Raw genomic sequence first — 72,089 nt, forward strand, 5'->3', positions numbered from 1 at the left:
CTATTTGTTCCAGTTCACAGCTGAGGTTTTGTTACTGTGTCTGGAAAGCTCTCGTTGATCAGGGATTGCTACTCTGGCGTTATGAGTTAATGCCAGAGTTTAAGGTAATCTCTGGATGGTGTTTTGTTAGTGTTTTTCTGCTGACCATGAAAGTATACTATCTGTCTTCTGCTATCTAGTAAGCGGACCTCAAATTTGCTAAGACTATTTTCCTGCTGCGTTTGTTGTTTCATCTGAACTCACCGTCATTATATGTGGGGGGCTACTGTCTTCTTTGGAATATTTCTCTAGAGGTGAGCCAGGTCTTATATTTCCCTCTGCTAGCTATTTAGGTCTTAGGCCAGAGCTGGGCATCTAGCGATAAATAGGAAATGCTACCTGGCTATTTCTAGTTGCGCGGCAGGCTTAGTTCATGGTCAGTATAGTTCCATCTTCCGAGAGCTTGTCCCTCTATAGGCTTGCTATGATCTCTGCCTGCAGAGATCATGACACCAATCGTCCTGATCAGCAGAGACAAAACACCTCAAATAAGCCTCCAAAGTCTGATTGGTTCGCTCCGTCTGTCCATTAGTCTGAGGATGGAAAGCAGACGAAAACGACAAATCAATGCCCATCCTACTACAAAAGGATCGCCAGAACCTGGAAACGAACTGGGATCCTCTGTCTGACACAATATTCTCAGGGATGCCGTGCAAACGAACCACGTTCTGGAAAAACACAGGAACCAGATCGGAAGAGGAAGGCAGCTTAGGCAAAGGAACCAAATGGACCATCTTGGAGAAGCGATCACATATCACCCAGATAACGGACATGCCCTGAGATAGCGGAAGATCAGAAATGAAATCCATGGAGATATGTGTCCAAGGTCTCTTCGGGACAGGCAAGGGCAAGAGCAAACCGCTGGCACGAGAACAGCAAGGCTTGGCTCGAGCACAAGTCCCACAGGACTGCACAAATGACCGCACATCCCTTGACAAGGAAGGCCACCAAAAGGACCTGGCCACCAGATCTCTGGTGCCAAAAATTCCCGGGTGACCTGCCAACACCGAGGAATGAACCTCGGAAATGACTCTGCTAGTCCACTTATCCGGGACAAACAGTCTGTCAGGTGGACAAGACTCAGGCCTATCAGCCTGAAATCTCTGCAACACACGTCGCAGATCCGGAGAAATAGCTGACAAGATAACTCCATCTTTAAGAATACCAACAGGATCAGCGACTTCAGGAGCATCAGGCACAAAGCTCCTAGAAAGAGCATCGGCCTTCACATTCTTTGAACCTGGTAAATACGAGACAACAAAATCAAAGCGGGAGAAAAACAACGACCAGCGGGCCTGTCTCGGATTAAGGCGTTTAGCAGACTCGAGATACATCAGATTTTTGTGATCAGTCAAGACCACCACACGATGCTTAGCACCCTCGAGCCAATGACGCCACTCCTCAAATGCCCATTTCATGGCCAACAACTCCCGATTGCCCACATCATAATTTCGCTCGGCAGGCGAAAACTTCCTAGAGAAAAAGGCACAAGGTTTCATAACAGAGCAACCAGGGCCTCTCTGCGACAAAACGGCCCCTGCTCCAATCTCTGAAGCATCCACCTCAACCTGAAAGGGAAGTGAGACATCGGGCTGGCACAAAACAGGCGCCGAAGTAAACCGGCGTTTCAACTCCTGGAAAGCCTCCACGGCAGCAGGAGCCCAGTTAGCTACATCGGAGCCCTTCTTGGTCATATCCGTCAAAGGTTTCACAATGCTAGAAAAATTAGCGATAAAACGACGGTAGAAGTTAGCGAAACCCAAGAACTTCTGAAGACTCTTAACTGACGAGGGCTGAGTCCAATCAAGAATAGCTCGGACCTTGACTGGGTCCATCTCCACAGCAGAAGGGGAAAAAATGAACCCCAAAAAGGGAACCTTCTGTACACCAAAGAGACATTTTGAGCCCTTGACAAATAACGAATTTTCACGCAAAATTTTAAAGACCAACCTGACCTGCTCCACATGCGAATCCCAATTCTCAGAAAAAACCAAAATATCATCCAGATAAACAATCAAAAATTTATCCAGATACTTCCGGAAAATGTCATGCATAAAGGACTGAAAAACTGAAGGCGTATTGGAGAGCCCAAAAGGCATCACCAAGTACTCAAAATGACCTTCGGGCGTATTGAATGCAGTTTTCCATTCATCACCTTGCTTAATGCGCACAAGGTTGTACGCACCACGAAGGTCTATCTTGGTGAACCACTTGGCACCTTTAATCCGGGCAAACAAGTCAGACAACAGCGGTAAAGGATACTGAAATTTGACAGTGATCTTATTTAAAAGCCGATAATCAATACAAGGCCTCAAAGATCCGTCCTTTTTTGCCACAAAAAAGAATCCCGCACCAAGAGGGGAAGAAGACGGACGAATATGTCCTTTCTCCAGAGACTCCTTGATATATGAACGCATAGCGGTATGTTCAGGTACCGACAGATTAAACAGTCTTCCCTTAGGAAATTTACTGCCTGGGATCAAATCTATAGCACAGTCACAGTCCCTATGAGGAGGCAGTGCACTGGACTCAGACTCACTGAAGACATCCTGATAATCAGACAAATACTCAGGAACTTCCGAAGGCGTAGAAGAAGCAATAGACACAGGCAGGGAATCCCCATGAATACCACGACAGCCCCAACTTGAGACTGACATAGCCTTCCAGTCCAGGACTGGATTATGGGTCTGTAACCATGGCAGCCCTAAAACAACCAAATCATGCATTTTATGTAAAACCAGGAAACGTATCACCTCGCGGTGTTCAGGAGTCATGCACATTGTAACCTGTGTCCAATACTGCGGTTTATTTGCTGCCAATGGCGTAGCATCAATACCCCTAAGAGGAATAGGATTTACTAATGGTTCAAGAGAAAAACCACAGCGCTTAGCAAATGACAGATCCATAAGACTCAGGGCAGCACCTGAATCTACAAACGCCATAACAGGATAAGACGACAGTGAGCAAATCAAAGTTACAGACAGAATAAATTTAGGTTGCAAATTACCAACGGTGACAGGACTAACAACCTTAGCTATACGTTTAGAGCATGCTGAGATAACATGTGTAGAATCACCACAGTAGTAGCACAAGCCATTCCGGCGTCTATGAATTTTCCGCTCATTTCTAGTCAGGATTCTATCACATTGCATTAAATCAGGTGTCTGTTCAGACAACACCATGAGGGAATTTGCGGTTTTTCTATCACATTGCACCGAATTAGGTGTCTGTTCAGACAACACCATGAGGGCATTTGCGGTTTTGCGCTCCCGCAACCGCCGGTCAATTTGAATAGCCAGTGCCATAGTATCATTCAGACCTGTGGGAATGGGAAAACCCACCATAACATTCTTAATGGCTTCAGAAAGGCCATTTCTAAAATTAGCGGCCAGTGCACACTCGTTCCAATGTGTCAGCACGGACCATTTCCGAAATTTTTGGCAATACACTTCAGCCTCGTCCTGCCCCTGAGACATAGCCAGCAAGGCCTTTTCTGCCTGAATCTCAAGATTGGGTTCCTCATAAAGTAAACCGAGCGCCAGAAAAAACGCATCAATATCAGCCAATGCCGGATCTCCTGGCGCCAGCGAAAAAGCCCAATCCTGAGGGTCGCCCCGTAAGAACGAAATAACAATTTTTACTTGCTGAGCAGAGTCTCCAGATGAACAGGGTCTCAGGGACAAAAACAATTTACAATTATTCATGAAATTCCTAAACTTAAACCTGTCTCCGGAAAACAGTTCAGGAATCGGTATTTTAGGTTCTGACCTAGGATTTCTGATAACATAGTCTTGTATGCCCTGCACACGAGTAGCCAGCTGGTCCACACTTGTAATCAAGGTCTGGACATTCATGTCTGCAGCAAGCATAGCCACTCTGAGGTAAAGGGGAAGAAGAAAAAAAAAAAAAAACTCAGAATCTTCTTTCTTATAATCCCTCTTCTGCAATGCATTAAACATTTAATACTGGCCTGGCAAACTGTTATGACCCCAATGGCGAGGGTCTCAGAGGAACGTGGAAGTCTGCAGAATACAAAAATCCAGCTCATAGGGCAGTGGTAACTGGGTTGACCATATATCTACTCCTAACGCCAACACTAGCAGTAGCCGGGGATCATTCCTACGTTGATTCTAGATGACACGCGCCAGCCGGAGAATCTAGCTACCCCTAGTAGAGGAAAAACAAAGACCTTTCTTGCCTCCAGAGAAGGGGACCCCAAAGCTGGATAGAAGCCCCCCACAAATAATAACGGTGAGGTAAGAGGAAATGACAAACACAGAAATGAACCAGGTTTAGCACAGAGAGGCCCGCTTACTGATAGCAGAATAAAGAAAGGTAACTTATATGGTCAACAAAAACCCTATCAAAATCCACACTGGAAATTCAAGAACCCCCGAACCGTCTAACGGTCCGGGGGGAGAACACCAGCCCCCTAGAGCTTCCAGCAAAGGTCAGGATATAGATTAGGAACAAGCTGGACAAAAATGCAAAATCAAAACAAATAGCAAAAAGCAAAAGGCAGACTTAGCTGATATAACTGGAACCAGGATCAGTAGACAAGAGCACAGCAGACTAGCTCTGATAACTACGTTGCCAGGCATAGAACTGAAGGTCCAGGGAGCTTATATAGCTACACCCCTACCTAACGACCCAGGTGCGGATAAAAGGAATGACAGAAAAACCAGAGTCAAAAAACTAGTAACCACTAGAGGGAGCAAAAAGCAAATTCACAACACCAGTAACAGCATTGTGTAGGGCACATGTAATGTTGTGGGATTCTAGCCTGTGTAATGCCGGGACGGCACACCGGGACAAATAGTCCCACATGTTCGGGGCCTCGGGATGATCCTTGACTCTGCCCTCTCTTTCAAGCTACATATCCAAGCCCTTGCCTCCTGCTGCCCATTATAACTCTAAAACATTTCCCGGATCCATACAGCCCAAGTAACTGCAAAAACAATTGTGCACGCCCTCATCATCTCCCACTTTGACTATTGCGACCATCCACTCTCTGGTCTCCCCTCTAGCTCTCTTGCACCACCCCAATCCATCCTAAACTCTGCTACCCGAGTAATCCAACTGTCCCTCTGATATTCCCCAGTCTCTCCTCTATGTCAGTCCCTTCACTGCCTTCCTGTTACCCAAAGGCTACAGTTCAAAACCCTAACTATGACATACAAAGCCTTCCACAAACTGTCTCCTCCATATATCTGTGACATGGTCTCCCAATGTCGGACTGGGTCATGGCTTTCTCTATGCTAACCCAGTGAGCCATCAGCGAGATGTACCATCCCTTCCCACAATCACTTGTTGATGTGTCCGTGGTTAGGTGCACTTTCCCAGTAACAGCATTGTTGAGGGCCCGGGTACTCTTGTGGGACACATGCTTACTTGTGTAATGCCGTGCTGGCAAACTGGGAGAAATTGTGGCAGCTGGGGACCGAGTACCTTGTAACAGTTGCTGCCTTCAGGTTGCAGAAAGCTTCCATCTCCCACGAGCCTAAAATGCAACATTTCGAGTACAAGCAGATGAGAAATGTGTGAATTTAGTACTGTGGTCTGTGTGGCGTTGGCTGCGTATTTCCGCAAGCGTTCTAAGGACTGGGGTATGGACAACTGAATGCTGCACTGGGCCAAGGACCTGGACATGTTTCTTGATGGTGCTAGTTGAGTTTGTGTGCAACTACAGATGCAGGGCAGGAGGAATCTTTGCATGCACCATGGACAGGAGATTGGCTTGCACGTACAACAGCGGAAGAAGCAGTGGTATCACCCGCAGACACTGTTCATGCAGCCTGGTGTTCGGCCAATAAAGTCGGGTGCTTTCCTGCCATGTGCCTGATCATACTGGTGGTGGTTAGGCTGGTAGTTTTGCTACCCCTACTGATGCGGACATGGCCGGGGTGCAAATGGCCTTCTTGGTGTTATTGGCAGAGTTTTTAAAAAACAACCAGACTGTTATGGGGACAGTCAGTGTCTTCATCTCCCACACCCCCTGCTCACCTCGACCCCTGTCTTTTGGTGTTCCCCAAGGTTAAGTTCTAGGACCCCTACTCTTCTCCATCTACACCTTTGGTCTGGGACAGCTCATGTAATGGCACGGTTTGCAATATCATCAGTGTGCCACAAAGTATGACACAAAGATCTACCTAGCTGTACCTGACATCACCTCCTTACTGAACAAATTCACACGTGTTCCCGCTATTTCATCCTTCTTTGCTGCTCACTTTCAAGAAATGGACATGGACAAAACGGAATACCTCATCTTTCAACCTTATCACACTGAGCAGACTTGAGAGCTGTGTATGCATCATTTGGTACAACTTTAGTAAGAGGGAAAGTTTGCCCAAGAGAAAATTAATTTCCAGACCTTCACAGCCTCTTTTGAACATTGTTTGCAGTTGTGATCTTCATCTTCTTGGTGGGGATGTGGTAAAGTTCAAAATCGTCATCAATACCATCATCGTCGACATCTTGTAAAGAGGAAATCTGGTGTTTCCCAGGGTCGTGGTTATCTACGTTAAGTTGCATTCCTTTAACAGTGCTTGTTACACTAGAACAAATAATTTTTGGCTCTGACATTTGGATATTATTGGTAATATTTATGGGTGAAGATGAAGAACCTTGTGCCACAGGTGTGTTGATAGTTACGGATGGTGCACTCCTCTTTAAACTTGGTCTTTGACGAGCATCCATCAGTTTTTAAGTTTTCCTCCAACACTAATCTGTTTCTCTAATTCAGTATCTCACGAACATGTCGCACTTTGCCCTTTATATTGACACGTGCGTCTTTGGCAACACTTTTTTTTTACGGATGATTTTTATGCCGAGTTTCGCACGTGCATCTGTTACACTGATTTTCTGATGGGCATGAAACACATACTGGTAATTGGTGGTGGGCAGGGTAAACAACTAATCATTGTAGGTTGTATCCTGGATCCCATACCTCCCATAGCCACCACTGTTATTAATCCTGTACGTTACCATTCCTGTCATCACCATGCCCCTTTTCTTGATCACTTCATCCAACGATTCATCCACCATATTTTTACTAAAAACCTGCACCTTCACCGTAGCAACTGTGTAGGAAACAATGCTACTGTTTTCCAAGGTGTTTATGATGCTCCTAAAAAAATATATATACACTCTGTTGTTATGTACCCCCCAGGGGGAAATGTTTGTCAGCCCATACACTTAGTGTATGGGCATTCCAAGTATAGGTGAACAGCTGCTTTGTAATGTGAAAAGATTTTTATGAAACACTCCTCGTTTCTTCCAATGGGGGTTGTGGTGCTTGCAAATTAGGGCCAGGCCTTGCATTCACTTCATGGACAAACTTTATGGCAATAAAAAAAAAGAATAATGGAAAATTTTGTTTCCAAGGGTTATTGGGGTGCATGTAAAATTGGTGCAGGGCAGGCCTTGCATTCAGTGCATAAGCAAACAGTATGGGAGACACACTTTCTTCTAATGCGAACAATTTTGTCCTGAGGCCCTCAAGTACAGTACGTCTGCTGAAACGGTTATTGGGGTGTATGTAACTTTAGGGCAGGCCATGCCTTCTATTCAATGCAACATTTTTTCACGATGCCCTCCTGTATGTCTCATGAAAGGGGTATTGGGGTGCATCCTAATTTTTGGTAGCCCAGCTACTCACTGCATAGGCAATAGGCCAGCTACAGTGGGTGAACAGTAATAAGCAAGGGGTACCCACGAGTTTGGTGGTCCTTATAAGGGGTACATTTTACTCATCACCAGCTCTTTCGGTACTCTTTATTATTGTGATATTCTTGCAAAAATGCATATATGAGGTGTTATCTGACTTTCTCCTGGCTTCTTTATTGTTCCTGTTTTTTTCCCTGCTGTATCAGCCTGTGTCCGCATTTATCCCCCTCTATATTTGCATATATAGAACTTCAGGCCTATATACATGACACTTCTATAAAGTCAACAAATCCAAAAAAGAAAGAAACCGGAAGTAAACGTCATATTAATCTCACAAATAAGTATACTTTATTGAATATTTTAAAACAATGAAAAAAATGAAATTTAAAAATGGAGACAACATATACAAATGACCGCACAGAACCTTCACATGCAACACATGTTATATATATGCTTAAATGTATGCAGATATGTGGGGAACCTGTTCAAAAAGTATTGGTGCCCCTCTGCAAAATGGCTAAACCTCTCATTGTGACAGTGCCTTATTTATATATTTGGAGCTACCCCAATATCAGGTGGAGGTGATTATCCCTGCGGAGGTGTTGTGGTAATATATATAATAAAGTGCTCAGTGCATTGTGCTAAACTTTTATCCACATTTCACCTCCACAGCAATACCACAGCCACCAATGGGGAATCCTTGCTACTATAGCCTACTTGTCCCCATACATCTGCATACAAAAATGTAAAATAGCCAAATAAATAATACAAATTCTGTTACATGACCTGTTTTGTGCGATCCTGAGCCCCAACGCGCGTTTCGCGTTAGCTTCGACCGGGGGTATGTATCCCCACATATCTGCATACATTTAAGCATATATATAACATGTGTTGCATGTGAAGGTTCTGTGCGGTCATTTGTATATGTTGTCTCCATTTTTAAATTTCATTTTTTTCATTGTTTTAAAATATTCAATAAAGTATACTTATTTGTGAGATTAATATGACGTTTACTTCCGGTTTCTTTCTTTTTTGGATTTATTTATCCCCCTCTGTTGATGCTAAGTTATTTGGCTTGTATTATGTGTATGTAATTTTGCTTTAATAATTAATTTTTTGGATTTTATTATCCTTTTGGTGGTATTTGCACTCCACTTTTCTTGTGTTGTTATATATTTTCAGGAGTATTTCACCAGCTGATGTATATTTCTGTATTTATGCACCTATTTCCGGAGCGAGGCTTCAGCCTCTCTCAGCCTTATCGTATTCTGCTTATTTTGACTCTTGTTCTATAGGCAATAACAGTATAGGAGACCGACTGTTTAATGGCCCTTTAAGAAGATTAATGCTCCTGATGCCCCTCTAAAAATAGGCTTTGTGACTTTAAGAGTCCCTCCTTTATAAATGAAGCAATATGTGTCTGCTTATGTGTCACACAGCACATGGTCAGCTTGGGTTGTTAAATATTACAATGACATTACCCAGTGAATGCATTTGTATTGGTTGAAAGTAATGCTAAAGTTGAAAAGCGCATAAAAAGTGCTGCGTGTGAACATAGCCCAAGTGGGGGAGAAACATTTTTGTTTGGGGTTAGTTAGTTTGCCTTATATACAAGTCATTACCCTGGAAAGGATGTTCCGTAAGATATTTTCCACCAAAATCCATTTTGGTTTTGTATGTTTTTGGTGCACCTGTAAAAATGGCATGAAACTCTGACAACATTGTTTACAGCTGTGACCTAGGAGTCAGAAATGCTTCCAGGGACATTTGCCACGATGTTTCCGGGTCATTTGAGCAGTGTTTCCATCATTTTCAGATGCTTTTAAACCTTAAAAGGACCCCGGGAGGGATCGCGGTAAAAATGCTCTGGTCTCCCATAGACTTACATTTGGGCTCGTTGTTCTGTCCGAGTACCCGAGTATTACAAATTTTTTGATCCGAGCAATGAGCACCTGAGTGTTTTAGTGCTCGGTCATCACTATTTGGGCTCCTACTCACTTGCGAGCAACTCGGATGAGTCTTGCATGTTAAAACCCGGCTCTGTTGCCGGCACTCAGATTGGAGCGTGCGGCCGCTTAGCAATACGTGCAGCCGCATGCTCCGCTCCTCTGTGTCGGGTGCAGTGCCATGCGGGACTCATCCGAGTCTCGCGCAAGTGAGTAGGAGCCCTTAAGAAGTCTTTCACCATCTTGGTCAACTTTTCCCTCCTTGTCATAGTTACACCCACAGATGTGATGTGACGGTTTCATGAAAATGTGTCAGTTGGTGGACATTTCCCCCTCCCTGAGTTGCATCTGGTGTACGTGGCCTTCCCCTGAAATTTTTGTGGGTGAAAAGAGCCGGTGCCTCTGCCAGGAGCTCTGTCTGAGGGCAATCTTTTTAGCAAGTTTTCCACAATGGCCCTCTGGCATACATGCACTGAAAATGGCAGGTCTGCTTTTGACATGAGAGAAGCAAATTTCTCCTTGTACCGTAGGTCAAGAAAGATGCACAGCCAGTATTTCATGTTGGACAAAATGTGTTTTACGCAAGGGTCTTGGGAAAGGCATCTCAACATGAACTCTGCCATGTGTGGCAGTCTACAAAGAGTCAAACATTTAGTGTCCTCACCAGGAAGAAAACTAAACATCCTCTCCTTCTCATGATGGATAGCCTCCTCATCCTTCTCTTCAAGCAATCCATGCTGGAAAGGCATGAATCTGGGATTGGGAGCCCCTTTTGAAGCGCAGACCAAAAACTCCTGTTCCGCCTCCTCCTCCTCCTCCTGTTCCTCATCATCACGCAATGTGGCTTGAGACTATTGTGTGAGGCTGGGTTGTGTGGTATCACCCACTGTAAAATCTTCCTTAATTGCCACCTGATGGACAGTCAAAGTTTCCTCTTTGAATATTCTGCAGCAAATGTTTTAATAGACAGAGCAGCGGGATGGTTACGCTGACAATAGCGTCATCAGCGTTCACCATCTCGATGCAATGCTCAAAGTTTTGAAGAACCTCAGAAATGTCATGGATCCACACCCACTCAGCAGTTGTTACGTGTGAGGGCTGAGTGTTACTCTGACGGGCATTGAGAAGCTGGAATTCAGACACTGCTCTTTGCTGCTCACTAAGCCTTACCTACATATGAATCGCCTAAAAACCTCAACACATTTATTTAACTATCCCTGTATTGACCATTTACAATTTTCTTCATAAACAGGATCCTTGTATTTTGTTCTCACACGCTTTATGCATTTAATAGCCCTCTGTGCCTGTACATACTGGTTGGAAACCAGTTCATGCAGCATTACATGAACACACGATTACTTACATTATGGCTGGTCAGAACAGCGAAAGCATTTGTTACCTTCAACCTTTCATGTTTCCCCTATTTACTCATAGATTATAAGCTTACAAGAAGCGCCTTCATTACTCCTGGTATCTGTTGTTTATGTGATTATTGTTATTCTATAATGTTTTTTATGGTCTGCACAAGTCCTCTCTAAAATGTAGTGCTGTGGAATATGTTGGAGCTATATAAATAAAATTATTATTATTTATTATTATTTTTATTATTATTATTAAAGGTTGAATTATAGCGTGTGGGCAGGTCACAAATCAGTCAATGACAAGGCAAATTATGGTGCTGCTGCTGAAAAGCTAGTCCGGAAAAAAGCCTAAGATGACTTTTGGAAATGTGCGCTGACACGCCTTATAGGTCCGGCAAGTTAGGGTATGGTTTTAAAAAATGCTGTACAACCAAGTTCAGCATGTGGGCCATACATAGAACATCTTATCTGCTTGCCAAGCTTTAAAGCCGCCACCAAGTTACACCCATTATTGCACACAACCAGACCTGGTTGAAGGTTCAGCAGGGAGAGCCACTGATCGGTCTGTTATTTTATCATCTTCAGCAGCTCGGCTGCATTGTGAGCTTTATCACCTAAACAGATGAGCTTCAGCATAGTGTGCTGCCACATTGCCAAGGTAGTTCTGCAGACCCCCCAGCTGGGAAGTGATGGGGAGGCTACATTCAGTGAGGAGGAAGAGGAGCAGGAGTGACAGGAACTGTAATACAAGGAGACTGAAACCCTAATGGAAGTTGGGACCGCTATCCTTTGTGTGAGTAAGATATGTGATGTCCTAGCATCTGACTCTGTCACAGACTCTACTAGGTTCAGTCAGTGTGCCATTAGGGAAAAGCAGTGTCCCTTTCCATAAGAACTTGTCCACATGTCTGTGCTAAAGTTGACCTTCCCTGTGACTGCATTGCCCAAAGCACACCTGATAGCAACAGGAACGCATATGTAACGCGCTGACGGATGAATAGTGTTGGATTGTAATCAAGTTCCGTGGGTCTGCCACCTCCAAGAGGTCACAGAAAGACTCCGTTCCCACAAGTCGAAATGGCAACATTTCCAGGGCTACCAATCTGGTTATGTGGATGTTTAGCATTTTGGACTGTAAGTTGGTAGGTTGATATTTCTTCTTTCTGTTAAATGTCTGGGGCAGGGACAAGTAAATGCTGCACTGGGACAATAAACTAGATGTGGTTGCTGACTGTTGTGTCTGTGCAACTGCAGGGTGTAGGCAGAAGGCATCAGCACCTGCTTCATGGACTGCAGATTAGGAAGGCCATAACATAGGGGAAGGGGCAGTGGTTTCCCCATCAAACAAAGATTTTGCAGCCAGGCGTTCCGCCCACCTACTGTGATGCTTGGCTGCCATGTGCTTTTGCATGCTGGTGGTGAACAGGTTGGCGGTGTTCTTGCCTGTTCTTAGCTTGGTTTGGCAGACGATGCAAATTACAGTTGTTTTGTCTGAAGGAATTTCAGAAAAAACTGCAATGCAGAGGAGCAACGCATCCTTGGCCTGTTATGTAGCCTAGTGCGAGGGGCTCTGTGGCACAGTTGACCGAGTTCTCCCTCAGGTCAAACCACTACCTTTTCTTGCCTGTTTTTCTGCTATGGACCAATCCCTGTCTGCATTCCTGTGCCTGCTAGGTGTGCCACCGTGCCTGTTTGGATCAGTGTCCTCATCATCGACTGCGTCATCTTCCAATTCCTCAATTTGATCCTTCTTCTGAGTTGCGAATTTAGGCTGACCTGATGGCAACTGTGCATTATAATTATCCTCGACCTCTTCAGGCATGAATTCACCTTCCTTTCTCCTAACCGTGGGTGCTCAAATCTTTGTGCATCACTGCACTCCACCTCCTCATGACCCTCTTTAATGCTGTACATTGAGAGCCCTGACAAATTACAAGGGAATGTAATTAGTTCCTCAGAGTTGCCAGCGTTGGGATCAAATGTCTCCTGGGACTCTTGATGGTGGGAGGAAGGAGGATCAGGTTGAGAATTTTGAGGCCCAGCCTCTTCGCTATTGAGACTGAACTGTGTTGAAGACTTCATGGTGCTGCTTGTCAGCACACTGGAGCCTTTGTCTGCCATTCAACCCACAACATCCTGGCAATTATCGGGGGTCATCAATGCTGTACTGCGCTTACCACATTTTGACAGGAAGCTAGAAATAGATCCAGTCACCTTCCGATCTGTAAAATGGCCTTAGCGCTCACCACCACATCCACGTCCCTTAATGTCATAATTTTTCATATTGAATACTTGATGATTATATAAAAAATATGTCCTGGCTTTATTTTTAACAAGTACCCTCACAGAGGTGTTATGTACAAATTCAATTTACCTAGCAATGTGTGGCAATTTTTTTAAGAAGCAATGTGTGGAAATTTTTTTAAGATATAAGCTTTATTACACATGCAATATCAGACTAATGGAATGAGAGATTAATAGTCACGTTTGCTTATCTCTGCAGGCTTTGCGCCAGTCGCACAACTGCTAGATAAAGATGCACTATTTATTAAACCAATAGAAATGTGCAGGCTTGTGCAGATTGGTCAATGGCTCTCCTGTCCCTTTCCCTTGAGGAGGCTGCTTCCAAGTAAAATCAGGCCTGATAGACTGAGCATAATACAGGCCTTCAATTGCATACACTGTATTCAGAATTTAATTCTAATGCTTTTGGTGTCTGGTAGAATCCAATTTACTGGCAATGATCATACAGCTTTCCTACCTCCTGTATTATATTCAACTTACAGCAGCTTTACCTGCTATGAAAGTGGTTCAATTGGGATCAGGTGGAAAAAATGAACTGCAGGCCTTACAAAACCCAGGTTTCACAGCACCAGGTAGCCCTCTGAAAATTAAATGCGAGGGCCACACAATGATATGGTTGTGGACATGGTGGTGGCAGGCAAATCCCAAAATTCAAATGGGCATGTTTTAAGCTAGTTTCACACTTCCATTGGGCCGAGCTGCAGAGGGATGCGTAGTTCCTCCGTTAAGCCCCGCCCACTGCCTTACCTCTTCCATTCAGTTCTATGTCAGCATGCATCCTGCGTACCTATCTTTAACAATGGGTACGCAGGCCATGCAAATGTATGTGGATGCCTCCGCATGAGTCTTTTTGACTCTGTGCCGACCGCAACAAAATGCAACATGCTGCATTTGACGCAGTTCTGCGCAGCGTCAAAACGACACATGCAGAGGCATCTGCATACATTTGCATGGCCTGCATATCCAATGTTAAAGATAGGAATGCAGGACACATGCTGACGTAGGCGGAATTGAATGGAAGAGGTGCGACAGTGGTGGCGGCTTAATGGAGGATACGCTGCCCTCTGCAGCTCGACCCAACGCAATTGTGAAACCAGCCTTAGCTGGCATTGTAAAGAGATGGGGAATATGTATTCCACTACCTGGCTATTTGGCATGAGGGATGGACCTCCCTAAAGTAGGAGTGAGTGCTCTCGCAAAAGTATGATACAGGCCACCTTACCAAACTCAGGCTTCCTGGAACCTGCTGGCTCTCTGCTGATAGTCAGCAAGGCATGCATAATGACATGGCAGTGGGCATGGTAGTGGTGGTGGGCGATGACCAAAATTAAAATGGGCACGTTTGAAATGACATTGTAAATTGATGGGGAATATATATTCCACTATCTGGCTAACTATTTGGTATGAGGAAGGGTCCTCCCGAAAGTAGGAGTAAGAGATCTCCCAAATTTATGATACAGGGTCACCTGAGGGCCCTTATCAAACTCAGATTTCTCGGCACCTGTTGGCACTCTGCTATATGTCAGTGAGGGACGCATAATGACATGGTGGTGGGCATGGTGGTGGTTGTGGGCAAAGCCCAAAATTCAATTGGGCATGTTTTAGCTTGCATTGTAAAGTGATGGGGAATATGTAGTCTAAGGGGTAAGGTTTTTCCTTGTGCAGAGTAACATACCAGCTCTGGCTTGTGAAGGTAAGGAGGTTTATTAACCGTGCAATGCTCCTCTGGGAAATTTAATATGCAAATTGCCTCTTCAGAGAAAAAGAGGACTTGAACTATATAGCGCCACCTGTTGGAAGTAGCTGTTAGGGCTAGTGTAACGCACCGAGTATAGGAAGGAAACAAGGTGCGTTCGCAGCTCGGGGTCCACCGTGCAGAAATATCTGCTGCAAAGTAATTGGCGGCACTTTATGGTGGCATAAGCGAACTCTGTTAACTTCACAGAATCGCAAAGATATGAAAATGCTCTGCCCTGTTAACCTCACAGAGGATCACAGCTACCTAAATGAGCAAAGCAAAGAGTAGTCATGCAGTCAGCACAGCACACAAACAACTCCTCACCAGAGGTGCCGGTATTCTAGGGGTTTATTTCAGCCGGGCCCTGAATCCAAGCATACAAAACTCCTCACCGGAGGTGCCGATATTCTAGGGGCTCATTTCAGCCAACCTTGACCACATGCAGACATGACCACCAAGTAGCAAAGCTCATAACATAGGTTGATACTAGCATATGGCCGTGTGGACATGCGAACCTTATATAGCTGCAGCAGACAAGGACCTACCTAGTGGCCAAATTGGAGCTGCTACAGGACCTAAGCGTGTGACCCCCGACCTCCAATGAAAGGTCCTCTCGTGGGCATGCTCTGTGTGTGCAAAGCAGGACTTAGTCCCAGAAAAGCCTGCTCGTCGCTGACCAGTGCTAGCTACAAAAGCAGAGCCTGGAAAGGCAGCAGTAACCCTTTGCACAGTATCAGGCTGAGTGAGACGCTGGGACCGACGTCTCCACTGAGCAGGCTCCACTGCGGCTGATGCAGAATGGGAGACTGCAGCAGACATGGCTCGAGATTCCCCCTGTGCAGTGGCGGGAACTCAACCCCTAACAGTAGCAACCCTACAAGTCACAATCAAACCTTTAGGCTATGTGCACACGTAGCAGAATTGCCACGGAAAATTCTGCGCCTCCTGCCGCGGGTATATTGCATGCATATACCCGCAGAAAACTAGCATTTTGCAAGCATAATTAGCTTGCAGAATGCTAGCGTTTCCCAAGCGATCTGTAGCATCGCTTGGAAAACTGTTTGACAGGTTGGTCACACTTGTCAAACATAGTGTTTGACAAGTGTGACCAACTTTTTACTATAGATGCAGCCTATGCAGCATCTATAGTAAAAGGTAGAATGTTAAAAATAATAAAAAAAATTAAAAAAAAGGTTATACTCACCTCAGTGGCTTCCGTGCCTAATGCTGTGTATTCAGGACCTTCCATTGACGTAGCGGTCATGTGACCCGCGGTCATGTGACCATGACGTCATCGCAGGTCCTTCAAACACACCACAGAAGCCGTTGAAGAGGTTGGGCCGCCCGAAGGTTAGTATATCGCTATTTTTTATTTTAATTCTTTTTTTTTTACCACTTATATGGTGCCCAGTCCGTGGAGGAGAGTCTCCTCTCCTCCACCCTGGGTACCAACCGCACATAATCTGCTTACTTCCCGCATGGTGTGCACAGCCCCGTGCGGGAAGTAAGCAGATCAATGCACTCCTATGTGTGCAGAATCGCCGCGATTCCGCAATTTTAATGAACATGCTGCGTTTTTTTTCTGGATTGCGATTCCGCTCAGGAAAAAAATGCAGCATGTGCACAAAAAATGCGGATTGCATTCTGTTACATAGGATGCTTAACCCCTTAAGCCCCGAGGGTGGTTTGCACGTTAATGACCGGGCCAATTTTTACAATTCTGACCACTGTCCCTTTATGAGGTTATAACTCTGGAACGCTTCAACGGATCTTGGCGATTCTGACACTGTTTTCTCGTGAGATATTGTACTTCATGTTAGTGGTAAAATTTATCTTGTGTTTATTTGTGAACAAAAAATGGAAATTTGGCAAAAATTTTGAAAATTTCACAATTTTCCAACTTTGAATTTTTATGCCCTTAAATCACAGAGATATGTCACACAAAATACTTAATAAGTAACATTTCCCACATGTCTACTTTACATCAGCACAATTTTGGAACCAAAATTTTTTTTTGTTAGGGAGTTATAAGGGTGAAAAGTTGACCAGCAATTTCTCATTTTTACAACACCATTTTTTTTCGGGACCACATCTCATTTGAAGTCATTTTGAGGGGTCTATATGATAGAAAATAACCAAGTGTGACACCATTCTAAAAACTGCACCCCTCAAAGTGCTCAAAACCACATTCAAGAAGTTTATTAACCCTTCAGGTGTTTCACAGGAATTTTTGGAATGTTTAAATAAAAATGAACATTTAACTTTTTTTCACACAAAATTTACTTCAGCTCCAATTTGTTTTATTTTACCAAGGGTAACAGGAGAAAATGGAAAGTAGACCCCTTAAGGAACTTATCTAGATGTGTGGTGAGCACTTTGACCCAACAAGTGCTTCACAGAAGTTTATAATGCAGAGCCGTAAAAATAAAAAATCATATTTTTTCACAAAAATTATCTTTTCGCCCCCAATTTTTTATTTTCCCAAGGGTAGGAGAAGAAATTAGACCACAAAAGTTGTTGCTCAATTTTTCCTGAGTACAATGATACCCCATATGTGGGGGTAAACCACTGTTTGGGCGCATAGCAGAGCTCGGAAGGGAAGGAGCGCCATTTGACTTTTCAATGCAAAATTGACTGGAATTGAGATGGGACACCATGTCGCGTTTGGAGAGCCCCTGATGTGCCTAAACATTAAAACCCCCCACAATTGACACCATTTTGGAAAGTAGACCCCCTAAGGAACTTATCTTGATGTGTTTTGAGAGCTTTGAACCCCCAAGTGTTTCACTACAGTTTATAACGCAGAGCCATGAAAATAATTTTTTTTTTTCAGAAAAATGATTTTTTAGCCCCCAGTTTTGTATTTTCACAAGGGTAACAGGATAAATTGGACTCCAAAAGTTGTTGTCCAATTTTTCCTGAGTAAGCTGATACCCCATATGTGGGGGGGAACCTGTTGTGAATCCGCTTTTTGGGCTCCCCTGGTGGTTGCTGGTGGTACTGGTGACTTGTGTGTGCTTTGCTGTCTCAGTTCACCTGCTCCCATCAGTGTTTGGGAGTTTCCTATTTAGATTTGCTCTCCAGTCATTTCCTTGCCGGTCATCATTGTAACCAGAGCCTTCGGTTGCATGTTCCTGCTACTAGTCTGCTGATCAGCTAAGTGGACTTTGTCCTTTTGTTTTGTATCTTTTGTCCAGTTTGCAGTTTTTGTTATTCTCTGTAGCTGGAAGCTCTTGCGGGCTGAAATTGCCACTCCTGTGTCATGAGTTGACACAGGAGTCTTAAAGTAATTTCAGGATGGTTTTTTGAAAGGGTTTTCAGTTGACCGTGAAGTCCTCTTTTGTATCCTTCTGCTATCTAGTAAGTGGACCTCTCTTTGCTAAATCTACTTTCATACTGTGTATGTCTTTTCCTCTTAACTCACCGTTATTACATGTGGGGGGCTGCTATCATCTTTTGGGGTATTTCCCTAGAGGTAAGCCAGGTCTGTTCCTTCCTCTACCAGGCGTAGTTAGTCCTCCGGCTGGCGCGTGGCATTTAGGAAGTCGTAGGTATGCTCCCTGGCTACTATTAGTTGTGTGGTAGATTTAGCTCACGGTCAGCTCGAGATTCCATCTCCCAGAGCTCGTCCGTTATTTTTGTGTTCTGATGTTTCCCTGCCATTGGGAATCATGACAGTTTGACCGGCCAATGTTAAAGTTATTGGCAGAAGAAAGGAGAGAAAAAAAGAAGTCTGTAGATTTTTTTTTTTTTTTTTTTTCCCCTATGCTTGCTCCATAGTTGGATCAGTTGTATTTCAGCTCTAATTATAGCCTTTGCCTTTCTCTCCTTCTAATCCTTGAATGGCTCTGATCTCACCTGTTTAAAGATGGACCCTCAGAGTTTGGCTGTAGGTTTAAATAATCTTGCTACCAAGGTTCAAAATTTACAAGATTTTGTTACACATACTCCGATGTCTGAACCTAAAATTCCTACACCAGAGGTGTTTTCCGGAGATAGATCTCGGTTCCTGAATTTCAAATATAATTGTAAATTGTTCCCTTCTCTCAGACCTCACTCCTCTGGAGATCCTGTCCAGCAGGTTAAGATTGTAATCTCTTTGCTGCGAGGTGACCCTCAAAATTGGGCATTTTCATTGACACCAGGGGATCCTGCGTTGCTCAATGTGGATGCGTTTTTTCTGGCTTTAGGGTTGCTTTATGAGGAACCTAATTTGGAGATTCAAGCTGAAAAAGCTTTGATAGCCCTATCTCAAGGGCAAGATGAAGCGGAGATATACTGCCAAAAATTTCGTAGATGGTCTGTGCTTACTCAGTGGAATGAGTGTGCCCTAGCGGCAAATTTCAGAGAGGGCCTTTCTGATGCCGTTAAAGATGTTATGGTCGGGTTCCCTGCGCCCACAGGTCTGAATGAGTCCATGACAATGGCTATTCAGATTGATCGGCGTTTGCGGGAGCGCAAACCCGTGCACCATTTGGCGGTATCTTCTGAAGAGACGCCAGAGAAAATGCAATGTGACAGAATTCTGTCCAGAAGAGAGCGGCAGAATTATAGGCATAAAAATGGGTTATGCTTCTATTGTGGTGATTCTGCTCATGTTATATCAGCATGCTCTAAACGTACAAGGAAGGTTGACAAGTCTATTTCAATTGGCACTTTACAGTCTAAATTTATTCTGTCTGTAACCTTGATTTGTTCATTATCAGTTATTACCGTGGATGCCTATGTGGACTCTGGCGCCGCTCTGAGTCTTATGGATTGGTCCTTTGCCAGGCGCTGTGGGTTTGATTTAGAGCCTCTGGAAGTCCCTATACCTCTGAAGGGTATTGATTCTACGCCTTTGGCTTGTAATAAACCACAATTCTGGACGCAAGTGACTATGCGTATGACTCCAGACCATCAGGAGGTGATTCGCTTCCTTGTGTTGTACAATTTGCATGATGTTTTGGTGCTCGGGGGGCTCATGGGGACGTACCTTTGGTTTCCATTTCGTCATCTTTTCCCTCTGAGATTCCGGCATTTTTGTCTGATTATCGTGATATTTTTGAGGAGCCAAAAATTGGTTCACTCCCTCCCCACAGAGATTGTGATTGCGCCATAGATCTGATTCCTGGCAGTAAATTTCCAAAGGGTCGTTTTTTTAACTTATCTGTACCTGAACATGCTGCTATGCGAGAGTATATTAAGGAGTCCCTGGAAAAGGGACACATTCGTCCTTCTTCATCTCCTTTAGGAGCTGGTTTTTTCTTTGTATCTAAAAAGGATGGCTCTCTGAGGCCTTGTATTGATTATCGACTCCTGAATAAAATTACAGTCAAATATCAGTATCCGTTGCCTTTGCTGACTGATTTGTTTGCTCGCATAAGGGGGGCTAAGTGGTTCTCTAAGATTGATCTTCGTGGGGCGTATAATTTGGTGCGAATTAAGCAGGGGGATGAGTGGAAAACCGCATTTAATACGCCTGAGGGCCATTTTGAGTATTTAGTAATGCCTTTCGGCCTTTCTAATGCACCTTCAGTCTTTCAGTCCTTAATGCATGATATTTTCCGTGAATATTTGGATAAATTTATGATTGTGTATTTGGATGATATTTTGATTTTTTCTGATGACTGGGAGTCTCATGTTCAACAGGTCAGGAGGGTTTTTCAGGTTTTGCGGGAGAATTCTTTGTGTGTAAAGGGTTCAAAGTGTGTTTTTGGAGTTCAAAAGATTTCCTTTTTGGGGTACATTTTTTCCCCTTCTTCTATTGAGATGGACCCTGTCAAGGTTCGGGCTATTTGTGACTGGACGCAGCCTACTTCTCTTAAGAGTCTTCAGAAATTCTTGGGCTTTGCTAATTTTTATCGTCGATTTATAACTGGTTTTTCTGGCGTTGCTAAACCTCTGACGGATTTAACCAAAAAGGGTGCTGATGTTGCCAATTGGTCCCCTGCTGCTGTGGAGGCCTTTCGGGACCTTAAGCGCCACTTTTTGTCTGCCCCTGTGTGGCGCCAGCCTGATGTTTCTCTTCCCTTTCAGGTTGAGGTCGATGCTTCCGAGATCGGAGCGGGGGCGGTTTTGTCGCAGAAAAGTTCCGACTGCTCAGTGATGAGACCTTGTGCGTTCTTTTCTCGAAAATTTTCGGCCGCCGAGCGAAACTATGATGTTGGTAATCGGGAGCTTTTGGCCATGAAGTGGGCATTTGAGGAGTGGCGTCATTGGCTTGAGGGTGCCAGACATCAGGTGGTAGTTTTGACGGATCACAAGAATCTGATTTATCTAGAGTCTGCCAGGCGCCTGAATCCTAGACAGGCACGATGGTCGTTGTTTTTTTTCTCGGTTTAATTTTGTGGTTTCATACTTACCGGGTTCTAAAAATGTTAAGGCAGATGCTCTTTCTAGGAGTTTTGAGCCTGACTCTCCTGGGGATTCTGAACCTGCTGGTGTCCTTAAGGATGGGGTGGTTTTGTCTGCTGTCTCCCCAGATCTGCGACGTGCTTTGCAAGAATTTCAGGCGGATAGACCTGATCGTTGTCCGCCTGGTAGACTGTTTGTTCCTGATGATTGGACCAGTAGAGTCATCTCGGAAGTTCATTCTTCTTCGCTGGCAGGTCATCCTGGAATTTTTGGTACCAGAGATTTGGTGGCTAGATCCTTCTGGTGGCCTTCCCTGTCTCGGGATGTGCGTGTTTTTGTGCAGTCTTGTGATGTGTGTGCTCGGGCCAAGCCTTGTTGTTCTAGGGCTAGTGGGTTATTGTTGCCCTTGCCTGTTCCGAAGAGGCCTTGGACGCACATCTCTATGGACTTTATTTCTGATCTCCCTGTTTCTCAGAAGATGTCTGTCATCTGGGTGGTGTGTGACCGTTTTTCTAAAATGGTTCATTTGGTACCATTGCCTAAGTTGCCTTCCTCATCTGAGTTGGTCCCTCTATTTTTTCAAAATGTGGTTCGCTTGCATGGTATTCCGGAAAACATCGTTTCTGACAGGGGAACCCAGTTCGTGTCTAGATTTTGGCGGGCATTCTGTGCCAGGTTGGGCATTGATTTGTCTTTTTCGTCTGCATTCCATCCTCAGACTAATGGCCAGACGGAGCGAACTAATCAAACCTTGGAGACTTATTTGAGGTGTTTTGTGTCTGCTGATCAGGATGACTGGGTTGCCTTTTGGCCGTTGGCAGAATTTGCTCTTAATAATCGGGCTAGTTCTGCCACTTTGGTTTCTCCTTTCTTTTGCAATTCAGGGTTTCATCCTCGTTTTTCATCTGGTCAGGTGGAATCTTCGGATTGTCCTGGAGTGGATGCGGTGGTGGATCGGTTGCATTGGATTTGGGGACAAGTGGTGGACAATTTGAAGTTGTCTCAGGAGAGGACTCAGCAGTTTGCTAACCGCCGTCGTCGTGTTGGTCCTCGCCTTCGTGTTGGGAACTTGGTGTGGTTGTCTTCCCGTTTTGTCCCTATGAGGGTTTCTTCTCCTAAGTTTAAGCCTCGGTTCATTGGTCCTTATAGGATTTTGGAGATACTTAACCCTGTGTCCTTTCGTTTGGACCTCCCGGCATCTTTCGCTATCCATAATGTATTCCATCGGTCGTTGTTGCGGAGATATGAGGTGCCGGTGGTTCCTTCTACTGAACCTCTTGCTCCTGTGCTGGTGGAGGGTGAATTGGAGTACGTTGTAGAGAAGATCTTGGATTCCCGTATTTCCAGACGGAGACTTCAATATCTGGTTAAATGGAAGGGCTATGGTCAGGAAGATAATTCTTGGGTAACTGCCTCTGATGTTCATGCCTCGGATTTGGTTCGTGCCTTTCATAGGGCTCATCCAGATCGCCCTGGCGGTTTTCGTGAGGGTTCGGTGCCCCCTCCTTAAGGGGGGGGTACTGTTGTGAATCCGCTTTTTGGGCTCCCCTGGTGGTTGCTGGTGGTACTGGTGACTTGTGTGTGCTTTGCTGTCTCAGTTCACCTGCTCCCATCAGTGTTTGGGAGTTTCCTATTTAGCCTTGCTCTCCAGTCATTTCCTTGCCGGTCATCATTGTAACCAGAGCCTTCGGTTGCATGTTCCTGCTACTAGTCTGCTGATCAGCTAAGTGGACTTTGTCCTTTTGTTTTGTATCTTTTGTCCAGTTTGCAGTTTTTGTTATTCTCTGTAGCTGGAAGCTCTTGCGGGCTGAAATTGCCACTCCTGTGTCATGAGTTGACACAGGAGTCTTAAAGTAATTTCAGGATGGTTTTTTGAAAGGGTTTTCAGTTGACCGTGAAGTCCTCTTTTGTATCCTTCTGCTATCTAGTAAGTGGACCTCTCTTTGCTAAATCTACTTTCATACTGTGTATGTCTTTTCCTCTTAACTCACCGTTATTACATGTGGGGGGCTGCTATCATCTTTTGGGGTATTTCCCTAGAGGTAAGCCAGGTCTGTTCCTCCCTCTACCAGGCGTAGTTAGTCCTCCGGCTGGCGCATGGCATTTAGGAAGTCGTAGGTATGCTCCCTGGCTACTATTAGTTGTGTGGTAGATTTAGCTCACGGTCAGCTCGAGATTCCATCTCCCAGAGCTCGTCCGTTATTTTTGTGTTCTGATGTTTCCCTGCCATTGGGAATCATGACAGGAACCACTGTTTGGGTGCATGGCAGAGCTCGGAAGGGAAGGAGTGCCATTTGGAATGCAGACTTAGATGGATTGGTCTGCAGGCGTCACGTTGCATTTGCAGAGCCCCTGATGTACCCAAACAGTACAACCCCCCCACAAGTGACCCCATATTGGAAACTAGACCTCCTGAGGAGCTTATCTAGATGTGTTTTGAGAGCTTTGAACCCCCAAGTGTTTCACTACAGTTTATAACGCAGAGCCGTGAAACTAAAAATGCTTTTTTTTCAGAAAAATGATATTTAGCCCCCCAGTTTTATATTTTCACAAGGGTAACAGGACAAATTAGACCCCAATAGTTGTTGTCCAATTTGTCCTGAGTACGCTGAAACCCCATATGTGGGGGGGAACCACTGTTTGGGCGCATGGCAGAGCTCGGAAGGGAAGGAGTGCCATTTGGAATGCAGACTTAGATGGATTGGTCTGCAGGCGTCATGTTGCATTTGTAGAGCCCCTGATGTACCCAAACAGTATAAACCCCCCATAAGTGACCTCACATTGGAAACTAGACCTCCCAAGGAACTTATCTAGATGTGTTGTGAGAACTTTGAACCCCCAAGTGTTTCACTACAGTTTACAACGCAGTGCTGTGAAAATAAAAAATCCTTTTTTCCCACAAAAATGATTTTTAGCCCCCCAAATTTTTATTTTCCCAGAGATAACAAGAGAACTTGGACCCCAAAAGTTGTTGTCCAATTTGTCCCGAGTACGCTGATGCCCCATATGTTGGGGTAAACCCCTGTTTGGGCGCACGTGAGAGCTCGGAAGGGAAGGAGCACTGTTTTACTTTTTCAACGCAGAATTGTCTGGAATTGAGATCGGACGCCATGTCGCGTTTGGAGAGCCCCTGATGTGCCTAAACAGTGGAAACTCCCCAATTCTACCTGAAACTAATCCAAACACACCCCTAGCCCTAATCCAAACTGTAACCCTAACCACACCCCTAACCCTGACACACCCCTAATTCTAATCTCAACCCTAATCCCAACTGTAAATGTAATCCAAACCCTAACCCTAACTTTAGCCCCAACCCTAACTTTATCCCCAACCCTAACTTTAGCCCCTACCTTATCCCTAACTTTAGCCCCACCCTAACTTTAGCTCCAACCCTAGCCCCAACCCTAACCCTAACCCTAGCCCTAACCCTAGCCCTAACCCTAGCCCTAACCTTAACCCTAGCCCTAACCCTAGCTCTAACCCTAACCCTAGCCCTAACCCTAGCCCTAGCCCTAACCCTAGCCCTAATGGGAAAATGGAAATAAATACATTTTTTTAATTTTATTATTTTTCCCTAACTAAGGGGGTGATGAAGGGGGGTTTGATTTACTTTTATAGCATTTTTTATATCAGATTTTTATGATTGGCAGCTGTCACACACTAAAAGACGCTTTTTATAGCAAAAAAGTTTTTGCGTCTCCATATTTTGAGACCTATAATTTTTCCGTATTTTGGTCCACAGAGTCATGTGAGGTCTTGTTTTTTGCAGGACGAGTTGACGTTTTTATTGGTAATATTTTTGGACATGTGACAGTTTTTGATCACTTTTTATTCCGATTTTTGTGAGGCAGAATGACCAAAAACCAGCTATTCATGAATTTCTTTTGGGGGAGGCGTTTATACCGTTTTACGTTTGGTAAAATTGATAAAGCAGTTTTATTCGTCGGGTCAGTACGATTACAGCGATATCTCAATTATATCATTTTTTTATGTTTTGGCGCTTTTATACGATAAAAACTATTTTATAGAAAAAATAATTATTTTGGCATTGCTTTATTCTGAGGACTATAACTTTTTTATTTTTTTGGTTATAATGCTATATGGCAGCTCGTTTTTTGCGGGACAAGATGACGTTTTCAGCGGTACCATGTTTATTTATATCCATCTTTTTGATTGCGTGTTATTTCACTTTTTGTTCGGCGGTATGATAATAAAGCGTTGTTTTTTGGCCCGTTTTTTTTGTTTTTTTTCTTACGGTGTTCACTGAAGGGGTTAACTAGTGGGACAGTTTTATAGGTTGGGTCGTTGCAGACACAGCGATACTAAATATGTGTACTTTTATTGTTTTGCTTGTTTTTTTTTAGATAAAGAAATGTATTTATGGGAATAATATTTTTTTTTTTCGTCTTTATTTAGGAATTTGCTTTTTTTTTTTTTTTTTTTACACATGTGGACATTTTTTTTTTTACTTTTTTACTTTGTCCCAGGGGGGGACATCACAGATCGCCGATCTGATAGTGTGCACAGCACTCTATCAGATCGGCGCTCTCACTCACATCGCTGCAGGCTGCAGCTTTCATCTGCAGCCTGCTCCGGACCCAGAAGTACTCCCTGCAGGATCCAGATGCAGCCCTGCGGCCATTTTGGATCCGGGGCCTGCAGGGAGGAGACGCTCGGTACAAGGTGAGTACATTCCCTTGTACCGATCGTCTCAGGGAAGCCCGCAGGGAGCCCCCTCCCTGCGCGATGCTTCCCTGTACCTCCGGTACACCGCGATCATGTTTGATCGCGGTGTGCCGGGGGTTAATGTGCCGGGGGCGGTCCGTGACCACTCCTGGCACATAGTGCCGGATGTCAGCTGCGATAGGCAGCTGACACCCGGCCGCGATCGGCCGCGCTCCCCCCGTGAGCGCGGCCGATCGGCTATGACGTACTATCCCGTCACTGGGAATTAAGTCCCAGGTCACCTTGACGGGATAGTACGTCATATGGGATTAAGGGGTTAATGTTAGCGTTTTTTTCACTGTTTTATAGCGTTTTTATAGCGAAAAACCACGAAAAAAAACCAAAAAATCTGCTACGTGTGCACACAGCCTTAAAGGGTCGTGCAATATGACTTAGGATAAAAGCCAAATCAGTATCTCAATTCGCAGACACAGTGTTTCGGGCTGTTGGCCCTCATCAGTGTGAAGCATGAGAACTAGTTTGGTTAGATGAGAGGCTCTGGAATGGGATCTAAGGGGGTAAGGTTTCTCCTTGTGCAGAGTGACATACCAGCTCTGGCTTGTCAAGGTAAGGTTATTCACCGTGCAATGCTCCTCTGGGAAATTTAATATGCAAATTGCCTCTTCAAAGAAAAAGAGGTCTTAAACTATATACCGCTACCTGTTGGAAGCAGCAACCCTACAAGTCACAATCAACCCTTTAACGAGTCATGCAATATGACTTAGGATAAAAGCAAAATCAGTATCTCAATTTGCAGACACGGTGTTTTGGGCTTTTGGCCCTCGTCAGTGCGAAGCATGAGAACTAATTTGGCTAGGTGAGAGGCACATCATGTTGCGTTTGGAAAGCCCATGATGTGCGTAAATAGTGGAAACTCCACACAAGTGACCCCATTTTGGAAAAGAGACCTCCAAGGAACTTACTTAGATGTGTGATGAGCACTTTGAACCCCCAAGTGCTTCAGATAAGTTTATAACATTTGTCAACATATGACCCACACCCATTACCACGCACTCGGGATGGGTAACACTTTAAACAACCATTAAACATACTCATCTGCTCAACAATTATTAAACTGCCTGCAGAATAAAAAGTGTTGTACTTTTTTTTAGATAAAACAGTTATAACTTTATTAAAGACAAACAATACACAAACTATGCCTCAAACCATAATTATATAAATAGCAGATAGGCGTAGAGACAATCCTAAGGCCATGTGCACACGTTAAGTATTTTTCGCGTTTTTTTCGCGTTTTTTCGCTATAAAAACGTGATAAAAACGCGAAAAAAACGCTAACATATGCCTCCTATTATTTTAAGTGTATTCCGCATTTTTTGTGCAAATGTAGCCTTTTTTTCCACGAAAAAATCGCATCGCGGAAAAAAAAGCAACATGTTCATTAAAATGCGGAATTGCAGGGGATTCCGCACACCTAGGGGTCCATTGATCTGCTTACTTCCCGCACGGGGCTGTGCCCACGATGCGGGAAGTAAGCAGATTATGTGCGGTTGGTACCCAGGGTGGAGGAGAGGAGACTCTCCTCCACGCACTGGGCACCATATAAGTGGTCAAAAAATAAGAATTAAAATAAAAAATAGTCATATACTCACCCTCGATGTCTTCCCGCCTCCACTGCATGCTGTCGCTTCGGTTCCTGTAGCTGGTGTGCGGTGAAAGACCTTGCCGATGACGTCACTGTCCTGTGATTGGTCGTGAGCGGTCATGTGACCGCTCACGTGACCGTGACGTCACGGAAGGTCCTGTGCGCACACACCAGCTATACGGAACGGACGCCGGTGAGATGTCTGGGTGAGTATAAGCATTTTTTTATTTTTTTTATTATTTTTAAACATTCTATCTTTTACTATAGATGCTGCATAAGCTGCATCTATAGTAAAAAGTTGGTCACACTTGTCAAACGCTATGTTTGACAAGTGTGACCAACCTGTCAGTCAGTTTTCCAAGCGATGCTACAGATCGCTTGGAAAACTTTAGCATTCTGCAAGCTAATTACGCTTGCAGAATGCTAAAAAAACGCGAAAAAAACGGAAAAAAAACGCAAAAAAAAAAAATGCGGATTTCTTGCAGAAAATTTCCGGTTTTCTTCAGGAAATTTCTGCAAGAAATCCGCAACGTGTGCACATACCCTTAGGGTAGCAGAAAGCATCAGGTAATACGAACAATCATTTATTTGTTAAATCCACCAATAGAGCATGCTGAGATAACATCATAAACATTAATATATTTACCACACATTGTGAATTGTCCTTGGTTAAAGATGTTGTTGATTATTTATGCTACAGACCTGGATGTTAATTAAATTACAACAAGCAAGGACTGTGCACCCTGCACTATTATATTTACCAGTCCATTGAGCAAACCAAGGCCAGCTATGCTGCAAACAATGAGTCTCAACACCCTATATGCATGAAATACACACATTATCTTTTTAAATAATGGTAGATGCTGCATTCAGCCATCAGACTTAATATAACTCAGCTTGCCTATTAGGGAAAAAAAACCTGATCCGAAAATTTACTACTGAAAATAATGCAAACCAGGGCCTTAATAAATAAATGTTTATGGCGCAGAACCATACATATAACAGATAATCACCCAAAATAATGGAGATTAATATAACAGGCCCATGGATACCAACATTGGAAAAGTTTCCTCAGCAAACTAAATGTCAAATTCAGTACATGCATTAGATTTTCAGGTGTCACAGCCAGATACTCAAAAAATCAACATGTAAGAGGGCAGCCGGACGCAATACCCACCATATATCTATGTAATACACCTGATTGTTTAATCAAAACTCAAAACCTCGCAATCATATGAGGTAATGCAAGTGTCTCTCCAACTGAATGAAATCTAAAGCAAGGAAACTATCATGTACGTATTACCTGACAATGTAACGCTCCCTGCTCCCAGCCAGTCGTGGCACGCCAACCTCTGCAAACCCCTGGGGTCACAGGGTGCAGCAGATGGACTTTAGTGAGATCCCTGAAATTCACCCCACTATGCTGGTGATTGATATCGCTCTGACCCTCGGTGGCTTTTCAGCTCGTGCCTGAGGACGCCATGAGTCAGATGCTGAGATCAAGCGGGAGTTCCCACCCTATACTGACCGGTTGTGAGGACTAATAAAAGATTACCGCACAGAGTGCGTACAGCGCCACTCTGGCGGATGCGACTGGTTTGATGCAGTAAAGATCTTGCTCTAGCGTTTAGGATAGCACTGTCAGGCGCTAGGTAGCTCCAACATTCGCGAGCATTCAACAACACTAGGAAAGGAAATGATTAAGGAGCAATCATCAGAACAGGCATGCATCCACACACACAATAACAGGTTTATACTAGCAAATGGCCGTGTGGCCATGCGAACCTTTTATATCTGTAGTTCTGCAGGACCTTCCCAATTGGTCCATAGGGGCTGCCACAGGACCTGAGCACATGACCCCCGACCTCCAATGAGAAGTCATCCCTTGGGCATGCTCAGAAGAAGAAAAGCAGGACTTAGTCCCTGGAGCACCTGCTCGCTGCTGATCAGTGCTGGTTACAATGACTGAGCCTGGAAGGGCAGCAGTAACCAAACGCACAGTGTCTGCCTGAGCCAGGTGCTGGGACTGATGTCTCTGCTGGGCAGGCTCCACTGCGGCTGGAGGAGAATGGGAGACCGCAGCAGAGGTGGTTCGAGATTCCCCCTGTGCAGTGGTGGGAACTCAACACAACACATAGAGCCATGAAAACTAAAAATCATATTTTTTTGCTCAAAAATGATATTTTCGTCCTAAATTTTTTATTTTACCAAATGTAACAGGAGAAATTCGACCGCAAAAGTTGCTGTGCAAATTGTCCTGAGCATGCTGATATCCCATTTGTGGGGGTAAACCACTCTTTGGGTGCATGGCCGAGCTCGGAAGGGAAGCATCACCGTTTGACTTTTTCAAAGCAAAATTGGCTGGAAGTGAGATCGGACACCATGTCTCGTTTGGAGAGACCCTGATGTGTGTAAACAGTGGAAACTCCCCATAAGTGACCCCATTTTAGAAACTATACCCCCCAAGGAACTTATCTAGATGTGTGGTGAGCAATTTTAACCCCAAGTGCTCCACATAAGTTTATGCCATAGAGCTGTGAAAATAAAAAAAATCATTTTTTCCACAGAAATGATTTTTTTCGCCTCCAAATTTTAATTTTCCCAAGGGCAACATGAGAAATTTGACCCCTCCAAAAAGTTGTGCAATTTGTCCTGAGTATGCTGATACCCCATATGTGGGTTTAAACCACTGTTTGGGTACATGGCATAGCTCCGAAGGAAAGGAGCACAATTTGACTTTTTCAATGCAAAATTGGCTGGAATTGAGATTGGATGTCATGTCACATTTGGAGATCCCCTCATATGCCTAAACGGGGGAAACCCCCCACAAGTGACCCGATTTTTTAAACTATACACCCAAAGAACTTATCCAGATGTGTGGTAAGCACTTTGAACCCTCAGGTGCTTCACAGATGTTTATAATGTTGAGCCATGAAATTAATAAAATCATATTTTCCTTACACAAATGTTATTTTAGTCCCAAATTTTGCATTTTCATAAGGGTAACAAGAGACATTGCACCATATACACACGTGGTCAAAATTGTTGGTACCCCGCGTTTAATGACAGAAAAACCCACAATAGTCACAAAAATAACTTAAATCTGATAAAAGTAATAATAAATAAAAGATCTATGAAAATGAACAAATGAAAGTCAGACATTGCTTTTCAACAATGCTTCCACATAATAAAAAAAAAAAAAAAAAAAACTCATGAAACTGGCCTAGACAGAAATGATGGTACCCTTAACTTAATATTTTGCTGCACAACCTTTTGAGTCAATGACTGCAATCAAACGATTCCTGTAACTGTCATTGAGACTTCTGCACCTGTCAACAGGTATTTTGGTCCACTCCTCAAGAGAAAACTGCTCCAGTTGTCTCGTGTTTGAAGGTTGCCTTTTCCAGATGTCATGATTCAGCTCTTTACAAAGATGCTCAATAGGATTTAGGTCAGGGCTCATAGAACGCCACTTCAGAATAGTCCAATGTTTTCCTCTTAGCCATTTTGGGGTGTTTTTAGCTGTGTGTTTTGGGTCATTGTCCTGTTGCAAGACTCATGACTTGTGACTGAGACCAAGCTTTCTGACATTGGGCAGTACATTCTCTCTAAAATCCCTTGATAGTCGTGAGATTTGATTGTACCCTGTATAGATTCTAGACACCCTGTGCCAGATGCAGCAAAGCAGCCCCAGAACTGTTATGATCCTTAGTGGTTGAGGATCACGAATTACTCCAGCTATGTAACAAACATAGGACAAGCTCTAGGGAGGTGGCAAACTGGACTGACCGCAAATCTAAACCTATCCAAACACACTAGAAGTAGCCGGTGAACGTGCCTAAAAATCCTAGACGTCTCGAGCCAGCCTGAGGAACTAACTACCCCTAGAGAGAAAGAAAGACCTCTCTTGCCTCCAGAGAAATAATCCCCAAAGATATAGAAGCCCCCAACAAATAATAACGGTGAGGTAAGAGGAAGGCACATACACAGGAGTGAAAACAGATTCAGCAAATGAGGCCCACTAATACTAGATAGCAGAAAATAGTAAAGGGGTCTGTGCGGTCAGTAAAAACCCTTACAAAATATCCACACTGAGATTTCAAGAACCCCCGCACCAACTAACGGTGTGGGGGGAGAAACTCAGTCCCCTAGAGCAACCAGCAAGCGAGGAGATCACATCTTAGCAAGCTGGACAAGAAACATAATGAATGCTGATAATCAAAAAATGAACGGACAAAAACTTAGCTTGTCTTGGAGAGGCTGGGAGCAAGGTAATCACAAGGAATCTGAAGAGCACTGAATACATTGATAGCAGGCAAAGAACTGAGTATGCAGGTGAGCTAAATAGGAAACCAACCAGGATAACGAACCAGCTGATGCAGCCAACCTGCAGAAAGACAACACTACACAGTACCGCTTGTGACCACTAGAGGGAGCCTAAAAATAGAGTTCACAACAGTACCCCCCCTTGAGGAGGGGTCACCGAACCCTCATCAAAACCTCCAGGGCGATCAGGATGAGCCGCGTGGAAGGCACGAACCAAATCGGCCGCATGAACATCAGAGGCGACAACCCAGGAATTATCCTCCTGACCATAGCCCTTCAACTTCACCAAATACTGAAGCCTCCGTCTAGAGATACGAGAATCCAAAATCTTCTCCACCATGTACTCCAATTCTCCCTCGACCAGCACCGGAGCAGGAGGCTCAACAGAAGGAACCACAGGTACCACATACCTCCGCAACAAAGACCTATGGAACATATTATGAATGGCAAACGATGCTGGGAGATCCAAACGAAAAGACACCGGGTTAAGGATTTCCAAGATCTTATAAGGACCGATGAAGCGAGGCTTGAATTTAGGAGAGGAGACCTTCATAGGAACATACCGAGAAGACAGCCACACCAAATCCCCAACACGAAGTCGGGGACCCACACCGCGGCGGCGGTTGGCAAAGCGCTGAGCCTTCTCCTGTGACAACCTCAAATTGTCCACCAAATGGTTCCAAATATGCTGCAACCTATCCACCACAGAATCCACCCCAGGACAGTCAGAAGACTCAACCTGACCCGAGGAAAAACGAGGATGGAAACCAGAATTGCAGAAAAAAGGTGAAACTAAAGTAGCAGAACTAGCCCGATTATAAAGGGCAAACTCGGCCAATGGCAAAAAAGTCACCCAATCATCCTGATCAGCAGAAACAAAACATCTCAAATAAGTTTACAACGTCTGATTAGTTCGCTCGGTTTGGCCATTAGTCTGAGGATGGAAGGCCGACGAAAAAGATAAATCAATACCCATCTTAGCACAAAAAGTCCGCCAAAACCTGGACACAAACTGGGATCCTCTATCAGACACAATATTTTCAGGAATGCCGTGCAAGCTAACCACATTCTGAAAAAATAGAGGAACCAAATCGGAGGAGGAAGGCAACTTAGGCAAGGGCACCAAATGGACCATCTTGGAAAAACGATCACACACCACCCAGATGACAGACATTTTCTGAGATACTGGAAGATCCAAAATAAAATCCATGGAAATGTGCGTCCAAGGCCTTTTCGGGACAGGAAAGGCAAAAGCAAACTGCTGGCACGAGAACAGCAAGGCTTAGCCCGAGCACAAATCCCACAAGACTGCACAAAGGAACGCACATCCTGCGACAAGGAAGGCCACCAGAAGGACCTAGCCACCAAATCTCTGGTACCAAAAATCCTAGGATGACCCGCCAACACCGAAGAATGAACCTCGGAAATAACTCTGCTGGTCCATCTATCCGGGACAAACAGTCTCTCTGGTGGACAACGGTCAGGTCTATCCGCCTGAAATTTCTGCAGCACTCGTCGCAAATCTGGGGAAATGGCAGACAAAATCACTCCCTCTCTGAGAATACCAGCCGGCTCAGAAACTCCCGGAGAGTCAGGCACAAAACTCCTAGAAAGGGCATCAGCCTTCACGTTCTTCGAACCAGGCAGGTATGAGACCACGAAGTTGAAACGGGAGAAAAACAGCGACCAACGAGCCTGTCTAGGATTCAGGCGCTTGGCAGATTCAAGGTAAATCAGGTTTTTGTGATCAGTCAAGACCACCACACGATGTTTAGCTCCTTCGAGCCAATGTCGCCACTCCTCAAATGCCCACTTCATAGCCAACAACTCCCGATTACCAACATCATAATTCCGCTTGGCAGGCAAAAACTTTCTTGAAAAGAAAGCACATGGCTTCATCACAGAGCCATGAGAGCTTCTCTGCAACAAAACAGCCCCTGCTCCAATCTCAGAAGCATCAACCTCGACCTGGAAGGGGAGAGAGACATCTGGTTGACATAAGACTGGAGCTGAAGAAAACCGGTGCTTCAGATCCCGAAAAGCCTCCATGGCCGCAGGAGACCAATTAGTCACATCAGAACCCTTCTTGGTCAAATCCGTCAAAGGTTTAACCACGCTAGAAAAATTAGCGATGAAACGACGGTAAAAATTTGCAAAACCCAAGAATTTCTGAAGACTCTTAACAGACGTAGACTGAGTCCAGTCATGAATAGCCTGGACCTTGACTGGATCCATCTCCACAGTAGAAGGAGAAAAAATAAAACCCAAAAAGGAGACCTTCTGTACTCCGAAGAGGCATTTTGAGCCCTTCACAAATAAAGCATTAGCACGCAGGACCTGAAACACCATCCTGACCTGCTTCACATGGGACTCCCAATCATCAGAAAAGACCAAAATGTCATCCAGATAAACAATCATAAATTTATCCAGATATTCTCGGAAGATGTCATGCATAAAGGACTGAAACACAGAAGGAGCATTAGAGAGTCCAAAAGGCATCACCAAGTACTCAAAATGGCCTTCGGGCGTATTAAATGCTGTTTTCCATTCATCTCCCTGCTTAATGCGCACAAGGTTATATGCACCACGGAGATCTATCTTAGTGAACTGGCCCCCTTAATCCGAGCAAGCAAATCAGACAATAGTGGCAAAGGATACTGAAATTTGACTGTGATTTTATTCAGAAGACGATAATCTATACAAGGTCTCAAAGAACCGTCCTTCTTGGCCACAAAAAAAAATCCTGCACCAAGAGGGGAAGAGGATGGGCGAATATGTCCCTTCTCCAAAGACTCCTTTATATAATTCCGCATCACGGCATGCTCTGGTATAGACAAATTAAAAAGTCGTCCCTTAGGGAATTTACTACCAGGAATTAAATTTATAGCACAGTCACAATCCCTATGAGGGGGCAGGGCACTGGACATGGGCTCATCAAATACATCCTGGTAGTCAGACAAAAACTCAGGGACCTCAGAAGGAGTGGAAGAAGCAATAGACACCAACGGAGTATCGCCATGAATTCCCTGACAACCCCAACTTGACACAGACATAGCTTTCCAATCTAAAACTGGATTATGAGTCTGCAGCCATGGCAGACCAAAAACAACAACATCATGCAAATTATGCAAAACAAGAAAGCGAATCACCTCCTGATGTACGGGAGTCATGCACATGGTCATTTGCATCCAATACTGAGGCTTATTCTCAGCCAATGGCGTAGCATCAATTCCCCTCAGAGGAATAGGAAATTCCAAAGGCTCCAGGACAAAACCACAGCGCCTGGCAAACGACAAATCCATCAGATTCAGGGCAGCACCCGAATCCACAAAAGCAATAACCGGGTAGGACGACAAAGAACAAGTCAAAGTAACAGACAAAATAAATTTAGGCTGTATCGTACCAATGGTGACAGGTTTAGCGATTTTTTAAACGTTTAGAGCATGCTGAGATAACATGAGTAGAATCACCACAGTAAAAGCACAACCCATTTTGAGGTCTATGATTTTGTCGCTCAATTCTGGTCAGAGTTCGGTCACATTGCATAGACTCAGGTCTCTATTCAGAAAATACCGCCAAAGGATGAGCAGATTTGCGCTCCCGCAAACGCCGATCAACCTGAATGGCTAAAGCCATATAATCACTCAGACTTGTAGGGGTGGGAAACCCCACCATAACATTATTAACGGCCTCAGAAAGACCTTCTCTGAAATTTGCAGCCAGGGCACACTCATTCCATTGAGTAAGCACCGACCATTTCCGAAATTTTTGACAATACACCTCTGCTTCATCCTGACCTTGAGAGATAGCCAGCAACGCTCTTTCTGCCTGATTCTCAAGATTAGGCTCCTCATAAAGCAGTCCAAGAGCCAGAAAAAATGCATCTACATTAAGCAATGCAGGATCTCCTGGCGCCAGAGAGAAGGCCCAATCTTGAGGGTCGCCACGCAACAAGGAGATAACAATTTTAACTTGCTGAGCGGAATCACCAGAGGAACGAGGTCTCAGAGACAGAAATAACTTACAATTATTCTTAAAATTCTGAAACCTAGATCTATCTCCAGAAAACAACTCAGGAATGGGCATCTTTGGTTCTGACATAGGGCTATGAATAACAAAATCCTGAATACTTTGCACCCGTGCAGCAAGATGATCCACACTAGAAGTCAGAGTCTGAACATTCATGTCTGCAGCTGAGCTCAAAACCACCCAGAGTTCAAGGGGATGAAAGGAGCTAAACAGACTGCAGCAAAGGAAAAGCGGGAGGAAAAAAAAAAATGTACTCAGGTCTTCTTTTTATCCCACTTCTGCGATGCATTAAACACTTTTTTGGCCTGCTATACTGTTATGATCCTTAGTGGTTGAGGATCACGAATTACTCCAGCTAAGTAACAAACATAGGACAAGCTCTAGGGAGGTGGCAAACTGGACTGACCGCAAATCTGAACCTATCCAAACACACTAGAAGTAGCCGGTGAACGTGCCTAAAAATCCTAGACGTCTCGAGCCAGCCTGAGGAACTAACTACCCCTAGAGAGAAAGAAAGACCTCTCTTGCCTCCAGAGAAATAATCCCCAAAGATATAGAAGCCCCCAACAAATAATAACGGTGAGGTAAGAGGAAGGCACATACACAGGGGTGAAAACAGATTCAGCAAATGAGGCCCACTAATACTAGATAGCAGAAAATAGTAAAGGGGTCTGTGCGGTCAGTAAAAACCCTTACAAAATATCCACACTGAGATTTCAAGAACCCCCGCACCAACTAACGGTGTGGGGGGAGAAACTCAGTCCCCTAGAGCAACCAGCAAGCAAGGAGATCACATCTTAGCAAGCTGGACAAGAAACATAATGAATGCTGATAATCAAAAAATGAACGGACAAAAACTTAGCTTGTCTTGGAGAGGCTGGGAGCAAGGTAATCACAAGGAATCTGAAGAGCACTGAATACATTGATAGCAGGCAAGGAACTGAGTATGCATGTGAGCTAAATAGGAAACCAACCAGGATAACGAACCAGCTGATGCAGCCAACCTGCAGAAAGACAACACTACACAGTACCGCTTGTGACCACTAGAGGGAGCCTAAAAATAGAGTTCACAACACAGAACATAACATAGCCTCCTGCATGTTTCACAATGGGGACAGTGTTTTTTTCTTGATATGCTTCATTTTTCCATCTGTGAACATAAAGCTGATGTGCCTTGCCAAAAAGTTCAATTTTTGTCTCATCTGTCCATAGGACATTCTCCCAGAAGCTTTGTGGCTTGTCAACATGTAGTTTGACAAATTAGTCTTACTTTTTTATGATTTTTTTTCAACAATGTTGTCCTTCTTGGTCGTCTCCCATGAAGTTCACTTTGGCTCATACAACGACGGAAGGTGCGATCTGACACTGATGTTCCTTGAGCGAAAAGTTCAACTTTAATCTGCTTAGAAGTTTTTCTGGGCTCTTTTATTACCAATCTTATTATTGGTGTCTTTGATTTGTCATCAATTTTCCTCCTGAGGCCACGTCCAGGGAGGTTGGCTACAGTCCCATGGATCTTACATTTCTGAATAATACGTGCAACTGTAGTCATAGGAACATCAAGCTGCTTGGAGATGGTCTTTGAACTTTTACCTTTAACATGTTTGTCTATAATTTTCTTTCTAATCTCCTGAGACAACTCTTTCCTTCGCTTCCTCTGGTCCATATTTAGTGTGATGCACACCATGTTACCAAACAGCACAGTGAGTATCTGTAGCCAAATATACAGGCCCACTCACTGATTCCAAGATTGTAGACACCTGTGATGCTAGTTAATGGACATACCATGATTTAACATGTCCCTTTTGTCACATTATTTTCAGGGATACTGTCATTTCAGTTCAGGCCTATTTCAAGAGTTTTATTTTTTTTTTATTTTGTGGAAGCATGGTTGAAAAGCAATATCTGACTTGCATTTGTTCATTTCATAGATCTTTTATTTATTATTACTTTTGTCAGATTCAAGTTATTTCTGTGATCATTGTGCATTTTTCTGTCATTAAGCGAGGGGTACCAACAATTTTGAACACGTGTGTAATTTGTTGTGCAATTTCTCTTGAGTACGCCAATACCCCTTATTTAGGAGAATACTACTTTTGAGTCACAGTGCAAAGATCAGAAGGTTAATAAATATCACAGTTCACGTATGGTGGGTCAAGATTACACTTTATCTTGTATTTGTATATTTATAGAAATTATAGTGAAAGATATATTCTTAGATAGACCACCAGGGTGCACTGTGTGACAAATACTGTGGAATCCACAGTGAAAGACCGAACTAAAACTAAAGCAATACAGCAAGGACCAAATACCAAAAAATAAAAATCAAAGCATAGGATTATTAAAATATGCCTTTATTTTATGAAAGTGGCAATGGTTACAATAAAAAAAAGGGTTTTTTTTATAAAAATTATTATATAACAAATTAAACAAACTTGCGCGGTACCAGGTATAATTATCATTCCTTAATTATCCCCCTATTACTATATAAGGATATATTAAAACGTGCTGTACAAAAATAGATCTCCCTTGTGTAAGAAGAGCATAAAACTCATATTCATTGTGAAAGATAAAAAATAAAATATAAAAAATATTTTTAAAAATATAACAAATATAGAAAAATCCTCATAATCACAAATATATAATTATAAAGTGTGCAAATATACCACAATATAAATAAAGTGACCGAGTGCTTCAGTGTGAAATTTTAATTATTTCCAACCACCAACAAAAAACCTAGAGGGTGTGCAGGAACCTATCACTAGGTTCACAGGTGCCAGCATATGCTGGAATCACGTGCATAGAAAAGGACTTTTTTTGTACAGCCACTATATGATTATATATACCTTAGGGGTCCAGAACCTGTGCCTGCGCCTCGCCCGACGCGCGTTTCGGAGTTAATTATCCTTCGTCAGGGGGAGTAACAGTTTAATTTCTAAAGGGCTTTTTATAGTGTGTCCTATTTCCGAGCGCTGCGGTCCGGGTGTAACCGGCGCGTGCGCAATCAGGAGGACCAGTGACTCCGGCCCCCACGTCACATGATCGGCTGCATGGGAACGGAGTACCCAGCATAACCACGGCAACATGGACGCAGGAAGCCGGAGCCGCCGGACACAGACCGCGCACGCGCACAGCCAGGAACGCTGCGTGGGAAAACCTTGTATTATAACCCGAGCGGGCATAAAGATTCAATGGCTGATAGGGGAAATTAGATGAAAAGACAGACCGATAATGCCTTGAAGATGTGTGATGGCATATATATGAGAAAAACTCCCATATTAAATAGTCCCAGGCAAATAATTAATTAGTTTGCTGAGACATAAAAATGATGAAAAATAATATATAAATAATTTGTGATATGGGAATAAATCCCACATATAAAGCAAAAACCATATACATATGAATATCTACTATCTCAAGAGAAATTAATTATTTGCTACATATACAATATTAGAGGACAAAAAATTATTAAATACAAGTGAAGAATATAATAAAATTCAGAATAATTATACTGAAAAATAATATATGAATAATTTGTGATATGGGAATAAATCCCATATATAAAGCAAAAATTATATACATGTGAATATCTACTATCCCAAGAAAAATTAATTATATGCTACATATACAATATTAGAGGACAAAAAATTATTAAGTACAAGTGTAAAATATAATAAAATTCAGAATAATTATAATGACCGCAATTACCAGGGTTAGACCATGTATGTAATCACAGTAGACTGCATATAACATAGATACCTAAATATGTCACATATTTGATTGAATTTGTAGGTCAAAAACCCCATAGTTCCTCTACAGTCACTTGAATTATATTTGTTATACATAATTTGTTACTGAAAAAATTAAATTGTCCTTTTCTTCCACAGGTTTGGCCCTCTTTATCTTGAATCATGGCAACGGAGTCCGCACACGGTAAGTTGATCGACTGTCTGAATTCCAAATCCACTCACAGGGAAAATTGTAGAACAAATGAAACTAAGAAATATGATGAAAATGTTAGAATATAAAATTATAAAAATAACCAATTAGCCATATGGTACTAAAAACAGATTAAAAAAATCAATAAACATGCAATATGACCACATACACATATATACACACATGAACATATTCCCATACGTATATATATATACATATACATACACGTATACACATACATATACATATACATACACATACACACACATACCCAATACATAAAACCCAGAAAATTAAAAACATAAAAATAGTAAAAAGATTATCCACTGATGGTTGTTATAAAAATGGTACAAAACTTAGATTTTCATTTAGGCCTTTTGGTGATACAGTGTCAAGAGTCCAGATCCATTTTGTTTCTTTTTTGGCCAGAGTTGTACTTATCTTACCTCCTCTCTCACTCATCTTTATCATGTCTATACCCGTTATTTTCAATAAAGATGCGTCGCACCCATGACGTAATTTGAAATGTTTCGGGATTGTTTTTAATAATGATAAGTCATCTATTTCTTTTGCTGCCAAAATGCCCCGAATATGTTCCCTGGCACGGACCTTCAGCTGTCTTGTTGTCATTCCCACATACACAAGGGAACAAGGGCATGTGGCATGATAGATCACGGCTTTCGTGGTACAAGTTATAGCGTGTTTAATTTTGTATAAAGTTGTACCATCAAAATTGCAAAATGATTCTGTTCTTAAAATGTTTGGACACGCAATACACTGACCACACGGCTTACAGCCCAACGCTATCCTTGTACTTGTTAGAAAGGAAGGAACCACTGGATTATATGCATAATGGCTCCTGACTAACTCATCTTTAAGATTTCTAGATCTACGATAGGTAATATTAGGTCTTTCACTAATATACTTGGATAGAACCGGGTCGGCCTTTAAAATGGCCCATGATTTAGTTAGGTAAGATCTCATTAGCTCAGTCTGCCCATGATATTGTGTGATATATCTAATCACTCGATCAGGTTTTGATGGTTTTTCCTCATAGAGGGCTTGATGTCGTGTTATATGTTTAGCTCGATTATAGCCTTTCTTGAGCGAGCGTTTACTATACCCTCGTTCTTCAAATCTTTTTTTCATATCCAGGGCTTGATTTTCAAAGTCTATTTCATTAGTACAAATCCTACGTAGACGCAAGAATTGGCCTATTGGTATGGATCTTATCATTGTCGGGGGGTGTGAAGAGGAGGCATGTAGGAGGGAATTTACTGCCGTTGATTTACGGTAAATATCTGTAAAGAGGCAACCACCATCATCTTTATATATACCCACATCTAGGAACTCCATAAACTTCATATCATATTTGTACGTCAAATGAATGTTTAAAAAATTAGAATTTAGCTGTTCCATAAACTCACGGAGGGATTCAGCTGACCCTTGCCAAATAAAAAATACGTCATCAATAAACCGCACCCAAAAGGGAATGCGGTCCACTGATGACGCTGACTCAGTCTGAAAAAGGTCCCTCTCCCACAGCCCCAGGAACAAATTAGCATATGATGGTGCAAAAGATGCACCCATTGCTGTGCCCTGGAGCTGCAGGTAGAGGGACCCCTTAAAGAGAAAAAAATTTTTTGTCAATGAAAATTCAAGAAGCTGAATTACAAAATTCTTCATAGATGTGGGTATAGGTGATGCCTCTAAAAAATACCCTGCCGCCTGTAAACCGTCCTGGTGACGAATATTAGTGTATAAACTTTCAACGTCACATGATACCAAGAGCACTTCCTCACCCACATGTAGGCCATCAACTTTCTTCAAAAGATCTTTAGTGTCTTTTATAAAGGACGGCAGGTTTTCAACCAACGGCTGTAGCCTTGAGTCCAAGAACTTGTTAATATTCTCAAGATAATTACCACATCCGGATACGATGGGCCTACCCGGTGGAATCTTTTGGTTTTTATGAACCTTTGGTATCAAATAAAATGTTGACACCGTTGGTTCACTTACTTGAAGGGCTGAAAACAACTCTTTATTAATGACCTCAGCATCAAGGGCTTCCCTTAGAAGTGTTAAGAGTTCGACCTTAAATTTGTCTAAGGGATTAAAAGTTAATTTTTTATAAAATGTGTTGTCCCTAAGCTGCCGAAATACCTCATGTTCATACATTCGCTTAGGCCAAATCACCACATTACCCCCCTTGTCAGCTGGTTTTATGACCACATCAGACATATTTTTTAATTTTTCAAGTGCCATTTTTTCATCTTTGTTCAAATTATTGCTCATTGGAAAACGTGGGATTTTGTCAAATTCCTTACTTACAGTTTTCACAAATGTGTCTATGATGGGACAAGCCGACAAGGGGGGAAACTTACGTGACTTAGGCCTAATGGAGATTGGGATCTTACCTCCTATCGGTTCGTTGTGCTCTTGTGCTAATTCATCCAGGATTTCTAGTGCCTCCTGCTCCGCCTCTGTAGGAAACAATTGTGATACCTCTTCATTATGGAAATGTTTTTTGAAAAGTAATTTCCTAGCGAATAAATGCAAATCTTTTATGGCTACAAATTTATCAAATTGTGCCGTAGGGCAGAATGTCAGGCCTTTCTTCAAAACATTAATTTCTGTTTCAGATAAAACATGAGTACTTAAGTTAATCACCTTTAAATTGTTTCTGTAATTTTCTGGTGAGTATCTGAAATTCCGTTTGGCCGGTGCATATCTTGGTTCGCGCTTCCTTTTTGGGGTAGAATTAGTGGAAGCCAAAGATCAGAAGGGAAGAAGAGCCATATTCCAAGTCAGCTTTTGCGGAAATGGTTTGAGGGTGCCATTTCACATCTGCAGAGCCTCTGATGTGCCAGTACAACAGCAACCCTCTATATGCGAACTCATTTTGCATACTACACTCTCCAATAAATTCTTCTAGGAGTGCAGTGATTATATTGACACCACATGTGCGTCACATAATTTTCTACCACTGAACGGTGAAAAAAGAATAATTTAGATTTTTACCACTAAATTGTTGTTTTAGTCCCAAGTTTTAAATATTTCTTAGGGCTAATAGGATTTTTTTAGCAACAAACTGAGGTACATTTTTTCCTGAGTGCGCCAATACCCTACATGAAAAACAGGAAATATTTTTCAGGATCAGAGCAAAGTTCAGAAGGCAAGGAGCCCCCCGTATTTTACGGTCAGGGTTTGCAGGTGCCATGACCCATTGGGATAGCCCATGAGGTGTCAGAAGAGCAGAACCCCCCATAAGTGACCCCATTTTATGAACTACATCTCTCAATATATTCATCCAGGGTGCAGTAATCATATTGACTCCCTGAGTGTGTCACAGAATTTTATACCATTGAACAGTGAAGACAAAATAACTACATTTTTACCACCAAAATTTTGTTTTATCCAAAGATTTTTACATTTTCACATAAGTGGGTAAAAATGGCACAAAAATGTGTCTCACAGTTTCTACTGAATGTGACAAAACCCCTTATGTGGCTGTACAGTGCTACTTAGCCATACAGAGAGACTCGGGAGGAATGGAGCGCTATTTGCCACCTTGGGAACAGATTTTCCTAAAACAGTTTGCGTACTCCATATACAGAATCCCTTATTGCTAGAAGAGCAGAATACCCCCTCAAGTGACCCCATTTGGCAAACTATACCCCTTGGGAAATTTATCTACAGGTGTAGTGACGATTTTGCCTCCATGATTTTTCCAGAAACAAGCAGTAATGAATGTTGCCGAGTGAAAATTGCAACCAGCTGTTGTAGTGAGTAGTACGCTGTAGTGACCAGTACGTTGCAGTCACCAGTATATTATGCCCAACCCATGCTTCTGAAGGCTCTCATCATTTCAAAAATGCCAAACATGGATGCAATATGTGGTTTAGGTAAACTGTGGGGCTCAGAAGGGAGGGGGCATTTGTATTTGGGATCGGAGAATTTGCTGAATTCTTTTTAATGGATGAATAGCTATTTTGCTCTTCCAGAGCCTTTGTGCTACCAGTAACGTGGAAACCCCCTATAGTTCCATTAACAGATGGTGGACCTGAGTGAAGGCTTGCTATTTTCTGGATTGAGTCAAAGCTTTTTTTGTGAACATTTTACACAATGTTTGGGATCACATTTCTCAGGCGCTCTACACTGAGCACTTACTTTGGGGTTTCCATCTAAATCTTCAAGTGACGTGATTCAGATGAAACTCCTGAGGGATCCATTCACTACAGTGAGGCAGCAGAGTTACTTAGGACTCCGTCTGCCTTCTTTTCAGTGGTGTCCTTCTCTTCAGAAGTGCACAAAACTGTGGATGACAGCACTTTTAAAAAGACAGATACCGCCGGATCACAGGTCAGTTGACATCCACAGTGCCTCCATCTGCCTCACTTTAGGGAATCCTTTTCCGGGGGTTCCATCTGAATCACGTACTTCAGAGATTTACAAAGAAACCCTGATGCAAGCGTTCAGCGCAGGATAAATGTGAGGCAAGCCTTACTGCGATCTTTAAGAGTCAGAATGAAAAAATCAACAGCATTTGAAGAGTTGGTTTTACTTATTTTTTTATGCCATTCCTCATGCGGTATAAGTGATTAGGTTACTTTATTCTTTGGGTCGGTTTGATTACAGCGATACCAGATTTAGGCCTCTTTCACATGTCCGTGTCTCCGGCACAGTTATAACATGTACTGGATACACTTACACACGTAGACCTATTCAAGTGAATGGATGTCACGCTCACGCACTGACTGGTGGGCGTGAGCACGCGGGGGTATGTGGCCCCACTGTGCCACAAACCAAACCTCCCTGGAAGGGGCGTAACTAAGTAGCTTCCTAGGTGTTCGCTGGAGCCTCTGATGGTGAGGTCAGACTTGTGCAATAGGAAGCTACCAGGTACCACTCCAGGGTGGAGTCTGGTTGTGGCTGCTGATCCCACCGGGGAACGGAACATAGACAAGCAAGCGGGCACGGCTGGCACATAGGCAGGCAGACGGGTACAACAGGAACACTGTCAGGCAGGCGGGCACGGCTGGCTCTCTGGTAGGCAGGCGGGCACGGCTGGCTCTCTGGAAAGGCAGGCGGGCACGGCTGGCTCTCTGGCAGGACTGGTGGACAAGACTGGTACACAGGAAGAACCGGTAGGGACCGGTCTGCAGGCAGGTATGTAGAATGGGTAAGAACCTGTTCAGACACGAGGACTTAGGAATAAGTAGATAAAGACCGCAAGAGCGGATGCAGAGCGAAAGCACAGGAGCTAGAGCCAAGAACAGAAATGCAGGAGGCGGAGCCAAGAGCAGGAGGCGGAGCCAAGAGCAGGAGGTGGAGTCAAGAGCAGGAGGCGGAGCCAAGAGCTGGAGGCGGAGCCAAGTGCAGACAGGCAGGAGGCGGAGCCAAGTGCAGGAGAAGTAGAACCGCAAGGAGCGGAGCCAGGGAGAACCGCAAGGAGCGGAGCCAGGTAGAACCGCAAGGAGCGGAGCCAGGTAGAACCGCAAGGAGTGGAGCCAGGTAGAACCGCAAGGAGCGGAGCCAGGTAGAACCGCAAGGAGCGGAGCCAGGTAGAACCGCAAGGAGCGGAGCCAGGTAGAACCGCAAGGAGCGGAGCCAGGTAGAACCGCAAGGAGCGGAGCCAGGTAGAACCGCAAGGAGCGGAGCCAGGTAGAACCGCAAGGAGTGGAGCAAGGTAGAACTGCAAGGAGCGGAGCCAGGTAGAACCGCAAGGAGCGGAGCAAGGTAGAACCTCAAGGAGCGGAGCCAGGTAGAACCGCAAGGAGCGGAGAGGAGCTGCGGGAGGGGTCTCTGCAGCAAAGCTGAGCAGAGCCACAAGGAAAGTGGAGAGAAGCTGCAGCAAGGGATAACTGCAACAGCAGAAGATAAGCAGAGTAGAAAGGAGCAGAAAAGCAGAAGTAAGGAGCAGAGGTAAAGTCACAAAGGTTCAGAGCAGGCAGAGCTGCAAGAGTGCGAAGTGTAAGCAGACTGAGAATATAAGGAAAGACAACAGGGAAGGAAGCCAAAGACTAGGAGACCGAGGTAAGACTAAGTGCAGACAAGGCAATGGAACAAGACACAAGGACAAAGACACTGGGACCAGGATATACTGCCTCCTGGTGGGCGGACAAAGACCAAGGAAATAACACAGAGAATCCTCCAGAGAGGGAGTAACTCAGAGCAAGGCCAGGCAAACTCAGAAGCAAGACACTAACTGAGCTAACACATTGCACAGGCCCCGACCACTGGGTGGAGCTGAACTAAATACTGGAGGTCTCCTGGCAATTGGTCAGGAACAGATTGGACAGATGCACCTGATTCCTATAAGAACCAGAGAGTTCAGGCGCCGCCCCTCTATACACAGAACTATGAAGCATGCAGAGAGCAGAGACACAGAACATGGAGCTGGCAAGAAACAGAAACCACATCATGACCTGGAGCAGTGGGTAAGATAGTGTGAGAAATGCGAGGCCATGCCGTGATGCCAGCAGAGTTGTTACAGTACCCCCCCCCTTTACGGCCTCTCTTCTTCAAGCCCGCCAGAATAACTTGTAGAAGAAGGATGGGAGCACACATAGTCCAGGCCAACATGACATCTTCAGGGTAGAAGGTGGCAGGAGGGTCACCAGGTATCTCAGAAAACAAAGTCTTTTGGTACTCAACAGGGTTAGCTTCATCAATGGACTGGACCATCTCCTCAGGGTAGACAAGAAGCAGGGACTTGGAAGCTACCGACTTGTTATCTTCACCAGCCGGCCACATGGAAGCAGAAGGAATACTCACAGGATACACTCTCTGCCCAATATCCAGAGACAAGCTTTCAGATGGCAGAGATGTTCTAGAGTACTGAACACAGGAAAAGTCACTAGAGAAGAGTGTGGAGAACAGCTCCACCGGGTCAGAGAAAAATTGAGGTGAACAAACTTCTGTTTTGAAGTCTTCACCAGCCGGCCATAAGGACGCAGAAGGTATAAACATAGGAACCATCTTGTGCCCATTATCTAGAAGAAATCGTCCAAGCGGCGGGGATGTTCCTAGGAACGGATTACAGGTATAGTCGTTGGAGATGTGTGGAGAGATAGTCACCGCCTCCCCATGTTTGGTGACATTAGCACACCTTGACTCGACGACTAAGTGTTTACTGGTATAGTCGCTGGAGATGTGTGGAGACATCGTCACCGTTTCCCCATCTTCGGTGACGTCAGCACACCTTGACTCGACGACTAAGTGTTTACTGGTATAGTCGCTGGAGATGTGTGGAGACATTGTCACCATTTCCCCATCTTCGGTGACATCAGCACACCTTGACTTGTCGACTAGCAGACCAGCTAAAGAAGATGACACTGCTGAGTGTCTTTGACGCATGGGAACCAGACAGTTCTCAAGACTGGGTAAGTTCAAACGAAGCACTTTACTGGAACCCTTGACCAGAGCGGGTGGTAGAGTCCTTGGCTCAGTATGACCCATGGGCATAACAGACAGCATGTGGAAGACAAACTTCTTCGTGTATAAGGCTCCAATTTGGAGCTGTAGTTGTCCTTGCAGGACTAGACTGCTCTTTAGCAGGGTTCGGCCATTATCAGGCAACGCCCACACCGGGTTCTGGAGCTGAAGAACGGAGACCATACACTGACTCCGCATGACAGGCGGCTTAAACACACCAAAGCTCCCAGAAGGCAGAGAAACAGTCATTAACTTAGATGGAGAGGGAGTACTCTCGCCAGGGGCAGCCTCTCCTACTGGCCCAGGGTTTTGGAGTACAGGCTTCACAGGGCACAGACCACCTGAATGTTCTTTACAACCACAGGGATACCGTATTTCAATCTCAGCACCAGATTCAGGCTGCAGATTTGCCAGCCCCCTTTTATTAGACCTCTCGGATCTTGCTCGGGTGGCTGCTTCGGCAGGTTGTGGAACAGGTGAGTCTTGGATGGTCATGGACGGAAGCGACGGTTTACCTTCAGGTTTCTTTTGTCTGGACCGTCTCTGTGAGCTTGGAGGGGGAAGACTTTTCAGGAGACGCAGAGGTAGGCACATCGAAGACTTTACGGAAGGCCGCCAGGAAGGCCTCCAAGTCCATGATGATGAGATCCCCTGCTTCAAACAAGGGGTTGATCCATTGCAAAGCATCTCCTCTTAGGTAAGACATTATGTATCCAACCTTGAACAAATCAGAGGGGAAAGCAGAAGCATACCATTCGAAGTTCAGCATACACTGCTCCAGGAACACATGGCACTGCTTTGGATCCCCATAGTACCTTGGCGGATCCGTAGGAGCCTGCTTTTCATAGGCCAAAAGTTTATTAAAGATAGCATCAGAGACAACGATTAAAGCATCTTGCTCCGAGAGAGAAGGCACATGGGACTCAGCGGGGACCATGGCCTGTGCAAACTGTCACGCTCACGCCCTGACTGGTGGGGGTGAGCACGCGGGGGTATGTGGCCCCACTGTGCCACAAACCAAACCTCCCTGGAAGGGGCGTAACTAAGTAGCTTCCTAGGTGTTCGCTGGAGCCTCTGATGGTGAGGTCAGACTTGTGCAATAGGAAGCTACCAGGTACCACTCCAGGGTGGAGTCTGGTTGTGGCTGCTGATCCCACCGGGGAACGGAACATAGACAAGCAAGCGGGCACGGCTGGCACATAGGCAGGCAGACGGGTACAACAGGAACACTGTCAGGCAGGCGGGCACGGCTGGCTCTCTGGTAGGCAGGCGGGCACGGCTGGCTCTCTGGAAAGGCAGGCGGGCACGGCTGGCTCTCTGGCAGGACTGGTGGACAAGACTGGTACACAGGAAGAACCGGTAGGGACCGGTCTGCAGGCAGGTATGTAGAACGGGTAAGAACCTGTTCAGACACGAGGACTTAGGAATAAGTAGATAAAGACCGCAAGAGCGGATGCAGAGCGAAAGCACAGGAGCTAGAGCCAAGAACAGAAATGCAGGAGGCGGAGCCAAGAGCAGGAGGCGGAGCCAAGAGCTGGAGGCGGAGCCAAGTGCAGACAGGCTGGAGGCGGAGCCAAGTGCAGGAGAAGTAGAACCGCAAGGAGCGGAGCCAGGTAGAACCGCAAGGAGCGGAGCCAGGTAGAACCGCAAGGAGCGGAGCCAGGTAGAACCGCAAGGAGCGGAGAGGAGCTGCGGGAGGGGTCTCTGCAGCAAAGCTGAGCAGAGCCACAAGGAAAGTGGAGAGAAGCTGCAGCAAGGGATAACTGCAACAGCAGAAGATAAGCAGAGTAGAAAGGAGCAGAAAAGCAGAAGTAAGGAGCAGAGGTAAAGTCACAAAGGTTCAGAGCAGGCAGAGCTGCAAGAGTGCGAAGTGTAAGCAGACTGAGAATATAAGGAAAGACAACAGGGAAGGAAGCCAAAGACTAGGAGACCGAGGTAAGACTAAGTGCAGACAAGGCAATGGAACAAGACACAAGGACAAAGACACTGGGACCAGGATATACTGCCTCCTGGTGGGCGGACAAAGACCAAGGAAATAACACAGAGAATCCTCCAGAGAGGGAGTAACTCAGAGCAAGGCCAGACAAACTCAGAAGCAAGACACTAACTGAGCTAACACATTGCACAGGCCCCGACCACTGGGTGGAGCTGAACTAAATACTGGAGGTCTCCTGGCAATTGGTCAGGAACAGATTGGACAGATGCACCTGATTCCTATAAGAACCAGAGAGTTCAGGCGCCGCCCCTCTATACACAGAACTATGAAGCATGCAGAGAGCAGAGACACAGAACATGGAGCTGGCAAGAAACAGAAACCACATCATGACCTGGAGCAGTGGGTAAGATAGTGTGAGAAATGCGAGGCCATGCCGTGATGCCAGCAGAGTTGTTACAATGGATCTGTGCAAATGTCAGTGTGTTTCCATGGACCATGTGTCCATGGGCAAAACACACTGACATGTCCATTTTTTTATGTCAGCAGGGGCTGAAAAACATCCTGCACACACCTGCACACACCTGCACATGGATATGCACATGGATACCACACATGGATGTCAGCCCGGCTGGGAAAGTAGCCCCCCTGACCTGCGGCAACCTTGATGATGTCACTGCCAGTCACTTATGCTGCGCTCACAAAAGCTCATTCTCCAGTGGTTCTCAGCCTGAATGGTCATATCATAGCACCGTCCAGGTGAAAACTATTACTCCCCCAGATATGGATTATGACATGGGACAGAACAACGGCCAGGTGAGGGCTATGGTTGTTTTTTATTTTTGTCTTATTGCAGGAGAACGAGGGCTTCGGTGGAATTAGGCATTGTGTGAGTATAACTATGTTTGTTATTTTTAAATAAAAATGGAAAACTGTGTTTTGTTTATATCTAATAAAAGACTTTATTCTGGATGAATCTTTATTTACCATATAACTATAGGGTTAGTAATGGATAGGTGTCTTATAGATGCCTCTTCATTACTAAACCGTGGGCTTGACATCACCTGACAATACAAAGGTGACATCAACCCCACAACAAATATGAACCCCACTTGTCACCTCTACAGGGCAAGTGGGAAGAGCTAGGCAAAGAAGAAGTTTTTTTCAGGAGTAGTTTCAACAGATCACAGTGCCACCTGCCGCCGCTCCAGCCGCCGCACCTGCTGCTCACTCTGCGAGCCGACATACTTCCCCATCCTGGCATGCTCCAGCGGCGTGCATGTGCCTTCCGGTCTTTTCTCCTGACTCACTGCCGGTCCCTGGCTCTGGTCGGGTGCGTGCCTCTCACTGGGCACGTGCACTTCCTCTCTCTGGTCTGCAGACGCTCCGTTCCTCCACTCTATGATTCTGGAGAATCTTGAAGTTCTGCAGCACTCAGTCTTCTTCCTCTGCTCAATGCCTCATTGTTATTTGTCCTCATTTGACCCAGGTTCTTCTGTGCCTTGCTCTGTCCTGTGCATCCGCCATATCATTCCTGTCCTGTGTCTCCGACATACCCTGCCTGTCCTGTGTTTCCACCATATCCAGTCTGTCCTGAGCATCCGCAATATCCTGCCCATTCTCTGTCTCAGTCATTGCCAGTCTGTCCTATGTCTCCGCCATATCCAGTTTGTCCTGGGCATTCTCTATAACCTGCCTGTCCTGTGTTTCTGCCATATCCAGCCTGTCCTTGGCGTCCGCCATATCCTGCCTATTCTTAGTCATTGCCAGTCTGTCCTGTGTCTCCGTTATAGCCAGTTCTTCATCTTTTCAACTCCTACTTCCTGTCCCCGGGTATCAGCTTCTGCGGCAATAGTCTCCCTCGGGCCTGCCCCTAACACTCCCTTTATTGGGGGTGGTCCACCAGGCCAGCTCACCCTTGGGAGGTTCGTTGTCGAGATTCTGCGGGTTCACTTTAGGAGTTCCAAAAGATCTGACAGTAAAGATCTGACACAATGCAGAGTTCTCTTATTTTTATGACTAAAAGCAGTTTCAGAATGTTTGGTGAGAGAACCTGCAGTTTTAGACATTTGAGGTAGGTGACCACAACGATGGGATGCGAACTTATAGGTGCCTGGTCAAGATAATCTTTCCCCTGTTGCTATGACTTCCATGGTCAGAGGAAGACATGTTTGTGAGAGTGTCCAAAAACAGTGTTAGGGCTAGCGGAACGCACCGAGTATAGATACGTAGCTACAAGGTGCGTTCACAGCCCGGGGTCCACTGTGCAGAGATATCTGCTGCTAAGTAACGGCGGATAAACTCTGAGCTCACACCTGGGTTAAGCTTCACCCTATGTGAACTGGAAGCGATCTCTGTTGCCTCACAGAGTCACGCTGTACACAAAATTATTACCCTAACTAGGGTTGTGCTTGCTCTGGAACTCTTCTGTGCTAACCGCACACATGAATGAACCAGATGCTAAGCCAAGCAACTAATTGCCCCCACTGACGCTAGCTGCCTGCCTGAGTGTACAATCGCAAAGCTACAGCCTCACACCACATATGAATAGAGTGGTATAGTATCCACTGGCATAAGCCAAACACATTTGATACTAGCGCATGGCCGTGCGGCCATGCAAACCTTTTATAGTTGCAGCTCTTTAGGACCTTCCTGGTGGACCAATAGGAGCTGCTACAGGGCCTGATCGTGTGACCCCCGACCTCCAATGAGAGGTCCTCCCGTGGGCATGCTCAGTGCGTGAAAAGTAGGACTTAGTTCCAGAAAAGCCTGCTGCCGCTGACCAGTGCTGGCTACAAAGGCAGAGCCTGGAAAGGCAACAGTAACCATTCGCACAGTATCAGGCTGGGACCAACGTCTCCGCTGAGCAGGTTCCACTGCAGCTGGAGGAGAATGGGAGACCACAGCAGACATGGTTCGAGATTCGTAACTCTGGCGGAGAAAATTGCGCGGGAGCCCACGCCAATTTTTTCCGACATTTAACCCTTTATTTTAGCAGCTACAGTGCCCAAATTTTGCACATATGAGATGGTTTACTGCATGTAAACCATGTTGTTATGGAAATATTAGGGTTGGATAAATTTATCCCTCTGTGTGTGCTGCGGCCGCTCCCAATTAGACTGAGTATTTTGAGCGCTCATCAAGAATGGACTGTACACAACTGTGACAGAACAACATTCCATCAATACTGAAACTTTATTGTACATACATAGTTTTATATTTTCACATAGAAAGGAGTGGTTAGGGGTTGTCAGGGGTGGTTAGTTAATTACCATATTGTCTAGCTCCTCTGTCATTGGTTATCTAAACATATATGGAATATTGTGATTAATGCTCATATGACTGCTGACCAAGCAAGTAAACTTGAGTTCTGTATGTAGGACAGAGTTGAGACATCTGACACTGTTGGTCTGCCGTTTCAGCAAGATTCAGCTATATTCCAGGCATTATTTCAGACATCTGACCCGAGTTCCTGTTTTTAAGATGGAAAAACCCCATACAATCTGTCTGGCTTATATGAGTTTGTCAGCCATTTTAAACCATTGATTATAATGTATATATTAGCTGTGAGCATATAAGTATATATTTGATTATAGAGGAGTATACATGCAAGTGAGATCTACATGATATATATATAGGAGAAATGAAAAGCCGGCAATTGAATTACCGACTTTTCACTAACACCGCTGCGTATTTCTCGCAAGTCACACTGCTGGTCCGTGTGGAATCCGTATTTTTCTCGCCCCCATAGACTTTCATTGGTGATTTTTTTGCGCAATACGCTGACAAACGCAGCATGCAGCGATTTTGTACGGCCGTAGAACGCCGTATATTACGGATCCGTAATATACGGCTGATAGGACGAGACCCATTGAGAAGCATTGTGCCGTATGTTATGAGAGTTTTACGCACGTAGTTTCTGCGCTCTTACGTCCGTAAAACTCGCATGTGTGACGGCGGCCTTAGTCTTTTTCAGATATCCTGATTCTGACTTCCAGGTAGGACCTGCAGGATTTTGGGATATTCAATGCAATTCCAAATGTTTTGAGCTATTTCCAGGTGCAGTAATGCAATCAGTCCGCCAGATGGCACCAAAGAGACTTTTTTCAACACATTTCTGGACTTTGACAGAATCTGTGACAAATCTCTTACTTACATGTCAGAGAGGGAAATATTTGTGATGATCGAATAGTGAAATATTTGGATTTGGGTAAATCGTGTCCAATAATTTCTAATATCCGTGTATTTGTACTAAATAACTAATCAAATGCATGTCAATGGGAAAGCTGAATATTTTTCTGCTGAACCCAGCAAACAGGTTTGGGGGCATGGGAAAAAAGCTAAAATGAATGGAAAAGAGCTAAAACTAAATGGGAACAGCATGGAGAAGATGCCTGCATGCCTTTCTGACTCACATACAGTAATTGTAGAACCAGGGCAAAAAGTAACAATGAAATTAAACCTATTGAAAAACAACGACCCACTAGTTTTTCTCAGTATAAGGCCGACGTCACACTAGCGAGTTTTACGGACATATGAGAGGTGCAGAAAATACGCATTGCACACAGTACAATGAATCTCTATGTCCCAGCTCCTATCTGCCGTATTTTACGTATCCGTATTATACGGTCTTGTACGGCCGTAGAAAATCGCAGCATGCTGCGTTTGTCAGCGTATTGCGCAAAAAATACGCCAATGACAGTATATGGGGGCGAGAAAAATACGGATTCCACACGGACCAGCAGTGTGACTTGCGAGAAATACGCCACACATCTCCAGGTGCCAGGAAATGTGCCAAGCCCTCAATCAGGAAGCGCAGACATGCTAATTAGCTGAAAAAGCCAGACAGACGTCCCGGAAGTCTGGCGCTCGCCTCCACGGAGTTGCAAGCAGCATGGCAAGCATCATCAATGTCGATATGCTCCTCATCTTGGTCCAAGAAAGGCCTGAAATCTGGGACCAGCGGATCCAAACTATTCCAACCGGGCCAGGAAAGAGGCAGCTTGGAGTACCGTCTGTGGGATCCTATTCCCAGATTATGCCCAATGCCCACGTGCCGAGCAGACACAACTTTGTAAGTACACTCATGTTGCGACATTAATTAACCTTGAAAAATGCTTTACCTACATGATTTCAGGCAGATTTTTTTTGGCTTATTCTGTTTTTTTTTTTATGTTCAAAAACAAAGATGATGAACATGAGAAAGTGTTCACGTACATAGATAATATAGATGTTGCGTTGGGTACTCTTTTTGTTAATGCCAGACTGGTACAGATGGGAGTGAACCCTGGTCCTTGTGTTGTTTCATTTTATTGTGTACTTAAGAAGGCATTTTATTAGCACCGTTAAAATATGATCAATCAATGCCAACTGATTTAAGCAATGTGCAGAATGAGCTTATAGAATATTTGTTACCATGTCATTGCAGTGGATGATGTTATGACACGATGGCGCAGCATCAGGGACCAATATTGGCGGGAAAGGCAGCAGCGGGCAAGAAGTGGCTCAGCAGCAACAACCAAAAAAAGAAAGTACATATACTACGATCGACTTTCATTTTTGGATCCCAGTATGGATCAAAGACAGTAAGTAAAAACCTCACAACACAATTATTATTATTATTATTATTATTATTTGTTATTGATATAGCGCCTTTTATTCCATGGCGCTTTACATGTAAGGAGGGGTAAACATAATAAAAAAAAGGTGAATAATCTTAACCAATACAAGTCAGAACTGGTACAGGAGGAGAGAGGACCCTGCCCGCAAAGCCTCACAATCTACAAGGGATGGGTGAGAATACAGTAGGCGAGGGTAGAGCTGGTCATGCTGTGGTTTGGTCGATCGTTGGTTAATGCTGGTTATATGCTTGTCGGAAGAGGTGGGTCTTCTGGCTCTTTTTGAAGCTTTCAATGGTAGGCGAGAGTCTGATGTGTTGTGGTAGAGGGTTTCAGAGTAGGGGTGACACATAAATCTTGTATACAATTGTGTGATGAGGAGATAAGATGGGAGTAGAGAAGGAGATCTTGTGAGGATCGTAGGTTGCGTGTAGGTAATTACCGGGAGACGAGGTCACAGATGTCTAATAAACTTATGTTAGAAAATGACTCAACTATTATTATTATTTTTTTTTTTTCATACCAGAACACAGTCCAACCTCACTGAGAGGGAGACCAGGTAGGACTCGGAGGTTGTCATAGATCCGGTTGCTGTTGATGAAGAGGTGGCAGGCCCATCTTTGGCCTCTTCTAGCTCCATCCTTCCTGGACCATCGGCTTCTGCATCACAAGAGACAGCAACAAGTTCCCAAGATGCAGCACCAACAACCTCAACAGCAACTGATCCTGTAAGCCAGGAAGAGCATGGACACAGCAGCAGCCCTACTGTACCACTGGTGTCCTCCCCACAGGCATCTGGGCCTTTACTTCAGAGGCCGCAGAAGGAGAGAGCTGCAAGCCACTAGGAGGAAAGTGGATGCTGGGGTCCTCAATTATTTGGCCAGGGCAGCCACGGATGATGGTGAGGAGGCCTTTGCTCGCAGCCTGGCCCGGTACCTTTGTCCCCTTCCCCGTGAGGTGAGGCTACGTGTGAGAGGGTGTATTCAAATCCTGATTGATTTCAGCACCACCCCAAATGACCCCTATGAGGTTTTTGAATTTATTGAGAGAAGGCAGCTTTCACCACATAACCTCTTGCGCCTTTCACGAACTCAACAGGTGCATGGTCAATCAGGATTTGAAGCACCTCCTCCACATGTGCCTACACCTCAACCCCTCCCAACCCAAAATCAACCAAGGCCAGCACCATACCATATGGCAGCCTACAACCAACCTTCCCAATATGGCCACTTTTCCAGACCCAGTGCTGTAGGCTGGTCCCAACCTGGGTTTTGACGACATGGCCATTTTGGGGGTGGGCATGAGTCCAGCCAATATGTTCATCAGCATGAGGGGCATAGACAAATCCCTTATGGCCAATACCCAACTGGCCAATATGATCAAGGCCTGTATTTTGATACTCCACACACAGCATCCACACAGGCTGAAGGATAATTGGCCCAACATCACCTCCACCAACTTACAGAAATCTGTAACCCAAAGTTATTTTTGTTTATATTTGTTACGCGTAACCATGTTTTGGTTAACTTTGTGCTGTAATTGTAGTTTGTTCTGTTGTGGTTTAAAAAAAAATACTAAACCAAAAAAAAAAAAAACATGAAACAAATATGGTTGAAAGTTTACAACTAAAGGCTTTTGCTCTAAGTAAAAAATGTTGGCAAAAGCCAATTGACGTTTGTGGGACAATCATTCTTACATCACACACATATGCTCTATTCATAAGCATCTGGTAATTAAGTAAATACAACACACAGAGTACATTTTCTGTATGAAACAAATTTTTTATGGTGATAATATTTTTTTTAAAATAAGGAAATCACAACTGAGAAACAGCATAATTTTGCCAGGGAGTAGCACCCTGAGGAGAAACAAAATAATTTGTGAAAATATCTCTCACTTTGATTCCAGAAAGGGGACGGCGCGGAGGAGGGCCATGTGGTGTAGGGCTACTCACATTGGGCAACATTTCTTCACCAAGAACAGATGACGGGCAATCGTGAAGTCTACTAAAATTGTGCAAAACAACATACGCTTTTATAACTTCATTAATAGTAGCCTAACTTAGCTGAATGGCAGACTGGAGGAGACGCCATTTGGCACACAGAATCCCAAAGGCACACTCCACCAGTCTACGGCCCTGGAAAGCCTCAAATTAAAAACACACCTTTGGTGATCCAGGTTTCGCCTGGGATAAGGCCTCATGACATTCCTTTTCAATTGGAAGGCCTCATCTCCCACAAGAACATATGGCACTGCTTCAGCATTGGAGCCTGGGAGTTGTTGTGGTGGTGGGAGAAAACTGGTTTTCTCGTAGCCGCCGACCCATAAAGGATGAATTGAAGACCCTTGAGTCTCCTGTTCGCCCATAGGCCCCAATGTCCACAATTATAAACCTGTCGTCACTGTCAACTACAGCAAACAGAACTACAGAGAAAAACTGCTTATAATTGAAGAATTGGGTCCCAGAGTTCGGCAGCTTACACACCGATATGTTTCCCGTCCAAGGCTTAAATGCAGTGTGGGAAGTCACAAGTGTCATTGAACCCATGGGCTATTTTTAGCCAATCAGCCATTTTTGGCTCAGGCATGACAAGTTCATGGAATTTCTCCCATATTTCAATACATGTTGAGCGCACAATGCCAGAAATTGTGGAGCAACCAATGAGAAACTCCAGGTGTAGTCCCGCATAAGACAAGCCAGTTGACAGGGAGCTGAAAGGACCCAAAAAAGCATATTAGTTATGTAACAATAGTTTTGAGAAAACATGATAAAGCACAAGTATGTTGCTTAATAAAAAAACACTGGAATATCAATGAAATTTATCAATATTTACCTAGTGTACATAAGTAGAACATTAAAAATATATCTTTATCTTGTGTTTTTCTCCTAAGTAACACATATATTTTAAAATAGCTGATAGCAAACAACCCAGAAAAAAAACATCATCAACAAACAGTATGTGAAGATGTTGAATACATACCGTAAGGTAAGGAGAAGACGTTCCTCTGCGGATATGCTTTTTCGCATCATGGTGTCCTGATACGTGAGTCCTGGACGTACTGTCTCCAACAAGATATCAAATGTTGGTATTGTCATTCGACAGTATAGGTAAAACTTATCAGGATGTGCACGTAGAGCTGTATAGAGCCTCTTAAAATGGCCATTAGTGAGGCGTTGGGTCAAAAGAGGATGCACCCACATTCTTCTTCTCCTCCTTCGCGGATCTACAATCACAGGGTATGGCTGGCCAAACCGACGCGACAAGACCCAGTTAAACAAAACCCGCTGAGTTGGGGTGAAGTGCACTAGGTCAGACATGGTGCAAACGTTACCACAACACACCAATAGATGCACAACCACAAAATCGCCATATGGGAGGGTTCCAGCTGTTGTAGAGGCCTTAAATAGGGTTGCTGATGGTGATTTAAATTAATTTCAGCCTCCAAAACCGTTAAATGTCCATTTTGTCAGGTTGCGTGGAAAAAATTACGGATGTCATACGGATTACATACGCAACATTACATGCGCAAAATACGCGACCACACCTTGCCAATGGATTGCATGCGAATCACCATTTCTGGATATTTTATGCGTATTACGGCCGTAAAATATGGACCGTATTTCCCTATGCTGAGTGTGACGCCGGCCTAAGGCTGCCGACACACTGGCCGTATTTGGCCAGTATTTTACATCAGTATTTGTAAGCCAAAACAGGAGTGGAACAAATAGAGGAAAAGTATAACAGAAACATATGCACCACTTCTGTATTTATCACCGACTCCTGGTTTGGGCTTACAAATACTGATGTAAAATACTGACCAAATACTGCTAGTGTGACAGCAGTCTAAGACGTTTTCCAGACTCAAGGTAGAGGAGATTTTATTATGGCCTGTAATTACTGTAGCAGGATGAATAGCTTCCTCCAATAAGTTTCATCACTCCTCAAATGCCAATTTGATCGCAAGCAATTCTCTGTTACTAGTGATCAGCGAGCACTAAAATGCTCGGGTGCTCGTTGCTCGTGTAGAGCAGATTGAAATACTCGGGTACTCGACCCAAGCAACGAGCCAAATGTAAGTCTATGGGAGACCCGAGTATTTTTACAGTAATCCTCCGGGGGTCTATTTAAGGTCTGAAAATGATGGAAACACTGCTCAAATGACACAGGGAAATCATGGGGATCACCCCTAGAAGCATTCCAGACTCCTAGGTCACAGCATTAAACAATTTTTTCCGAGATTCATGCCATTTTTCCTGGTGCCACAAAAACACACTAAAACAAAACCAAAATGGATTTTGCTGGGAAATATGTCAAGGTACATCCTTTGCAGGTTAATGACTTGCCTGTAAGGCCAAATAATTAACTCTTGACCGAAAATTTCCTCCCCCACTTGGGCTTAGTTCAGACACTGCGTTTTTGAAGCGTTTTTCAACTTTAACATTGCTTTCAACCACTACAAAAGCATTCACTGGGAAATGTAATTATAACATTTAACAATCCTAGCTGACCATGTGGTGTGTGACACATAAGCAGACCCATCTTGTTTCATTTATGAAGGAGGGACTCTTAAAGTCACAGAGCCTATTAGTACTGGTGCATCAGGCGGCATTAATCTTCTTAAAGGACCATTATTAAGCAGTGGATGGGCAGCCAAGAATTACAACGCACACATATATCCTTGGGACTTGCCGGTCAGCAGATAATGAAATAAAGAACATCTAGTATGATCAGGAAGGTGATCGGGAAGACACTGCGTTTCCTGGGGTAGGCCATTCAGTATGGCTGCATAGCTCACTGTACATTCGAGTATCTGGGAAACATAGTGGTTTGTTCTGGTCCATCAATGGAACCGACCATACAGAATTATGACATTTTAGTATGCGACAACTTGAGTCAACACCTTAATTCAATTCACAAGGGTAACATTGTAATTGCAAAGAGTCCAAACAAGCCAAGCATCCACATCTGCAAAAGGGTAATTGGATTGGAAGATAACAAAGTCTGTACTAGCAGCCCATCAGACTTCATAAATAAATTCTGCAAAAAGCAAATCAAGGCAGCAAAGATTGAGACAGAGAGACTCATTGCCAGAGAGACTAAAAATAATCCCAAAATATTCTTTAACTATGTAAATAGTAAGAAACTAAAAAATTATAGTGTTGGCCCCCTTAAAAATAGTCTGGGTGAAATGGTGGATGAGGATGAGGAAAAAGCCAATATGCTAAACAACTTTTTTCATCAGTATTTACACAAGAACATTCCATGGCAGACAATATGATCAGTGATAACAAAAATTCTCCATTAAATGTCACCTGCTTAACCCAGCAGGAAGTACTGCGGCGTCTAAAAATCACTAAAATTGACAAATCTCCGGACCTGGATGGGATACACCCCCGAGTACTGCAGGAACTAAGTACAGTCATTGATAGACCATTATTTTTAATCTTTAAAGACTCCATAATAAAAGGGTCTGTACCACAGGACTGGCGTATAGCAAATGTGGTGCCAATATTCAAAAAGGGGACAAAAACTGAACTCAGAAATTATAGGCCAGTAAGCTTAACCTCTACTGTGGGTAAAATCCTGGAGGGTATTCTAAGAGATGCTATACTGGAGTACCTGAAGAGGAATAACCTCATGACTAGTGTTGAGCGATACCGTCCGATACTTGAAAGTATCGGTATCGGAAAGTATCGGCCGATACCGGCAAAGTATCGGATCTAATCCAATACCGATACCCGATACCAATACAAGTCAATGGGACTCAAGTATCGGACGGTATCCCTGATGGTTCCCAGGGTCTGAAGGAGAGGAAACTCTCCTTCAGGCCCTGGGATCCATATTAATGTGTAAAATAAAGAATTAAAATAAAAAATATTGATATACTCACCTCTCCGACGCAGCCTGCACCTTATCGAGGGAACCGGCAGCCTTCTTTGCTTAAAATGCGAGCGTTTACTGCCTTCCGTGACGTCACGGCTTCTGATTGGTCGCGTGCCGCCCATGTGACCGCGACGCGACCAATCACAACAAGCCGTGATGTAATTTTCAGGTCCTGAATGCCTAATTCTAGAATTAGGCATTCAGGACCTGAAAATTACGTCACGGCTTGTTGTGATTGGTCGCGTCGCGGTCACATGGGCGGCACGCAACCAATCAGAAGCTGTGACGTCACGGAAGGCAGTAAACGCGCGCATTTTAAGCAAAGAAGGCTACCGGTTCCCTCTGTAAGGTGCAGGCTGCGTCGGAGAGGTGAGTATACCCCTATTTTATATTTTAATTCTTTCTTTTACACATTGATATTAATCCCGATACCGATTCCCGATATCACAAAAGTATCGGATCTCGGTATCGGAATTCCGATACCCACAAGTATCGGCCGATACCCGATACTTGCGGTATCGGAATGCTCAACACTACTCATGACCCAATATCAACATGGGTTTACTTGGGACCGCTCACGTCAGACTAATCTGATCAGTTTCTATGATGAGGTAAGTTCCAGACTGGACCAAGGGAACCCAGTGGACGTAGTGTATATGGACTTTTCAAAAGCTTTTGATGCAGTGCCACACAAAAGGTTGATACATAAAATGAGAATTATGGGGATAGGGGAAAATATGTGTAAGTGGGTTAAGAGCTGGCTTAGGGATAGGAAACAAAGGGTGTTTATTAATGGAGCACACTCGGACTGGGTCACGGTTAGCAGTGGGGTACCACAGGGGTCAGTATTAGGCCCTCTTCTTTTTAACAAATATACTAATAACCTTGTAGGGGGCATAGAGAGCAGAATTTCAATATTTGCAGATGACACTAAACTCTACCACAATAACCCCTTTTGTATATTAAACAGTGAGGTAGAGAGTTTTTTGCAAAAATATCAATATTTTATTATACAAACAAGATTAATTTACATAAGAATAGAGTACCACAAACCAAGCAGGTAAAGGGGAAGTGAAGCCAGGTATGTTACAAGTAACAATTTATATCATCAACATTTAATAAAACATAAATGTCAAGCCCACCATAACAGGTGCCATATATATCCATATTTTATTTTTATGCAAAGTTGCTGTGCATGGTAAAAACCTAAAGGATATATGGCCCTTTAAGAGGAAAGTAAGTATGAGATATCCTAGGGCGCTTATATATATGTGACTGAATTATCTTGGATATTTAATTAGAACTGATAGAGAATTAAATATATAATCCGCAAGTGCCATATAATATAGCCCTACCAGAGAGATGAGTACCAGGTGCTGTGCAAAACCAAAATGTGCGACCTAAATCGAAAGGCAACTTACTTAAATGGAGACCTAGTATCCCCGCCTGCCGCCCCGACGTGCGTTCCGCTGTTTCTTCAGGAGGTGTGGCTAAATGTTGAACTCATATCCGTATATATATAAAAGACTAACCAATAGAGAGATCGCATTTGTAGTTGATGTCAGCCACTGTCCGGCGCATGCGTCGATATTCCCCGGCCCCATATGGATACTCCCTCTTACGCTACTGAGACGCAAGCGATCCACCGCTGCCTAGCAGCGGGGAACGCCCGCGCATTACGTGAGCGCATCGGGAAGATCCCAGCACAGGAATTCCCGGGCATGCACACTGGCCGGAAAATTTCCGAGCACAAAAAGTCACCGAGCATGCGCACTAGCAAACAGGTATGTATCAGCGGCCAGTGCGTAATGGGCCTAAAAAACAAAGCAGAAGGCCTCATAAAGCTAAATATATATTGAAGAGGCTAAATTTATAAAAAATAAGGACCATACTAATAAATACGGGAAAGTGGATCAACCTCCTGGTGGATCACCATACACAGCACCAGTGCAAAATTCCAACATTATTACATAAAATATACATAGTTACAAATAGACAAGTACAATGAGCCTCATAACATAGACAAATGACAAAATTATATGTATATACATATACATACATATATATATACACATACGTACATATATCTTCACAAACATTAAGATAAATAACATTAAATCCAATATGTATAATATAAATATAAATACATATAAAGTGCTAATGGAATGAAAATGATAAAATTATCCATAAATATACGAGACCATATACATAAGTGATAAAGATTTAAACATTATACTAAACTTGTATGTGTTAAAATACAATGAACGTGTAAATTACTGTGATCAAGTAAAATTGTGTGTATTGAAAATAAACAATAAAGTGCTATGTGAAAATAGCTGTACTAATAAAAAAAAAGATTATTATGCTGTAGATATCATAAAATATAGTGATACTAATAAAAAATTACCAATCTGTGGTGTATATGTGTGTAAAAATGTGAACTCCAGATAAAAATAAAATACAATGAAACATAAAAACAATAAAAGGAAAATTAATAATAATTATCTATAATTGTGCTTGGTGATTCTTCATGGGGTCCGACAGAGTCCATTCTCCAATAAAGATTAGCTCCCATCATCAATACTCAGATATTGATCACTCGAATACATAAGTAAATACATCTAGAAATACAAATCAAAATATCAATAAAATGCTAAAACTGAAATTAAAACTAATACGAATATAGAATAAAAACTTAACCATAATGAACAATAATTCAAAGGAATGATCCGAAACCATGACTCTCATTTGTCCATATGGGACTAATGTATTTAACCTAAAAATCCAACGACTTTCCACTTGAGATAAAACTCTAAATAAATTTCCTCCCCTGATACCCAAGGTTACCTGGTCAATCGCCATAAATCGAAGATTAATGGCATCGGAATTGTGCACGGCTTGGAAGTGTCTAGCGAGTGTTTTTAGCTGTTCATTCTCTTTTGCGTCTTTGGATTTTTCTATGTCGCGTATGTGTTCGCGTATTCCGATACGAAACTCGCGGGTAGTCATGCCAATGTACAATTTGTTACAAGGGCAATAAGCCAAGTATATTACTCCTTGTGATGTACAGGTAAGATATTTCCTAATGGAAAAAGTTTGTGATTTATCAAAGTTATGGAATTCTTTACTCTTGACTGTGTTCGCACAGGCTTTGCATTTTTTACAGGGAAAGAAGCCTTGTACTTCACCAAAGGGATTCATCTGAATAGATTTTTTTGGAGCATAGTGACTCCTTACAAGTAAATCAGACAAGTTTTTTTTTTATCTTTTAGCCATTATAAGATGTTTAGATGTCAGAGTTCTCTTTAAAATAGGGTCCGATAGTAAAATGGCCCAACGGTTATGTATGACTTTGTTTAATTCTTTAATTCATTCCATTGGCCATTGAACGTAGTAATCAGTCTCACTTGATCAGATTGTTGTTTCTTGTCCTTATTCATGTAAAGGAGCTGATTTCTTGTAAAACTTTGAGCTCTATTATAAGCATGACGAATTGGTCGATGTCCGTATCCCCTTTCTCGAAACCTGGAATAGAGATCAGCCGCTTGAGTTTGAAAAGCGTGTTCAGTAGAATAAATCCATTTAGCCCTAAGGTATTGGCCTACTGGGATAGATCTAATAGTGGAGGGTAGGTGAGATGATTCTGCATGCAATAAAGAGTTGGTAGATGTAGGCTTTCTAAAAATACTAGTAAAGATCGTACCATCCTGGTTGACAGATATGTCAATATCCAGGAATGTAACTCTCTGCCCAAAAGAATTTGTCAAATGTATATTTAGGTCATTATTGTTAAGATATGTCATCAGATCATTGAGTTCATCTTCAGTGCCCTCCCAGACGAACATGATGTCGTCGATATATCTTATCCAGTTTTGTATTTTCTCCATGCCTGGAATTGAAGAACACTGAAAGATGTCTCTCTCCCAAAGACCTAAAAAAAGATTTGCATATGAGGGGGCGCAAGCCGCCCCCATAGCAGTCCCTTGTAATTGCAGGAACACCTGTTCCTTGAAAGTAAAACAATTGTGTGTTAACACAAATTCTAGAAGTATCAAAAGGAATCTTACCAATTCTTTATCCAAATTACTATTATGCAGAAACCAGGACACCGCTGCCAGTCCTTGGGAATGTCTGATTGACATATATAATGGCTCAAAATCGCGTTGTCATCGCGTTGCTGCGAGGGTCTCTTACCTCCTATGCCTTCAGGCCCCGCATCCAAAATGGCCACGGGGCTGCATCCGGGTCCTGCAGGGATTACTTCCGGGTGCAGACCAGGCTCTGGTAAGCCTGCAGCACTCTAAGTCAGATCGCCGATCTGACAGAGTGCTGTGCAAACTGTCAGATCAGCGATCTGTGATGTCCCCCCCTGGGACAAAGTAAAAAAAAAAAAATTCCACGTGTAAAAAAAAAAATAAAATTCCTAAATAAATCAATTTTTAAAAAAATTATTCCCATAAACACATTTCTTTATCTAAATACAAAAAACAATAAAAGTACACATATTTAGTATTATTATTATTATTATTATTATTTATTGTTATAGCGCCATTTATTCCATGGCGCTTTACAAGTGAGGAGGGGTATACATAATAACAAGTACAATAATCTTGAACAATACAAGTCATAACTGGTACAGTAGGAGAGAGGACCCTGCCCGCGAAGGCTCACAATCTACAAGGGATGGGTGAGAATACAGTAGGTGAGGGTAGAGCTGGTCATGCAGCGGTTTGGTCGATTGGTGGTTACTGCAGGTTGTAGGCTTGTCGGAAGAGGTGGGTCTTCAGATTCTTTTTGAAGGTTTCGATGGTGGGCGAGAGTCTGATGTGTTGTGGTAGAGGGTTCCAGAGTAGGGGTGATACGCGAGAGAAATCTTGTATGCGATTGTGGGAAGAGGAGATAAGAGGGGAGTAGAGAAGGAGATCTTGTGAGGATCGGAGGTTGCGTGTAGGAAAGTACCGGGAGATGAGGTCACAGATGTAAGGAGGAGACAGGTTGTGGATGGCTTTGTACGTCATGGTTAGGGTTTTGTACTGGAGTCTCTGGGCAATGGGGAGCCAGTGAAGGGATTGACAGAGGGGAGAGGCTGGAGAATAGCGGGGGGACAGGTGGATTAGTCGGGCAGCAGAGTTTAGAATAGATTGGAGGGGTGCGAGAGTGTTTGAGGGGAGGCCACAGAGCAGAAGGTTGCAGTAGTCAAGGCGAGAGATGATGAGGGCATGGACTAGGGTTTTTGCAGATTCTTGGTTGAGGAATGAGTATTGCCGCATCCGTAACGACCCAACCTATAAAACTGTCCCACTAGTTAACCCCTTCAGTGAACACCGCAAGAAAAAGAAACGAGCCAAAAAACAACGCTTTATTATCATACCGCTGAACAAAAAATGGAATAACACATGATCAAAAAGATGGATATAAATAACCGTGGTACCACTGAAAACGTCATCTTGTCCCGCAAAAAACAAGACCTCACGTGACTCTGTGGACCAAAATATGGAAAAATTATAGGTCTCAAAATGTGGAGACGCAAAAACTTTTTTGCTATAAAAAGCGTCTTTTAGTGTGTGACAGCTGCCAATCATAAAAATCCGATATAAAAAAATGCTATAAAAGTAAATCAAACCCCCCTTCATCACCCCTTTAGTTAGGGAAAAATAATAAAATTAAAAAAATGTATTTATTTCCATTTTCCCATTAGGATTAGGGTTAGGGCTAGGGTTAGGGCTAGGGTTAGGGTTAGGGCTAGGGTTAGGGCTAGGATTAGGGCTAGGGTTAGGGCTAGGGTACGGGTTAGGGCTAGGGTTAGAGTTAGGGTTAGGGTTAGGGCTAGGGTTAGGGTAAGGGCTAGGGTTAGGGCTAGGGTTAGGGCTAGGGTTAGGGTTGGGGCTAGGGTTGGAGCTAAAGTTAGGGTTAGGGTTGGGGCTAAAGTTAGGGTTAGGGTTGGGGCTAAAGTTAGGGTTAGGGTTTGGATTACTTTTACAGTTGGGATTAGGGTTGGGTGTGTCAGGGTTAGGGGTGTGGTTAGGGTTACCGTTGGGATTAGGGTTAGGGATGTGTTTGGATTAGGGTTTCAGGTAGAATTGGGGAGTTTCCACTGTTCAGGCACATCAGGGGCTCTCCAAAGGCGACATGGCGTCCGATCTCAATTCCAGCCAATTCTGCGTTGAAAAAGTAAAACAGTGCTCCTTCCGAGCTCTCCCGTGCCCCCAAACATATGGGGTATCAGCGTACTCGGGACAAATTGAACAACAACTTTTGGGGTCCAAGTTCTCTTGTTATCTTTGGGAAAATAAAAATTTGGGGGGCTAAAAATCATTTTTGTGGGAAAAAAAAGATTTTTTATTTTCACGGCTCTGCGTTGTAAACTGTAGTGAAACACTTGGGGGTTCAAAGTTCTCACAACATATCTAGAAAAGTTCCTTGGGAGGTCTAGTTTCCAATATGGGGTCACTTGTGGGGGGTTTATACTGTTTGAGTACATCAGGGGCTCTACAAATGCAACATGACGCCTGCAGACCAATCCATCTAAGTCTGCATTCCAAATGGCGCTCCTTCCCTTCTGAGCTCTGCCATGCGCCCAAACAGTGGTTCCCCCCCACATATGGGGTATCAGCGTACTCAAGACAAATTGGAAAACAACTTTTGGGGTCCAATTTCTTCTCTTACCCTTGTGAAAATGCAAAACTGGGGGCTAAAAAATCATTTTTGTGAAAAAAATAATAATTTTTATTTTCACGGCTCTGCGTTATAAACTGTAGTGAAACACTTGGGGGTTCAAAGTTCTCACAACACATCTAGATAAGTTCCTTTGGAGGTCTAGTTTCCAATATGGGGTCACTTGTGGGGGGTTTCTACTGTTTGGGTACATCAGGGGCTCTACAAATGCAATGTGACGCCTGCAGACCAATCCATCTAAGTCTGCATTCCAAATGGCGCTCCTTCCCTTCCGAGCTCTGCCATGCGCCCAAACAGTGGTTCCCCCCACATATGGGGTATCAGCGTACTCAGGACAAACTGGACAACAACTTTTGGGGTCCAATTTCTCCTGTTACCCTTGGGAAAATACAAAACTGGGGGCTAATATATCATTTTTGTGAAAAAAAAAAGAATTTTTATTTTCATGGCTCTGCGTTATAAACTGTAGTGAAATACTTGGGGGTTCAAAGCTCTCAAAACACATCTAGATAAGTTCCTTAAGGGGTCTACTTTCCAAAATGGTGTCAGTTGTGGGGGTTTCAATGTTTACGCACATCAGGGGCTCTCCAAACGCAACATGGCGTCCCATCTTAATTCCAGTCAATTTTGCATTGAAAAGTCAAATGGCGCTCCTTCCCTTCGGAGCTCTGCCTGGTTTATCCCCACATATGGGGTATCAGCGTACTCAGGACAAATTGCACAACAATTTTTGGTGTCCAATTTCTTCTCTTACCCTTGGGAAAATAAAAAATTGGGGGCGAAAAATCATTTTTGTGAAAAAATATGATTTTTTATTTTTACGGCTCTGCATTATAAACTTCTGTGAAGCACTTGGTGGGTCAAAGTGCTCACCACACATCTAGATAAGTTCCTTAGTTGGTCTACTTTCCAAAATGGTGTCACTTGTGGGGGGTTTCAATGTTTACGCACATCACGGGCTCTCCAAACGCAACATGGCGTCCCATCTCATTTCCAGTCAATTTTGCATTGAAAAGTAAAATGGCGCTCCTTTCCTTCTAAGCTCTGCCATGCGCCCAAACAGTGGTTTACCCCCACATATGGGGTATCAGCGTACTCAGGACAAATTGTACAACAACATTTGGGATCCATTTTCTCCTGTTACTCTTGGTAAAATAAAACAAATTGGGGCTGAAATAAATTTTGTGTGAAAAAAGTTAAATGTTCATTTTTATTTAAACATTCCAAAAATTCCTGTGAAACACCTGAAGGGTTAATAATCTTCTTGAATGTGGTTTTGAGCACCTTGATGGGTGCAGTTTTTAGAATGGTGTCACACTTGGTTATTTTCTATCATATAGACCCCTCAAAATGACTTCAAATGAGATGTGGTCCCTAAAAAAAATGGTGGTGTAAAAATGAGAAATTGCTGGTCAAATTGTAACCCTTATAACTCCCTAACAAAAAAAAATTTGGTTCCAAAATTGTGCTGATGTAAAGTAGACATGTGGGAAATGTTACTTAAGTGTTTTGCGTGACATTTCTCTGTGATTTAAGGGCATAAAATTCAAAGTTGGAAAATTGCGAAATTTTCTAAATTTTCACCAAATTTCCATTTTTTTCCACAAATAAACGCAAGTTATATCGAATATATTTTACAACTATCATGAAGTACAATATGTCTCAAGAAAACATTGTCAGAATCGCCAAGATCCGTTGAAGCGTTTTAGAGTTATACCCTCATAAAGAGACAGTGGTCAGAATTGTAAAAATTGGCCCGGTCATTAACGTGCAAACCACCCTCGGGGCTTAAGGGGTTAACACATACAAGTTTAGTATAATGTTTACATCTTTATTACTTATGTATATGGTCTTGTATATTTATGGATAATTTTATCATTTTCATTCCATTAGCACTTTATATGTATTTATATTTATATTATACATATTGGATTTAATGTTATTTATCTTTATGTTTGTGAAGATATATGTATGTATGTGTATATATTTATGTATGTATATGTATATACATATAATTTTGTCATTTGTCTATGTTATGAGGCTCATTGTACTTGTCTGTTTCTAACTATGTATATTTTATGTAATAATGTTGGAATTTTGCACTGGTGCTGTGTATGGTGATCCACCAGGAGGTTGATCCACTTTCCCACATTTATTAGTATGGTCCTTATTTTTTATAAATTTAGCCTTTGCCCATATATCTTAAGAATTAAAAGTGCCCCTTCAATATATATTTAGCTTTATGAGGCCTTCTGCTTTATTTTTTAGGCCCATTACGCACTGGCCGCTGATACATACCTGTTTGCTAGTGCGCATGCGCGGGGACTTTTTGTACTCGGAAATTTTCCGGCCAGTGCGCATGCCCGGGGATTCCTGTGCTTGGATCTTCCCGATGCGCTCACGTGATGCGCTGGCGTTCCGCGCTGCTAGGCAGTGGTGGATCGCTTGCGTCTCAGGAGCGTAAGTGGAAGTATCCATATGGGGCCGACGCATGCGCCGAACAGTGGCCGACATCAATTACAAATGCGATCTCTCTATTGGTTAGTCTGTTATATATATATACGGATATGAGTTCAACATTTAGCCATGCCTCCTGAAGAAGAAACAGCGAAACGTGCATCGGGGCAGCAGGCAGGGATACTAGGTCTCCATTTAAGTTAGTTGCCTTTTGATTTAGGTCACACATTTTGGTTTTGTACAGCACCTGGTACTCATCTCTCTGGTAGGGCTATATTATATGGCACTTGCGGATTATATATTTAATTCTCTATCGGTTCTAATGAAATATCCAGGTTAATTCAGTCACATATATATAAGCGCCTTAGGTTATCTCATACTTACTTTCCTCTTAAAGGGCCATATATCCTTTAGGTTTTTACCAGGCACAGCAACTTTACATAAAAAATAAAATATGGATATATATGGCACCTGTTATGGTGGGCTTGACATTTATGTTTTATTAAATGTTGATGGTATAAATTGTTACTTGTAACATACCTGGCTTCACTTCCCCTTTACCTGCTTGGTTTGTGGTACTCTATTCTTATGTAAATTAATCTTGTTTGTATAATAAAATATTGATATTTTTGCAAAAAACTCTCTACCTCACTACAAATGGGTTTATTGTGGTATAGTGTAATTGGAGTAAAGGTACCTTCACACGAAACGACATCGCTAGCGATCCGTGACGTTGCAGCGTCCTCGCTAGCGATATTGTTTCGTTTGACACGCAGCAGCGATCAGGATCCTGCTGTGATGTCGCTGGTCGCTGAATAAAGTCCAGAACTTTATTTGGTCGTCCGATCGCTGTGTATCGTTGTGTTTGAAAGCAAAAGCAACGATACCAGCGATGTTATACGCTTGTAACCAGGGTAATCATCGGGTTACCAAGCGCAGGGCCGCGCTTAGTAACCCGATGTTTACCCTGGTTACCAGCGTAAAAGTAAAAAAAACAAACAGTACATGCTCACTTGCGCGTCCTCCAGCGTCTGCTTCCTGACAATTACTGAGCGCCGGCCCTAAAGTGAAAGTGAAAGCACAGCGGTGACGTCACCGCTGTGCTGTTAGGGCCGGAGCTCAGTCAGGGTCAGGAAGCAGACGCTGGGGGACGCGCAGGTGAGCATGTACTGTTTGTTTTTTTACTTTTACGCTGGTAACCAGGGTAAACATCGGGTTACTAAGCGCGGACCTCGGCATCGTTGGTCGCTGGAGAGCGGTCTGTGTGACAGCTCTCCAGCGATCAAACAGCGACGCTGCAGCGATCGGCATCGTTGTCGCTATCGCTGCAGCGTCGCTTCGTGTGAAGGTACCTTTATACTGTTATCTTGATTTGAGATCCTGCGGTATTTGACACTAAACTCTGCAGGGTAATCAATACAGAGGAGGACAATTTTATGTTACAGAATGATTTATGTAAACTAGAAGCTTGGCTGATGAATGGCAAATGGGGATAAATGTAAGGTCATGCACTTGGGTAGAAGTAATAAATGTATAACTATGTGCTTAATTCTAAAACCCTGGTTAAAACCGTCAATGAGAAAGACCTGGGAATATGGGTGGATGACAAACTCACATTTAGTGGCCAGTGTCAGGCAGCTGCTACAAAGGCAAATAAAATAATGTGATGCATTAAAAGAGGCGCAGATGCTCACGAGGAGAACATAATTTTACCTATATACAAGTCACTAGTTCGACCATACTTAGAATACTGTGTACAATTCTCGTCTCCGGTGTATAAGAAAGACATAGCTGAACTGGAGCGGGTGCAGAGAAGAGCGACCAAGGTTATTAGAGGACTGGGGGGTCTGCAATGCCAATATAGGTTATTACACTTGGGGCTAATTAGTTTGGAAAAACAAAGGCTAAGGGGTGATCTTATTTTAATGTATAAATATATGAGGAGACAGTACAAAGACCTTTTGATGATCTTTTTAATCATAGACCTGAGACAGGGACAAGGGGGCATCCTCTACGTCTGGAGGAAAGAAGGTTTAAGCATAACAACAGACGGATTCTTTACTGTAAGAGCAG

Source organism: Ranitomeya variabilis, chromosome 5 (assembly GCF_051348905.1).
Source record: "Ranitomeya variabilis isolate aRanVar5 chromosome 5, aRanVar5.hap1, whole genome shotgun sequence".
Classification (NCBI taxonomy): Eukaryota; Metazoa; Chordata; class Amphibia; order Anura; family Dendrobatidae; genus Ranitomeya; species Ranitomeya variabilis.